Source organism: Nicotiana tomentosiformis, chromosome 2 (genome assembly GCF_000390325.3).
Source record: "Nicotiana tomentosiformis chromosome 2, ASM39032v3, whole genome shotgun sequence".
NCBI classification, from domain to species: Eukaryota; Viridiplantae; Streptophyta; class Magnoliopsida; order Solanales; family Solanaceae; genus Nicotiana; species Nicotiana tomentosiformis.
In genome coordinates this window covers 32,721,057-32,793,145 of record NC_090813.1, presented here as the reverse complement: position 1 = coordinate 32,793,145, position 72,089 = coordinate 32,721,057, and the positions used below count along the sequence as shown (strand labels likewise).

Genomic DNA, 72,089 nt, shown 5'->3' with positions numbered 1-72,089 from the left:
ATGAAAACAATAAGTGAATCAATCAACATTCAAGGACGAATGTTCCAAAGGGGGGAATATTGTTACACCCCATATTTTCGTACGTAAAAGTACGCCATAAGTAAATTGATATAAGCTCGAAAATGAGATGTTACATCCGTACATTAAAATTTCGTCGTAAGTTAAGCAACATAAGTCCGGGAAAGATTATTTTGGGATTATAAGTATACGTTATTTCAAACAAGTGATAAGTAAATTTGTGAAGGTGAGAGGATAAGCAAAACGAAGAAGATGAGTTTCGTCGAATTTTGGCAATTTAAGATAAAATACGGTCCAAGCTATAATACCCGATATTTATGGACTAGTACCATACAAGATACCATATGACTGTAATAGTATGATGTATAAAGTATATTAAAAATGAATAGTATTTTAAGTAATTTGAGATAATTCTTAATTATACGGGTAATTGGTTAATTATTCATTAATGGTTGATTAATTAGGATCTTGGATAAGCCTAAAAGGCCTTAACGTGGCAACATGTGTGGACATTTAATTAAGCCTAAGGTAACTAACTATGTTGTGAGGCTAGGTGGCATCCCTAGAGGAAATCTTGGCTAAAGCCTTAAAATACTCAAATTCACAAAGATTTGGAGAAGGCAACGTGAGAGCTTCAACCAAAAGCAATGAAAGACTTCACAAAAGGTATGTTGAAGGCAACGTGAGTCTTTCAAGGTAGTTACGTTGAAAGACTTATGCTAACAAAAGTCATGTGAGATTTTGATAAAATTCACAAAGGACATATATATTTATCTTCATAGCAATGTAACTAGCTTCAGTAAGAGATTCTCACGAAACTTCTTAGCATAATAGCAACGGGATTTTGTGATTTTAAGGGAGTATGGTGTAAACCTTCTCAAGAATATCACACGGATTTTTACCTACTCCAGGTATGTTAAGGCTAAACCCTTCTTTCTTTTGGCATGATCTATACGACACAAACAAAACGAGCAAATGCACAACTTCTATAAATGACTCTATTCATAGAAATACTAGGGGTGTCTATATTCTTAAAATATAGAAATACTATGTTCATGGGTCTCAGAAAATACGTAAATTGATAAATTTTATTTTATGATTTTAATCAAAGGTATAATGGTCCTATTACGTTCCGAGAGATTTTACTGATGTATTTCATATGCATTTCATTCATTTATACATGTACATTGACCCATGACCAGATGGTGTTATATACGCGTGTAACCTTTTTTCATATCCCATATACATAATATATATGTTATATATATATATATATATATATATATATATATATATATATATATATATATATATATATATATATATATATATATATATATATATATATATATGTATATGGGATATGAAAAAAGGTTACGGTGTTATATACGCACCACCACCTGATCAGCTGGTATACTTTGATGATTTGCCTACAGGGGCCGAATGATATGATGGGATGCCCTCAGAGTCTTGATGATGTTATGAACTCATATATCAATACATGGTATGACATTTATACGCATATGCATGACATTATAAAAATAAAATGATTCACAGAGCTATGCAGACGTACATGTCGAGTCTTTTACTCCTTGTTTCTCTCATGTCTATTATTTACTGATTTTCATTCCTTACATACTCGGTATATTATTTGTACTAACGTCCCTTTTGCTTGGGGACGCTGTGTTTCATGCCCGCAGGTCTCGATAGACAGGTCGAGAGTCCTCCAAGTAGGCGATCAGCTCAGCGGAAGATGTTGGTACACTCCATTTGTTCTAGAGTTACTTATGTGGTCAGTATGATTAGGACATGTACTGATTAGTATGGCGGGGCCCTGTCCCAACCTTTATGATATTTATGTACTCTTCGAGGCTTGTAGACATATGTCGTGTACGTGAAAGGTTGTACGGCCTTGTCGGCCTATGTTTTGAGTTTATAAATGATGATGTTGGCCTATTAGGCCCGAATTTTATGTGTATATGATGATGTAATAAGAAAAATACGTTACGTTGGTACTCGGTTGAGTAAGGTACCGGGTGCCCGTCGCAGCCCATCGGTTTGGGTCGTGACAGCTGGTGCTGAGCTGGAGCAACTAGTGGTACTACAGGTGCTGGTCCCACTACGGTACGAGCTATTTGCTCGATCTCTACCTCAGCCTCGGCCTCTACCACGGCCCCGGCTTCTCGCGGCCCTAACTGGTGGCACTGGTGGCTGACCGTCCGATCCGGTAGTACGTGTCCTCACCATATGTGAGAGAATAGAATAAGAGAAATTTAGTTTCCGGAATCAACAAATTCGCATGACAGAATAATAGAAAGTGAAATTTTCCTAAGGGTTCGGCAGCCTCTCGAAGATAAGTACAGACGTCTCGGTACTGATCCACAAGACTCTACTAAAGCTACTCATGACTCGTGAGACCTATGTAACCTAGGATCTGATACCAACTTGTCACGACCCAAAATATCACCTGTCATGATTGCGCCTATCTCAATACTAGGCAAGCCGACAATCTCAATAAAATACCATATCTTTTAAATTTGAAAACATAATACTTAATTTCAGCGAAAGAGATCCCACAAGTACAATTATAAACACTCCCAAAACCCCGTGTCACTGAGTACATGAGAATCTAAATGATAATAAAGTCTGACTGCGAAAAACACTGGCTGAAAATATAGAACAATACAAAAAACTGAACGAAAAGAAAGTCAATGTCTGCGGACGCCAAGCAGCTACCTTGATAATCTCCAATAGATAAAACCCCGAAAAACTAGCAACCACCATGTCCGGAGGTACCTGAATCTGCACACGAGGTGCATGGTGTAGTATGAGTACAACCAACTCAGCAAGTAACAATAATAAATAAGGAACTGGAAGTAGTGACTAGCTTCATAGTTGAGTCCAATTACAGTAATTTCCAACATAACAATGTATGCATGCTTTAAAGTTCAACATTTAAGCCCCAAACAATAAGTTCATGTCAAGTTCAACTGAAACATAAGATAATATCTTTTAGAAAGTTCCAAACAGTGATATATGACAACTGAAGTGCAACAATAATGAAATCATATGCATCCTCCCAGGACCACAGTCACTCAACCATTTCATTCACTCAGCACTCGTACTCAGTAGGTACATGCGCTCACTGAGGGTATGTACAGATTCCGGAGGGGCTCCTACAGCCCAAGCGCTATAATCCGCATGGACAACTCACGTGCTGCATGGACAAATCACATGCTATAGTATCAATATTTGGATCCGCACGGACAACTCACGTGTTGCACGGACAACTCACGTGCTATAGTATAATATCTGTATCGGCACGGACAACTCACGTGCTGCACGGATAACTCATGTGCTATAGTATAATATCTGGATCTGCACGGACAACTCACGTTCTATAGTATAATATCTCACAATCAGGCTCTCGGCCTCACTCAGTCATAAATCTCTCCAGTCTCTCGAGCTCTCAATGATCATGCAAATCACCCAAACAACAATAATGTGATGCATCAATAATAAACAATAGAAACTGAGATAAAATAAATAAGTAAACTGTGACTGAGTACAAAATAACAAATTAGCAGATAATCCAACATGTACACGACCTATGTGGGTCCCTACATTGCCAACACATAATCTAAACATGATTTGTATTTCAATTTCTCTACTACATGGAGAATGTACAAATAACCACAGATTATTCAACTACACAGTTCCATGGAATTTGACCAAGTCAAAATTCCTACGGTGCACGCCCACACGCCCGTCACCTAGCATGTGCGTCACCTCCAAAACCGATCATATAACACATGATCCGGGGTTTCATACCCTCAGGATCAAATTTAGAAGTGTTACTTACCTCAAACCATGTAGTTCTCTATTCCGCTATGCCTTTGCCTCGTGAATTGGCCTCCAAACGCCTCGAATCTAGCCACAAATAATTCGATTCACTCAATAAAATTTATTGAAATTAATTCCATAAGAGAATACTAATTTTCCAACAAAATCCGAAATTTAGCTCAAAAATCGCTCGTGGGAACCACGTCTCGGAACCCGACAAAAGTTACAAAATCCGAAAGCCCATTCAACCACAAGTCTACCCATACCAATTTTACCAAAATCCGACCTCAACACGACCCTTAAATCTTTAATTTAAACCAAGAGGGTTTTCTAAATTTTTCAACTTAATTCACCCATTAAATGTTAAAAACAACCATGATTTTGGGTAATTTAACCAATATTGAGTTAAGAACACTTACCCCATTGTTTCCTCTGAAAATCTCCCAAAAATAGCCTCAATCCGAGCTCCAAATCAGCAAAAATGGAAAATGGGACGAAGTCCCATTTTTAAAACATAAACTCCCTGCCTAGTCATTTCCTCTATGCGATCGCGGACAACCATACGCGATCGCGATGAATAGGATCCCAGCTCTACGCGATCGAGGCCCTCTTCACGCGATCGCATAGAGCAAATACGTGACCCAGATTCCTCTCAAGTTCCCCCATGCGAACGTGGAATTTCCCACGCGTTCGCGTAACACAGACTGGCCCAACCTACGCGATCGTGAAGAACAAAAATCACCACTGCCTCAACAAGCCTACGCGGTCGCGGGTGCCTTCACGCGATCGCATAGAACAAATCTCACCTCTGCCCAAACAAGCCTATGCGATCGCGGACCTTCTCATACGATCGCATAGAAGGAAACCAGTGACAGAAATCCAGCATTTTCAGCAGTTTACCAAGTCTGAGTTTCGATCCGTTAAGCATCCGAAACTCACCCGAGGCCCCCGGGACCTCAACTAAATACACCAACAAGTCCTAAAATCTCATACGAACTTAGTTGAAACCTTAAATTACATCCAACAACGGTAAAACCACAATTTGCACACGGATTCAAGCCTAATGAACTTTGAAATTTTCAAATTCTACCACTGACGCCGAAACCTATCAAATCACGTCTGATTGACCTCAAATTTTGCGCAAAAGTCATAAATGACATAACAGACCTATTCAAATTTCCAGAATCGGATTCCGACACCGATATCAAAAAGTAAACCCCCCGGTCAAACTTTCCAAAAATTTAACTTTCGACATTTCAAGCTTAATTCCTCTACCGACCTCCAAATAAAATTTCGGACATGCTCCTAAGTCCAAAATCAATATACGGAGCTGTTGAAATCATCAAAATTCAAATCCGAGGTCGTTTAAACATAAGTTCACATCCAGTAAACTTTTCTAACTTAAGTTTTCAATTATGAGACTAAGTGTCTCATTTCTCTCCGAAATACTTTCGGACCCGAACCAACTAACCCGGTAAGTCATAAAACAACTGTAAAGTATAAATTGAGCAGTAAATGAGGGAACGAGATTATAATACTTAAAATGACCAGCCGGGTCGTTACAGTTACATTGCCCCTGCTGCATAGAATACCCTTCTACAAAATCCATAAAGGATTGTACTGACATTGGTGGACCATTGAAAGAAAAATCACAGACAAGGAGTAATGAATACAACCACCAATACATTGATAAGACAAACGTTAGGACTACTCATTTAGTATCAAGAGGGACAGAATAATCATCAAAACACACTCGAGAAACATACTTAAATGGTTTGACATCTTTGATTCTTCACGCTCTGTAATATGGAGAGTTACCGATTCTTGTAATGAAAAGTATGAAGTTTTATCAATTCTTGGAAAGATAGTAATGATGGTTTATGGATTCTTGAAAAATTCATGACTATGCATTCTTAGAAAAAAGTTGTAAAATGGGATTCTTTCCAAAGTTGTGGAAGAAAAGTTTACACAAAGTTAAACGGCTAGTAAACTTTATATGTTTAGCCTCTTCAAAATTTTGAATTGCTATACATTAAGGTGGCATAGGCTAATTAAGACAATTTTTATATACTAAACATATAACCTCTACAACACATAATAAAATGTATAAAATGTAACTAAGACTATGTTACATAATAATAAAAATTTTGCCAAAATCTGGGGCACCCCTCCTAAATCTAGGGCAATCCCTCACCATATGGCGAGTATCGCCACACTCAAAACAAGCTCTCGGAGGGTGTGACCGCTGTGATTGGCTCGGGCCAAGTCTGCTGGACTGGCCACTGGGAACCCCCCGTGCAGGAGGAACACTAGATACTGGCGGTACATAACAAGGCTCATGGGGTCTAGAAGGGGCTGGAACACCACTGGCGGCTAGAAGAGCTGAATGAATGGGGCGACTCACATAACCCCTACCATGGCGAGCTGCTGGGGCACGAGCACCAGAATAAGAACCAGTCTCTCGAGACCTCTTGGCCTCTCTCTCCTCTCTATCCCAGGCAAGCATGCCCTCCAATCTCCTGGCGATACTCACAACCTGCTGATAAGAAATATCCATCTCCAACTCCCTGGCCATACTAATCTGGATACTGGGGTGGAGTCGCTCAATAAACCGATGAAACCTCTCTCGAGCTGTGGCAACCAAGGCCGGTGCGTGTCGCGCCAAATCACTGAAATGAACTGTATACTCTGACACAGTCATAGCACCCTGGCATAACTGCTCAAACTCTACGCGCCATGCGTCCCTGAGGCTCTGAGAGACATACTCACTCAAAAATATATCCGAGAACTGAGTCCATGTAAGTGAAGCTGCCTCAGCCGAACTACCCAACTCATAAGCATGCCACTACTGATAGGCTGCTCCTCTAAGCTCTAATGTAGTAAAAGAAACCCCACTCGACTCTACTATACCCATGGTACGAAGTATACAGTGACAATCCTCCAGAAAACCTTGGGCATCCTCTGACACCAATCCACTGAAGGTAGAAGGGTGGTACTTCTTGTACCTCTCAAGTCTGAGCTGCTCCGTCTTAGAAACTGCTGCCCTAACCTCGGGCTGAGCTGGAGCTACCGGCTGCATCGGTATAATCTCTGGAATCTGGTCAACCTGAACCCGCTGCTCTAGAGTACCGGCGACGGGAGTCTGTGCTCCTCCCCCAGCCTGAGATGTGGAAGGAGCAAGTGGAATCAATCCAGCCTAAGCTAAGGTGCTGAACATGCTCAGAAACTGGGCTAGAGTCTCCTGGGGGGCTGGTGCAGCAACAGGTACCTCAGGTGCCTGCTCTCTAGCTGGAGCTACTGGGGGCTCTTCTGTAGCAGCTCATGTGGGTGCTCTGGCTGCACCGCGTGGACATCCTCGGCCTCTACCCCGGCCCCGGCCCCGGACTCTCGCGGCTCTAGCAGGGGGCGCAGGTGCTGGTCATCAGATCCTCTTATACGTGTCCTCACCATCTATGAGAGAATAGAATACAGAAGTTTAGAATTTCAAAGTCAACAATTTCGCACGACAAGGAATCAAAGAAGTGTAATTTTTCTTAATAGTTCCATAGCCTCCCGAAGATAAGTACAGACGTCTCCGTACCGATCCGTGACACTCTAATAAATCGGTTTGTGACTCACGACACCTATGAACCTAGAGTTCAGATACCAACTTGTCACGACCCAAATATCCCTCCGAGACATGTCATGATGGCACCTAGTCTCTACGACTAGGTAAGCCTAATAGATTGTGGATATATCAATAATGGAAGCAAAACTAAACAGCTAACTACATTAGATACTGAATAACCAATAATAATGCTGCTCGGCATATACAATAACCATAATACTAGACGGACACAGTTTCCCAAAACCCAGAACATCATGAATCACAAACTACAGAAAAAAACCTAGTATCTCTATACATCAGAGTCTAACAAAAGAAATACAGAAGATAATGGATATGGGGAAGAGTAGAAAGGGACTCTGAGCTCTGCAGACGCGACAGATGTACCTTGAAGCATCCAAAGTTGTCTCAACTCACTGATAATGCAGCTGGTAAGATGTACATGGATCTGCACACGAAAACCATGTGCAGAAGAGTAGCATGAGTACATCACAATGGTACCTAGTAAATGCTAAGTCTAACCTCGGTCGAGTAGTGACGAGGTTAGGTCAGGCCTACTGGTAAATAATAAATAAGGCAGGAGAATATACAGTATAATAATAGACTAGAATTTAACAAAAAGAAATACAGCAAGGCAACAATAAAAAACACAGGGGTAAATAGCAAGGGATCTCCCGAGATACCGTCTCGTAGTCCAAAAATAAATATACAGGGAGAACTCCCAAGGTACTGCCTCGTAGTCTCAAAAGTAAATATATAGGGAGAACTCCCGAGAAACCGCCTCGTAGTCTCAAAAGTAAATGTGCAGGGAGAACTCCCGAGGAACCGCCTCGTAGTCTCAAAAGTAAATGCGCAGGGAGAACTCCCGAGGAACCGCCTTGTAGTCTCAAAAGTAAATGTGTAGGGAGAACTCCCGAGGAACCGCCTCGTAGTCTCAAAAGTAAACACACAGCTCAAACCGATAAATACCACAGTTAACAACAAGATTTCTATAATTATACTGGTAAAGAATAAGGAAAAATAGGGGATTAACTAGGCATGCTTCACAGAGTTTAAATAAGCAGTTAAAGCACGTAGACATGCGATATTAGACTAAACAGAATAACTACACATATTGGGATAGCTCAAATAAGAATGAAAACAGACTAATACTTATTTAAACGGTATAACTCAAATTAAAGGAAAAACAGGTTGCTACTCAGTAAAATAAATCGAGTTTTACAATAAATAGCCCATGTACGTACTCGTCACCTCATGTACACGGCGCTCACATATCACAACAGTACCAAAACCTAAGGGGATTTCCCCCACACAAGGTTAGGCAAGCCACTTACCCCGAACCAAGCTCAAATCAATCCGTAACAATGCTTTTTTCACGAATATCCGACTCCGAATGGCCCAAATCTAGCCAAAATCAATTACATATCATAAATATGACTATATGAAACTAATCTATTTAATGAAATCAAAGCGAAAGCGAGAAATTAGAAAATCGCCCCAAAAGGTTTTCCCGGGCCCATATCTCGAAATCAGGTAAAAGCCATAAAATACGAACACTCATTCACTCACAAGTCCAACTCACAAGTCCAACCATACAAGAATTTCTCAAATCCTACCTCAAATCGCCTTCCAAATCTCAAAAACTTAGTCTAGGAAGTTTCTACCATTTTTACCCAATTTCCAACTCAAATCCTTAATTAAAGGGTGGCATCAACTATAGATTAATGAGATATAACCATAAAAGAGTTAAGAATAGTTACCCACAAGCTTCATCTGAAAATACCTCGAAGTTTCGTCTCAATCCGAGCTCTCTAGGTCCAAAAATGGAGAATGAAATCAAACCCCCGCACTTAGCCCTTTCTGCCCAGAGGTTTCGCACCTGCGGGCCAAGAATCGCGCCTGCGTCACCGCACCTGTGGAATTCCCATCGCAGGCGTGGATTCCACTTAAAAACTCTACGTCCGCTTTTGCGATCAAAGGGTCGCACCTGCGTGTGCGCACCTGCGGACCCATGTCCGCTTTTGCAGTATTCTTCCGCTCCTACGGGTCGTTGAGCACTTCTGCGGGCATCGCAGATGCGACACCTCCTTCGCACTTGTGACCCCACGAAGCTCCTCTCATCTCTGCTTCTGTGCTTGCCTCTCCACACTTGTGATCCCGCACCTGCGATCTCTCCAATGCAGGTGCGAAAACACTAGAACTCAGATAGCTTCAGCAATTGCATAAGTCCAAAACTCAATCCATTAAGCATCTGAAACACACCCGAGGCCCCCGGGATATTAATCAAACATACAAACTAGTCCTAAATAACTATACGGACTTAGTCGAGTCCTCAAATCACATCAAACAATGCTAGAAACACGAATCACACTCCAATTCAAACTTAATGAACTTGAAACTTTAAATTTCTACAACCGATGCCGAAACCTACAAAACCACGTCCGATTGACCCCAAATTTTGCACACAAGTCATATTTAATATTACGGACCTATTCCAACTTCCGGAATCGGATTCTGACCGCGATATCAAAAAGTCCACTACTTGTCAAAATCTCCAAAAATTCGACTTTCGCCATTTTAAGCCTAAATGAGCTACAGACCTCCAAAACACAATCCGGACACACCCCTAAGTCCAAAATCACCCAACGGAGCTAACGGAACTGATGAAACTCCATTCAAGAGTCGTCTTCACACAGTTCCGACTACAGACAAAATCATAAGACTTAAACTTTAGTTTAGGGACTAAGTGTCCCAAAATACCCCAAAAACCAAAACAAAATCTCCCGAATAGTCACATAAGCTGAAACAGATACGGAAAAGGTAGTAAATAGGGGATCGGAGCTATAACTCTCAAAACGACCGGCCAGAACATTACAATTTCACAATAACTCATTTTGTTCTTAGCTGCAATATCTAGTTGAATTCTAGATGTAGAATTTCTTAAATACCCAAGATCTAGCTAGCAAGTTTCAACTTGCTAGGAATATCAGAGTATTAAACAAAATTAACTTTTATGAATTTTTTAATGTAAATTCCACATGCAGACCTCTAGTACAAAAACTCAACACCTCGGTGCAACTAATAGAATAAGAAAACTCCAACTATTTAAAAATTTACTATTATGTAAAAGTTTTATCATCAAGACCTGAAACACCCCTTTCATTTTTTCCCGATGCTCAAAGTTTTTATATCTAGAATTCTTTCTTCTATTTTGCTGATACAACCTTCAATATGACGACAATTGGATATCAGATTCAACTATTTAGCTGATTAAATGCCTCATCTAATGAAAATTTTACCGCCTAGTAGCGAAAATATAAAATGTCAAACCCTTAGAGACACATAACACCAACAAGTCTATTAAGGAAAAAAGATAAAAATAAATACTTTAATTGTCTCCAAAGAGAGGATAAGATGTATCAACGTTGGAAATCGCCATTGATTGTAAATCCAAAGATTTCTTCTCTAAGTTGAGTATTCAAGTTTAAGGTATCAGAGATGCTTAGAAAGTCCTCAATTAACGTGAGATGATCAATGGAGAACCCTGAACCGCAACCCTAAGAGATCTAACCCTCTTGGTCACAACATGTAAAATCACTTTTCCGACGAACTCAGAGGGAATGTACTCAAGAAAATTAATGCTAAAATGAGAAAGTTGTGTTGCATTGTCCCTGTTGAATAGAACACTCCCCTACAAAATCCATAAAGGATTGTGCTGACATTGGTGGACCATTGAAAGAAAAATCACAAACAAGGACTAATCGATACACGAACCACCAATACTTTAATAAGACAGACGTTAGGACTACTCTTTTAGTATCAAGAGAGAATAAATAATCATCAAAACATACTCGAGAAGCATACTTAAATGGTCTCACATCTTTGATTTCACACGCCTCTATATATCTGTAATAAATATCTTCCCGATTCCCCAACAAACTTAATATAAAGTATGGAGAGTTATCGATTCTTGGAATAAAAATTATGAAGTTTTATCAATTCTTGGAAAGATAGTAATGATGGTTTATGGATTCTTGAAAAAGTTATAACTATGCATTTATGGAAAGAAGTTGTAAAATGGGATTCTTTCTAAAGTTGTGGAAGAAAGGTTTACACAAAGTTAAACGGCTAGTAAACTTTGTATGTTTAGCCTATTCAAAATTTTGAATTGCTATACATTAAGGGGGCATAGGTTAATTAAGACAATTTTTATATACCAAACATATAAACTCTACAACACATAATAAAAGGTATAAAATTTAATTAAGACTTTGTTATATAATAATGAAATTTTTGCCAAATTAATTCTATTTGTTAACCTAAGATGTAGAGAAAAAAATTATCAGCCATGAAATAATGCAAAAGCAAAGAGAAAATCCACCAGAAATTCAACCCGAGAGAATCTAGAGAATATCTATCTTGAGCGTAGATATCCTTCTAGGTTAAAGTCAAAATTCCTGTTTGATGAAATATGAGTTTGATCCACTACTAACTCTAGAGTAAAGATCATTATTTTGCTAACTTAGAGATTTAATATAGAGCATACCTTTATTATTTGTACCATAGGTTGCCAAAGATCTGTGTCCTTTAATTTGTTCCACGTGGTAATCTTATATTTTAAGGAATAGTCAACCACTCGAAATACTTTGATTTTTAATTCGGTACAATGTACTTTTAGAGAGTTAATTTAACTGTTCAGACTCATTCGTGCATATTTTATTTTCAGAAAATACTTTTCTAAAGCATCATTCAACTCTACTCCAAAAACTTTCAAGACACAATAATATAGACATAATAGAAATGTTGAGACAACACAAACATAAAGTAAAAATTTGACTAAGTAAGAAGTGGATTGATTCCACAATAACTTATTTTGTTCTTAGCTAAAATGTCTAGTTGAAATCTAGATGTAGAGTTTCTTAAATGCCCAAGATCGAGCTAGCAAGTTTCAACTTGATAGGAATATCATAGCATTAAATAGAATCAACTTTCATGAAATATTTTTTTGGGTAAATGCCATATCCAGACCTCTGGTACAAAAAACTCAACACCTCAGTGTAACTAATAGAATATAAAAACGCAAACTATTTAAAGATTTACTATTATGTAAAAGCTTAATCATCAAGGCCTGAAACACCCCTTACATTTTTTCCTGATCCTCAAAGTTTTTATATCTGAAATTCTTTCTACTGTTTTGCTGATACAACCTTCAATATGACGACCATTGAATATCAGATTCAACTATTTAGCTGATTTAATGTCTCGTATAATAAAAATTTTACAGCCTAGTAGCAAAAATATAAAATGTCAGGCTCTTAGAGACACATAACACCAACAAATCTATTAAGGCAAAAGATAAAAATAAATACCTTAAGTGTCTCCAAAGAGAGGATAAGATGTATCAACGTTGGGATTTTCCATTGATTGGAAATCCAAAGACTTCTTCTCTAAGTTGGTATTCAAGTTTAAGGTATCAGAGATGCTTAGAGAGCCCCAACACTAACTTAGGATGATCAGTGGAGAACCCTGAACTGTAACCCTAAAATATCTAAGCCTCTTGGTCACAATATGTAAAATCACTTTTCCGACGAACTCAGAGGGGATGTACTCAAGAAAATTAATGCTAAATGGGGAAGTTGTGTTGCATTGTCTCTGTTGCATAGAACACCCTCCTACAAAATCCATAATGGATTGTGCTGACATTGGTAGACCATTGAAAGAAAAATCACAGACAAGGACTAATGAATACAAGAACCACTAATACATTGATAAGACAAACGTTAGGACTACTCTTTTAGTATCAAGAGGGACATAATAATCATCAAAACACACTCGAGAAGCATACTTAAATGGTTTGACATCTTTGATTCTTCGCGCTGGGTAATAAATATCTTCCCGAGTCCCCAACAAACTTAATATAAAGTATGGAGAGTTACTGATTCTTGTAATGAAAAGTATGAAGTTTTATCAATTCTTGGAAAGATAGTAATGATCGTTTATGAATTCTTGAAAAATTCATGATTATGCATTATTGGAAAAAAGTTGTAAAATGAGATTCTTTCCAAAGTTGTGGAAGAAACGTTTACACAAAGTTAAACGGCTAGTAAACTTTGTATGTTTAGCCTCTTCAAAATTTTGAATTGCTATACATAAAGTGGCATAGGATAATTAAGACAATTTTTATATACTAAACATATAACCTCTACAACACATAATAAAATGTAATTAAGACTATGTTACATAATAATAAAATTTTTGCCAAATTAAATAATGATTATACCTAACCTTAATTCTATTTGTTAACCTAAGATGCAGAGAAAACAATTATCAGCCATGAATAATGTAAAAGCGAAGAGAAAATTTGCCAGAAATTCAACCCGAAAGAATCTAGAGAATATCTACCTTGAGCGTAAATATCCTTCTAGGTTAAAGTCACAACTCATATTTGATGAAATAGGAGTTTGATCCACTACTGACTCTGGAGTAAATATCGTTATTTTGCTAACTTGAGGTTTAAAATAGAGTATACCTTCATTATTTGTACCATAGGTTGCCAAAGATCCGTGTCCTTGATAACGTGATATGTTTAAGGAATAGTCACCCACTCGAAATACATTGATTTTTAATTCGTTACAATACGTTTTTAGAGAGTTAATTTAACTGTTCAGACTCATTCGAGCAGATTTTCTTTTCAAAAAATACGTCTCTAAAGCATCATTCAACTCTAATCTAAAAAGTTTCAGGACACAATAATATAGATATAATAGAAATGTTGAGATAACACAAACATAAAACAAAAATTTGACTAAGTAAGAAGTGGATTGATTCCACAATAACTCATTTAGTTCTTAGCTACAATATCTAGTTGAAATCTAGATGTAGAATTTCTTAAATACCCAAGATCTAGCTAGCAACTTGCTAGGAATATCAGAGCATTAAACATAATTCACTTTTAAATTTATTTTTTGGTAAATGCCACATCCAGACCTCTAGTACAAAAACTCCACACCTCGGTGCAACTAATAGAATAAAAAAAACTCAAACTATTTAAAAAATTACTATTATGTAAAAGTTTTATCATCAAGGCCTAAAACACCCCTTTCATTTTTTTTCTATCCTCAAAGTTTTTATATCTAGAATTCTTTCTACTATTTTGCTGATACAACCTTTAATATGACGACCATTGAATATCAGATTCAACTATTTAGCTGATTTAATGCCTCATCTAATGAAAATTTTACCGCCTAGTAGCGAAAATATAAAATGTCAAACTCTTAGAGACACATAACACCAACAAGTCTATTAAGGCAAAAAGACCTTAAGTGTCTCCAAAGAAAGGATAAGATGGGGATGTACTCAAGAAAATTAATGTTAAAATAGGAAAGTTGTGTTGCATTGTCCCTGTTGCATAGAACACCCTCCGATAAAATCCATAATGGATTATGCTGACATTGGTGGACCATTGAAAGAAAGATCACAGACAAGGACTTATCGATACACAAACCACCAATACTTTGATAAGACAGACGTTAGGACTACTCTTTTAGTATCAAGAGGGATAAAATAATCATCAAAACATACTCGAGAAGCATACTTAAATGGTGTGACATCTTTGATTCCTCGCGCCTCTATATATCTGTTATAAATATCTTCCCGATTCCTCAACAAACTTAATATAAAGTATGGAGAGTTATCGATTCTTGGAATGAAAATTATGAAGTTTTATCAATTTTTGGAAAGATAGTAATGATGGTTTATGGATTCTTGAAAAAGTTATAACTATGCATTTTTGGAAAAAGTTGTAAAATGGGATTCTTTCCAAAGTTGTGGAAGAAAGTTTTACACAAAGTTAAATGGCTAGTAAACTTTGTATGTTTAGCCTATTCAAAATTTTGAATTGCTATACATTAAGGGGCCATAGGTTAATTAAGACATTTTTTATGTCACGACCCAATTCCATCATAGGCCGTGAGGTACCCAACACCATTGTTAGGTAAGCCAACACTGATCAAACTAATGGTTTCCCGTTTAAATAAATTACTAAGTGGATAACATTTCCTCATTTGTTAAAAAGATTTAGAAATTTGCAAATGTGACATATTTAAATGGAAACAAACAAGTACTGATTGTAATCATGTAAACAAAACCAAAATCATAAGTCTACTAGTGTATGTACCAAGACCTGGTGTCACAAGTATGTGGGCAATCTAGTAGAATATACAAAAGAACACTAGCCTACTGTCAGAAAGGGAATAGACAGAAAAATAAAACATAAGGGAGACTCCAGCTGCTGCAGAACGGCTCGGAAGGCAGCTCACCGTGAAGTCTCGAGATGGGGATCAAATTTGCGCACCAGAATGGTAACAAATGCACCTGCCTCAGATCCTGTACAATTAAGTACAGAAGTGTAGCGTGAGTACATAAATAATATGTACCCAGTAAGTATCTAGTCTAACCTCGAAGAAGTAGTGATGAGGGGTCGACTCCGACACTTACTATGGCCAATAACACGATAATATGAAATTCTAATTAAGCATGATATACAACAATAAGACTCAGAACAAGAAATAACTGAACAAGTCTTCAGAAATATTTAAGAGCTTGAATCACTTACTTCCTTTAAAACATATTATCACACAAACAATGAATTTATACTGATTATGAAAGGAACTTCCAGTTCTATTATCACACACGAATACCACCGAGGACATTCGGCCCGATCCAACATAAATGTAAACTGTGTATTGCCGAGGGTCGAATGGCGAGAACCATAGATGCATCTATTACCCCTCTCGTGAATCATACATGCGACGCGGTCAAATATAAATTTATCAATAAATCATAACCCTTTCTTGATTCTTTTCAAAATAAAGACAATTCGACTTAAAGCTTTTAAATCCTTAAAAATCCTCAACTCAGTTTCATTTGATACAGTTAACAAATATAATCAAATAACGGTGTCCACAAGCATGGTATAAACCTAAAACTACCCGGACATAAATATGAATAGTAGCTACGTATGGACTCTCGTCACTTCGTGCGTACGTAGCCCCTCACAAATAACAACACATATTAATTAAGTTCACATGTGGGGTAAGTTCCCTCTTACAAGGTTAGAAAAAAGACTTACCTCGTCTCAAAGCTTACTTTCCAATTCAAGAATGCGCTCAAACCTCCAAATTTGATGCCAAACGACTCGGAACTAGCCAAACATAAAATAAATCGATCAATCTATGCTCAAAAGTTCATATATCCACTGTTAAAGTGATTATCCAACCAAAATTACAAGATTCCTAAAATTCACCCCCGGGCCCACATGCCCGGATTCTGGAAAATTTTGAAGAATGTTGTTACCCATAACCTTAGGAACATAATATATGATTTTTACTAAGTTTCATAATCATTTTTGTGGTAAAATCTCATTTTTTTTTATTAAACCCTAGGTTTTTTATCTCAACCCATGATTTCTACCAATCTTCATGCGGAAATCTACCCATAATATATGTACTAAACTCATATTTAAAATAAATTACTTACCTCACAAAGTTAGGTCGAAATTCCCTCCTTAGAAGCTCTCAAATCGCCCAAGAGTGGTAGAAAATGTGATAAAAATGGTCCTAACCCGTAATAAATGAGACTCACTGCCTCCAGCGGTTTTTGCACCTGCGGTCATAGGGCCGCACCTGCGCCTTCGCTTCTGCGGACAAGGGTCCGCTTCTGCCGAAATTCAGTGGGCCGGCTGGGATCTCTTCAACAGACGGGTACCTGCTTCTGCGGTCTCGCTTCTGCAGAGGATGGGCCGCATCTGCGGAACCTGGGCTGCCCTCCTTTGGCCGCTTCTGCGAGTCTTGGCCCGCACCTGCGAGCTCGCACCTGCGGCTGACCAAGCGCAGCTGCAGTTTTGACAGATCTAGTGCATCAGCTGTTGCTCCAAATTCTCATCTCGGTCCGAACCTTGTCCGATTGACACTCGGGGCCCCGGGGCCTTGCCCGAACATACCAACAAGTTTGGAATCATAAAACGGACTCGCTCGAACTATCAGAACGCCCGAAACAACATTAAAACTAAGAATAGCACCCCAAAATCATTTGAATCAAACTTAAGAACTTCAAGTTCTTCAATTTACTTCCAATGCTCCCGGGTCATCCAAAACCCGATCCAAACATACGCCCAAGTCCAAAATCATCATACAAATCTATTGGAACCACCAAATACCGATTTCGAGGTCGTTTACTCAAAAATATTGACCGAAGTCAAACTTGGCCTTTTAAGCTGTAACACTCCTCAAATCTATAAAAGTTTCAAGACACGCTAAATATAGAATTTTATTTTATTTTAATCTTAAATTATACTTCTATTATGAATTTAAACCCTTGTGATTGATTTTTGAGTTACTTTTCTATTTATAAATAATTGGATATACAATTAGAGAAATATTAATAATTTAATATTATTAATTATTAAAAGTAGATATCATTAATTATTAGTTAAGTTAAATTTAAAAAAAGGGCCTAAAGCCCATAAAATGGGCTATTGGAAAATAAAAGGCTTCAAGCCTTAAGCAAAACAGAACCAAGTTTTGTCATTCACGCAAAAGGCAGAAAGCAAAAGCCTTAGACGAAAAACATAACTTGTGTTCTGTTTGCTCACGAAACAGAGGCAGTCAGAAATTGCTCACGCACGAAAATTTCTAGGGTTCTTTACAACTCACTTATTCTTGAACCCAGGTATATAAAATTTCCTATTGTCAATTATCCTACAGTAGTAATAGGTAAGAATTGAGTAGTTAATTCCCTTCTTCCTCTGTATCAACAGTAAGTTTCATGTTTAGGTATGAAACTTTTAAATTAATTCAAATGCACTGGTTGTTGTAGAATCAATTATTTGATGGGTATAAATTGGACTGGGACCTATGTATTGGCTCAAGTAGTTTTGAGGTAAGTTGATATAACATTTACTAAAGTGGTTAACTCACAAAAGCACGCATACAAAGTGTTTGATGAATTGCTTAAATGAGTTGATATGTACTTAATTGGAGCGAGTGAGTACCTATTAGCTTAGAATTATTTTCTAGCCAAAGTTTAGATGATTTATTCTGATATATGTGCATAAATTTTCAGATTTTTGTGTTATTCTTATGTGTCATTTTCATGTTGAAAATTCATGAAGAAGCAAGAATCTTTAGAAATTTGAATGTTTATTTCATTCTTATGTCATGCCTTACATTTAAGGATACCAATATGAGTATATATTGGATGTACCAAAATAGATTTAGACTTGAAAAGTCACAAGAAGAGGTTTTAGAAAGAAAAAATTTTTGGGAGTATCCTTTATTCTGAGAAGGGGTCATCGTCCAGGACGAGGGTCCTGACCAAGGCGTTGACTTCCTGAAACTACTTGTGCTAAAGTAGGGAACACACGAGCAGAGGGTCTCGTTGCTGAGATTTTGCCTAGCCAAGCTAAGGTATGGTACATGAGCGCTGAGAACCATGAAGCGAGTGGCACATCGTGGATCGGACCTATTCGATCAGGTTGGGATCGAACTCGTGTCGATCACACGGTGACTAAGACAGAAAAATAAGTCAGGATAGTTGGAACTCCCGAGGTATAAAGTGAAGTATTTTTTTTTATAAGAAAGAAAAAGAAAGGAATTTATTTTAGAATATTTGTAAACTGCTATTATGCAATTATTTTAGAATTGTCCTTAGAAGATTTATGTTTTTCATGCATTTAAAATCTTCATTTGTAATGTATATTTTAGTAAAGTTTCGTCCCATGTCGTCGAGACTCACTGAGTACAATGGATGGTACTGATGTTCTCTTTTAGGAACCTACGTTGGTCTGCAGTATAACGTAGGAATCGGTTTTGCAGGCGAGCAGGCTACGGGTTAGGACTTCCCTCTCTTCTAGTGCTATTGGTGAGCTCCTCTTTTGTTCGAGGAGTATTCCTTAGAGTCATCTTTATTTAGTTAATTCTTTATTTACTTGGAGAACTAGCCAGACAATCTTATGTTCTGAGCAGTGCGTCAGTTTATCAGTAGAGGCTTCATAGACATAGTCGGTGGGTTAAGATTCAGGTATTTTTAATAATAACTTTGCAATATTTCAGTAGTTACTACGAATAAATTTTTAGAGCTGGTTTATTTTAGATATTTAAATTAATTAAAAGTATTTTGTTAAATTATTTCCTTTATTGCATATAAAGTTTGAGGTTATAATAGTTTTGATAAGCACAGATAGTTCGCTCGGTCAAATTTAGCGACCGGGTGCCGGGCACAGCTTATTCAGAAAATGGGTCGTGACAAACTTGGTATCAGAGCGTCAGGTTTATGGAGTCCTAGGGGTCTTTGAAGCCGTGTTAATAGTGTCTTATTTATGGGTATGAAGCGCGTCATACTTATAAACAGGAGGCTACAAGCATTTAGGAAAAGTCTCATTTTTTTTCATACTTTAGATCGTGCAGTAGAGCCTACCTCTAAGAAATTATCTGATGTATTCGTTTCTCCAAAACTTGCAGAAATGGCTCATTCTCGCAACTCTGACACCGACACTCAGGATGCTGCTCAAGAAACTATTGCTACTATTGTGGCTCAAGGTAGAATTAAGAAGGCTTCAACTCAGAAAAGGAAGGGTAAATCCACAAAGGGGGTTCAAGTACCCCGAGTTGAACATGAAGAAGGGGTAGAGCATGATGATCCAATACCTCAGGATCCAGTGCCACCCCCAACAGCAGCTCTAGCTCAGACAACTATATCTCCAGAGGTGAGTCAGATGTTTAATGCTGTCAACAGTGCTATGGAGATGTTTAAAGCCTTCATGGCCAACCAGAACGAGAGAAGAGATGAGATTCCACCTCAGTCAAATAGACAGAACAATTCTGAGTCCTCAAGAGTGAATGAATTTTTAAAGTTGAGTCCTCTATTATTCCATGGTTCTATAGCTGATGAAGATCCAATGTTGTGGCTGGAGGGTGTCAAGAAAACCCTCCGAGCGATGAAGGCATTTGATGATGAAACTGTGGAGCTAGCTGCTTACCAGCTTAGAGATGTGGTTGGCGCTTGGTTTGAGATGTGGGAAAAGGAAAGAGATAAAGATGATGGCCCGCCTACTTGGGAAGAATTTGAAGAGGATTTCATGGCTAACTTTATCCAGGAAGAGGATAGGGAAGCTAAGGCTACAGAGTTCGAACAGCTCAAGCAAGGGAATAAAAGTGTGCAAGAGTACTACATGAAATTCATAAGGTTGGCTAAGCATGCTCCTCACATGGTTAAGACAGATAAAGCAAAGATTCGTAGGTTTGTTGGCGGTTTGGCCTACCACATTAAGGATACGACATCAGCTGCAGCGGTAGGAATGACAACTTTCTCCTCTGTTGTGGGATTCGCCAAGCACGTAGAAAAAAACAAACAACAAAGGAGAGAAAAAAAAGAGCATAACAAGAAAGCCAGGACAGCGGGCAGGTTTAATGGTACATCTAGCGGAGGTGGAAGAGGTCCCTCCAATAAGGAGTCATTAGCATCAGATCAGTCCAGTCATCAGTCAGGTGGTGTGTCTTTCTTCAGACGTACCTAGAGTTATGGAAACCAGTCTCGCCAGAATTAGAATTTTAGGACATCATCCTCACATAGCTAGAGTCATGTTGAGCAACATCTACAACAACAAGGTCTTTGTGGAACATGTAAGCGGCAACATTTAGGTCAGTGCAAGCTCGGGTTTTATGGTTGCTATCATTGCGGAGACATTGGTCATATAAAGGCCAACTGGCCAAAGTTACAACGTAATTTCAGTGGGGGATCAACTCGTCCTTTTAGTTCCTCAGCTACTACAGTTGCACCACCTCAGGCTCGTGGTTCTCATAATTAGGCAGGGCATGGAGCAGGCAGAGGTGCAGATCGAGTTACTCAGGGAGGGGGACAACCCCGTTTGTTTGCTACACTTGATCGTTAGAGTGCAGAGGCATCTGCAGAAGTTATTACAGGTATACTTCTAGTCTGCTCACATAATGCTTATGCCATAATTGATCCAGGTTGACTTTTTCTTACATGACTCCATACTTTGCAATTAACCTCGGGCTAGAACCGGAATAGCTTAGTGAGCCATTCCTAGTATCTACTCTACTAGGCGAGTTAGTGAAAGTCATAAGAGTCTATAGAGGTTGTATAGTTTCAATCCAAGGTCGCAGCACCGAGGCCGATCTCATAGAGTTAGAAATGGTGGATTTCCATGTGATCATGGGTATGGATTGGTTATCTTCCTGCTATGCCATGTTAGATTGCCGTGCCAATATAGTCAGGTTCCAATTTCCAAATAAAGAAGTCTTAGAGTGGAAGGGTAGTTCAGCATCGCTTGTAGGTAAGTTTATTTCTTACCTTAAGGCACAACGAATGATCGGTAAGGGGTGTCTCGCCTATTTGGCTCACATCATTAATCCAGAATCAGAACCACCAGCTGTTCAGTCTGGGCCACTTGTTAGAGAATTTCCATAAGTTTTCCTAGATGACCTTCCCGTACTTCCTCCTGAAAGAATCATAGACTTTGGCATCGATTTCATGCCAGGCACTCAGCCCATATCTATACCTCCTTATAGGATGGCTCCAGCAGAACTTAATGAGTTGAGGAAACAATTGAAAGACCTTCTTGACAAGGGCTTCATCAGGCCGAGTGTTTCACTATGGGGTGCCTCGGTCCTGTTTGTCAAGAAGAAAGATGGGTCTCTCAGAATGTGCATCGACTATCGGCAGTTGAATAAAGTTATCATTAAGAACAAGTACCCACTACCACGAATTGATGATTTATTTGATCAACTTCAGGGTGCAAAGTACTTTTCAAAAATAGACTTAAGGTCGGGGTACCATCAGTTGAGAATCAGAGAAGAGGATATATCTAAAACAGCCTTTAAAACTCGCTACGGGCACTATGAATTTCTAGTAATGTCCTTCGGGTTGACAAATGCTCCAGCTGCATTCATGGACCTTATGAACAGAGTTTTCAAGCCATTCCTTGATACCTTTATTATCGTGTTTATAGACGATATTTTGGTATACTCTAAGAGCAAGGAAGATCATGCAGAACACCTCAGGATAGCCTTGCAGACCTTGAAGGAGAATGAGCTTTATGCCAAGTTTTCAAAATGTGAGTTTTGGTTGCAGTCAGTGGCATTCTTAGGCCACATGGTATCTAGTGAAGGCATAAAAGTAGATCCTCAGAAGATAGAAGCAGTCAAGAACTGGCCTAGGCCGACAACGCCAACCGAAATCAGGAGTTTCTTGGGGTTAGCTGGCTACTATAGAAGGTTTGTAGAGGGATTTTCCTCACTTGCAGCTCCATTAACTAAGTTGACTCATAACGCAGTTAAGTTCCAGTAGTTAAGACGCTTGTGAGCAGAGTTTTCAAGAGTTAAAGAAGAGGTTGACCACTGCACCTGTGTTAACCTTGCCGACATATTCGGGTGGATTCACAGTGTATAGTGATGCCTCTAGAGTGGGTCTTGGTTGTGATGCAAAATGGAAAAGTTATTGCTTATGCTTCCAGGCAGTTAAAGAATCATGAAAAGAACTACCCCACACACTACTTGGAGCTTGCAGCAATGGTGTTTGCATTAAAGATATGGCGACACTACCTTTATGGCGAGCATTCTGAAGTGTTTACAGATCACAAAAGCCTCAAGTACATTTTCAAGTAAAAAGAATTAAATTTGTGACAAAGAAGGTGGCTCGAGCTATTGAAAGATTATGACATCAATATCCTTTATCACCCGGGCAAAACTAATGTGGTAGCAGATGCACTTAGTAAGAAGTCAATGGGTGTCTTGGCCCATCTTGCAGTACAAAGGCGAACTTTGGGTCAAGAAATTCAAAAACTAGCAAATGATGAAATTAGATTGGAAGAGACCGAAGAAGGAGGTATAACTGCTAGTGCCTTAGCGCAATCATCTCTTTTTGCGCATGTTAAGGCTAAGTAAGACAAAGATACGTACTTAGTAAAGTTAAAAGAAGGAGTCAGAAACAAAGAAGTCATTGCTTTCACTCTAGGAAGTGACGGAGTTTTGAAGTTGAATGATCGGTTATGTGCGTCTGATGTAGATGGTCTTAGAAAGGCCATAATGGAAGAAGCTCACAGCTCGAGGTACTCTATCTACCCAGGTGCTAACAAAATATATCTGGACTTGAAAGAGTTGTATTGGTTGAAAGGCATGAAGAAGCAAGTAGCAGCTCATGTGGCTAAATGTTTGAATTGCCAGCAAGTCAAAGCCGAGCATCAGAGGCCTGATGGCCTAGCTCAAGATATAGAGATACCACAGTGGAAATGGCAGATGATTAATATAGATTTTGTAGTAGGTCTACCTCGCACATACCGTAAGCATGATTCAATTTGGGTTATTGTAGACTGACTGACAAAGTCCGTGCATTTCCTACCAGTAAAGACGACAAATTCCGCGGAGCAGTACGCACAGTTGTACATCAAAGAAATAGTCTGATTGCATGGTACTCCAGTTTCAATCATATCTGATAGAGGCCCTCAATTCTCAGCGCATTTTTGGCAGGCATTTCAGAAAAGATTAGGTACCAAGGTCAATTTGAGCACCGCTTTCCATCCACAAATCGATGGTCAGGCAGAAAGGACCATTCAAACACTCGAAGATATGCTGCGAGCATGTGTTATAGATTTTAGAGGTAATTGGGATGATCACTTGCCACTTATAGAATTTGTTTACAATAACAGCTATCAGGTCAGCATTGGTATGGCTCCTTATGAAGCATTGTATTGGCGAAGATGTATGTCTCCAGTGGGTTGGTTTGAACCAGCAGAGGTGCCGTTGATTGGTCCAGAGTTTGTTTGTGAGGCCTTAGAGAAAGTTCAGCTAATCAGAGAAAGACTGAAAGCGGCTCAGAGTCGTCAAAAGTCTTATTCTGACAAGAGGCATCGTGACTTAGAGTTCATGATTGGTGATAAGGTGTTTTTGAAAGTTTCACCAATGAAAGGAGTTATGAGGTTTAGTAAGAAAGGGAAACTTAGTCCTAGATTTATCGGACCTTATGAAATTGTAGAAAAGAAAGAAAATGTGGCTTATGAGCTAGCGCTGCCCGTTGAGTTGTCCTCTGTTCATCCTGTCTTTCATGTGTCTATGCTTAGAAAGTACATTCATGATGAGTCACATATAATACCTGCCGATACCATAGAAATTAAAGAAGGCATGACTTATGAAGAGGTACCTATAGAAATTCTCGATAGGCAAGTAAGAAAGTTGAGAACAAAAGATATAGCATTGGTAAAAGTTTTGTGGAGTAATCATGATTCAAAAGAGGCTACGTGGGAGGTCGGAAAAGATATGAGGAAGAAGTATCCTTATTTATTTGAGGAACAAGGTATGTGAACCTAGGTTTGGCTTGGCATTTATATTTCATTTATTAAGTACAAGTTAGCATATATTTATGCCCTTGCTAGATTACACTTTGTTGTTGAAGTAATTTAGTTTCTGTCAGAGTATATTTAGTTATTAAATAATTTAATACAATGCCAGAGTACATTTAATGCATTAAAGTTATTTACTTGTTGCTGAAGTGTTGTGCTTTAGATTTTGGTTGGTTATTGTAGTACCTCCTTGCCAGAGTGTGAGTAATTAGTCTATGAGTTGTGTATGGTGTCTATGAATGGCCTGTTATGGTATATTTAGTTGTTGTTTGTGTAGTTGTGCTATTGGTGACAGGGATATTATTTTGGATAGTCCAATTTACAGGGAAGACTCTGCCGAAATTTTTGAAAATTTAGGGAGTTAGCCAAAATTTTGAGAACCTTGGGAAAGTGAGTAGTGCTAAGAAATTTAAGAAGTTCAAGGACCTAAGGAATGATTGTTAGCTTAAGAATAAGGCCCTAGCAACATTCGAGGACGAATGTTTTTAAGGAGGGAAGATTGTAACACTTCTCAAATATATAAAAGTTTCAAGACACGCTAAATATAGAATTTAATTTTTTTTAATCTTAAATTATACTTCTATTACGGATTTAAACCCTTGTGATTAATTTTTGAGTTACTTTTCTATTTATAAATAATTTGATATACAATTATGGGAATATTAATAATTTTAATATTATTAATTATTAAAAGTGAGTATCATTAATTATTAGTTAAGTAAAATTAAAAAAAAAAAGGGCCTAAAGCCCATAAAATGGGCTATTGGAAAACAAAAGGCTTCAAGCCTTAAGCAAAACAGAACCAAGTTCTGTCATTCACGCAAAAGCCAGAAGGCAAAAGCCTTAGACGAAAAACAGAACTAGTGTTCTGTTCGCTCACGAAACAGAGAGCCACGAAACAGAGGCAGCCAGAAATTGCTCACGCACGAAAAAATTCTAGGGTTCTTTACAACTCACTTATTCTTGAACTCAGGTATATAAAATTCCCTATTGTCAATTATCCTACAGTAGTAATAGGTAAGAATTGAGTAGTTAATTCCCTTCTTCCTCTGTATCAACAGTAAGTTTCATGTTTAGGTGTGAAACTCTTAAATTAATTTAAATGCACTGGTTATTGTAGAATTAATTATTTGACGGGTATAAATTAGACTAGGACCTACGTATTGGCTCAAGGAGTTTTGAGGTGAGTTGATATAACCTTTACTAAAGTGGTTAACTCACAAAAGCACGCATACAAGGTGTTTGATGAATTGCTTAAATGAGTTGATATGTACTTAATTAGAGCGAGTGAGTACCTATTAACTTAGAATTATTTTCTAGCTAAAGTTTAGATGATTTATTCTGATATATGTGCATAAATGTTTTGATTTTTATGTTATTTTTATGTGCCATTTTCATGTTGAAAATTCATGAAGAAGCAAGAATCTTTAGAAATACTTTTGAATGTTTATTTCATTCTCATGTCATGCCTTACATTTAAGGATACCAGTATGAGTATGTATAGGATGTTCCAAAAACGATTTAGACTTGAAAAGTCACAAGAAGAGGTTTTAGAAAGAAAAGATTTTTGGGAGTATCCTTTATTCTGAGAAGGGGTCATCGTCCAGGCCGAGGGTCCTGACCAAGACGTTGACTTCCTGATACTACTTGTGCCAAAGTAGGGAACACACGAGCCGAGGGTCTCGTTGCTGAGATTTTGCCTAGCCAAGCTAAGGTATGGTACATGAGCGCTGAGAACCATGAAGCGAGTGGCACCTCGTGGATTGGGCCTATTCGATCAGGTTGGGATCGAACCCATGTCGATCACATGGTGACTAAGACAGAAAAATATGTCAGGATAGTCGGAACTCCCGAGGTATAAAGTGAAGTATTTTTTTTATAAGAAAGAAAAAGAAAGGAATTTATTTTAGAATATTCGTAAACTGCTATTATGCAATTATTTTAGAATTTTCCTTAGAAACTTTATGTTTTTCATGCATTTAGAATCTTCATTTGTAATGTATATTTTATTAAAATTTCGTCCCCTGTCGTCGAGACTCACTGAGTACAATGGATGGTACTGACGTTCTCTTTTGGGAATCTACGTTGGTCTGCGGTACAAAATAGGAACCGGTTTTGCAGGCGAGCAGGCTACGGGTTAGGACTTCCCTCTCTTCCAGTGCTATTGGTGAGCTCCGCTTTTGTTCGTGGAGTATTCCTTAGAGTCATCTTTATTTAGTTATTTCTTTGTTTACTTGGAGAACTAGCCAGGCAATCTCATATTCTGAGCAGTGCGTCAGTTTATCAGTAGAAGCTTCATAGACACAGTCGGTGGGTAAAGATTCAGGTGTTTTTAATAATAACTTTGCAATATTTTAGTAGTTACTACGAATAAATTTTTGGAGCTGGTTTATTTTAGATATTTAAATTAATTAAAAGTATTTGGTTAAAGTATTTCCTTTGTTGCATATAAAGTTTGAGGTTATAATAGTTTTGATAAGCACAGATGGTTCGCTCGGTCAAATTTAGCGACCGGGTGCCGGCCACGGCTTATTCAGAAAATGGGTCGTGACATAAACCAATCTTAAGGAACCAAGTGTTCTAATTTCAACCCGAACCCTTCCAAATCCCGAACTAATTATCCCCGCAAATCATAAAACAGTAAAAGCATGCACGAGAAGTCTTATTTAGGGGAACGGGGTTTTAGACAGCAAAACGACCGGTCGGGTCGTTACATTTTATATACCAAACATATAACCTCTACAACACATAATAAAAGGTATAAAATTTAATTAAGACTTGGTTTTATAATAATGAAATTTTTGCCAAATTAAATAATGATTATAGCTAACCTTAATTCTATTTGTTAACCTAAGATGTAGAGAAAAAAATTATCAGCCATGAAATAACGTAAAAGCAAAGAGAAAATCCACCAGAAATTCAACCCGAGAGAATCTAAAGAATATCTATCTTGAACGTAAATATCCTTTAAGGTTAAAGTCAAAACTCCTATTTGATGAAATACACTGAAAACATCCTTTTGTTTATTGTTTATTGCTCAGTATGCAAAAATTGGGTATTATCTGTCTGGAATTTATACCTATAGTTTATAGCTGTAGTATACTAGCAAGAGATAAGTCTTAAGCTTCACAACATATATACATTAGTATTATTTATTTATATTGGTAAGGGGTCTTTCAAGTTAATAAAATATTAGCCATTTATTTTAATACAGTCCCTTGGTTCTTATTATCAAAAATCTTATTGACCGATATGAATATTAACGTAGTTTAATACAATTCTAAAATATACCCAAAATTCTAATGTCAAAAACATGAAAAGTTTAATTTAAAACTTGAAAAGGATGTTTACGGCATTCTTAATATCATGACCATACAAGAATATAGTGAACTTCTCAAAATATTAATTGTAATTTTGACACATATGATAATTTTCTAGTGGTTGAATTTCTTTGCCAGAGAATTAAATGATCTTGGGATATTGAAATAAAAATTTAAAAATTTGGGAAGAAGATTTAATACATTCATGTGTCACTACACAAGAAAATTATGAAGTTTAATATTAAAAAGACTCGAACATGGTATTTAGTGCACTCCTATATTATTTGCTGCTTAATTGTTTTTAAAATTTGGAGAGGAGATTCTCAAGTCCTAAATCCTCACCGCCCCGCCCCATTCCGTCGCTCATATATCACCCATCCACATTCAAAAATTTAATAAAACTTTCGTTTCTTACATAGAATAGAACTTACTCCCTTCTTCCTATTTCATCTATCGATTTAGCTTTTTTTTTACGTCTATTAGAAAAAAACAATAATTACAAAATATATTTTGTTAAGTTACTCATATTAAATACCTTTTGAGATTTGAGCAGTTCTAAAAAGACCTACTACTTCTTTAATATTAGGGATATAATTGGAACAATATAAATTTAGACTTGAATTCCTAATGTAAAAATTGCATAATCAATGAAATCGATGTGTTCTCTATTTGGGCTCGCGAATGGATCAACCATATAACGAGATATTAATCCTATTACTTGTGGACACAAAGAAAATAGAGCTCATACAGTCATATTTTGTGTTCGCGTAGATCAATATCGTCATCAATTAACAAGGTCGCAAAGTTACTTAAACGAGACATCATGTAAACAAAACTTTCTCAAATGAAGAGACAACATTCCCAATATAGACAATCTTATGAACAAGCCATAACTAGCAGAATACCCTCATGGGATATGAACCCCAGAAATTAAACACGAGATATAACGCGGGAACTTCCAACTTGGAAAACAGTTATTTTCAGTTATCTGAACTTGCTATGATCATTCAGAAATTTTACTGAGGATTTGGTGGGCGACTATTAGCGGCAGAAACTCTAGAACCCCATTCAAGCAGCTCTTTGCTGGTGTCATCCTTGTGAACAATCACTTCAATGAAACACAAGCAATCTTTCTTGGCTTCAGTTGCAGTTTCAATTGCTTCCACAAGCTCCTCTTCACAATGAACCTGGCATATTGGAAACAATGACAATATATATTTGATTTAGCTGATAAATCTTTTTAACTCAAAATGATTGACATTGTTCGATATCAAAATCCCCCTCACCTTTGTTGTCCAACATTTTCCTTCCCCGTTATGGATTGCATCAACTAGTCCAGTGTAATTCCAGTTCTTAATCACATTGTAAGGTCCGTCGTGGATCTCAACTTCAATTGTATAACCACCATTGTTTATCAAGAAGATGATAGTCCTCTGCCCGCATCGCAGCATTGTTGATATATCCTGAGCAGTCACCTGAGAATATTTGCAATACAGAACGATAAGAAAACGATGGAATAGATAAACACAACCAATTCACTGTGCTGAATTAAAGTTCATAGAACAATCTGTTTTACCTGGAAGCTACCATCACCAATGAAAGCAATCACCCTCTTTTCTCGTGCTGTTTGCGCATAACCAAGAGTTGCGCCAACAGACCAACCAATAGATCCATACTGCATCTGGAACTCATACCTGAAAGAAAGCCAAAGAGTAACAAGTCATTATAGATGAACATTTAAGCAAATACCAATGGCATTTCACAGTCATTTGGAGCCTACCCGCATCCCTCGGGCAGTTTAAGCTTCTGGCAATTGAACCATGAATCCCCTGTCTCAGCAATCACAGCAGTGTCACCAGACAACATCCTCTGAATGTGCTCAAAGAGAATATTAACCCTTAATGCCTCCTTAGGCTCGCACTTAAGAGGATGTCCTTCTGGAACATAAATCCTACGATAATTTTCGTATGCAGTCGGGTTGTGCTTTAGCCTCTTGGCCAAAGCGGCAAGAAAATCCTTCATTAGAACACAACCAAATGCAGGTCCATTCGCAATAGTCACACGATCCGGCTGGACAATGATTGCTTTCTCTTTCTTAAGAAGCAGAGAATACCCAACAGAGCTATAGTCGTTAAAAATAGGCCCAGCAAACAAGTAAGCATCAGCAGATTCCACAATTTCAGCGCAGAAAGCCGTGCTCACTGCACCCCAATAAGTTCCAATGAAATGAGGATGGTGTTCTGGAACCAGCCCCTTAGCCGATGGCATCACTGCAACAGCATATCCACTGGCATCCGCCAATTCAACAAATGCCTCAGATGCCTTTGCAACGCGCAATTTTGGCCCTCCCACAACAACTGGTTTCACAGCTTTGTTTAAGAACTCTGCAGCTGCCTCCACTGCTGCTTCCAAACCCATCTGATTACTCAATCTAATACCAGATAAAAACCATATAAGTAAACACCTTGACCACATTAATTACAAAACAGAATCAACACTAAAGAAGATATTCATCTGTCCCAAATTATATGATATCGTTGTAATTATAAAACAGCTTATATGATACTCTTTTTTATTTCAAGACATATAACACGGCTACTGACATTCCATTCTTTCAAGAAAACAAATAGGTAATCCTATTCAAAATTTGAATTCCAATCGGACATTTTTCGCTATTAAACTTACTTTATAACTATCATTTTGATATTTTGTTCCAATACTTCAATAATCAAAATAATATTTTCTCCTACGTATTAAAAGCTCAAATCAACATCTTAAACTTGACGAAAACAGAGTAAATACTGTCACACGCCAAAAAAATCCTCGCATACATGAAACAAACAGAGCATATTAAGTGAATAAAATGAAATGGTCAATAATATACCTAGGAGAGAGGCAAAATGGTACCGGTTCACGGCTAAAAGTGGGGTGTGGAATCCCCGGCAAGTTACAACCTATGCTTATATAAACCGGCTTACTCTCTTTCAACGCCGTAGATATCGCTGTATCGATCAGTTCATGTGCATCCTCTAAGTTATTCACCACAGCCTGAAACCCCAAAACACCAAAAAAACAAAAATATTATATCAATCAATACTATATTTTTATCTAAACTTTAAAAACAGTGAAGTAACTAAACTCTGTAGCAAGCTATAAACCTACCTGGTAACAAGTAACAGTTTGAAAGCAACGAAGTTCTTGACTAAAATCAGGCAATCCAATAGTATGATGAAGGATTCTGTTAGTTCCATAATCATTAGAATTAGGCCCACCAACAATACATATCAAAGGAAGATTCTCACTATAAGCACCAGCAATAGCATTAAGAACACTAAGTCCACCAACAGTAAAAGTCACAACACAAGCTCCAACACCACGAGCTCTAGCGTACCCATCAGCAGCATACCCAGCATTTAGCTCGTTACAACAGCCAATGAATTTGAGCCCAGGTTCAGCTATTAAGTGGTCTAAAAGTGTAAGATTAAAGTCGCCGGGAACGCCAAAAACGTCGGTGACGCCGACTTGGACTAAACGGCGTGCTAAATGACGGCCTAGTGTGGAGTCCGGTGAGTTGAACGGAACGGTAGGTGTGTGAATGGTAACGCTGTTGGTTGTTGGTAAGCTTCCCACGTCGTTGTTCGCCGGTTTACACGTGTCAATTGCTCCGATCTTCGCGTCCATGGCGATTCAAGAAGCAGGGGAATATATCAATAGGAGCTTTTTAGAAAGTTTTTAGAAATAAATGTGAATCTTCTTTGAGTAATTTCTGGAGTTTTATAAGAGGAAAATGTTTAGGAGAAGCAAGGGGTGGTTTTGGGTTATTGTATTTGTTGATGTCGGTTTTACTTTCAACAGCCAACGCCTCTCCAAAAGAACCAATGGGGGGTAGTATAAGAGAAGGGAGAGTGGAAAGTGGTTTTTAATAGCTGGATTTTAGAAGGGACTAGAAAATTTTGATTTGAGCTTTGGCAAATGGGAAGATATTTGTATTTGGAAAGAGATTCCAAAGACGAAAAGTGTAAAAAAAAAAAAAAAAAAAAAAAGGGGGACTAGAAATTAAGGGAGTACACATTATAGTCAAATACCCAATTATTTGTATTAACTATTTAGAAATTAATTAGTCTGAAATTAATTATCTCATCCTTCTATAAAGATAAAAAATATTATAATTTCAGAATAACTATTCTCGGAATTAGTTATATCAAACGAGTCCTAAATGTTAAATTTAAATAAGTGTACTATGAGTATATGTTTTCTTTCTATGAGTCAATTAGTCAAATTAGGATTACCTTTAATACACCATGGAAGAGTAAAAAAATTTATGTTATGCACGTATGTATAATTAAAAAATTTAATGAGTACAATAAAAAGTTACATTTACTAATTGAAAATATAATATGGTGAATTGGTGATTGTCATCGTTATAATATTTGGCTCGCCAAATAAACGCGATGTTGATCCAAAATGTTATCATTCCGTATGCAAATACTGGGAACTAGCCTTGGGTTAGCTTCTTATGGTTTTTGGTTAGGAGAAAACAGGAAATTGACTGGCGGCTGTCACAGAGCTGGTCTAGATTCGGCCTCCCTTAGTATGTATACGTTAATGCATTCGGCGGCTAACACGTAATGCATGGCGTCCTAAATTACAGATCACGAGTGAGCTTATTCTGTGTTCGGAAAAAAAGTGGCCTTGTTTCGGGTAGACGCGGGACTAGAATTTTAATTTTATGAGTTTAAAATTTAGAATAACGATTTTAAATACTAATAACTAGATTTTAAATTTAATATTTATATATATTTATAAATTTTTTAATATAAATATGTTGTTTGAACAAAAATTAATGGATTTAGTAGAACTCATAACGGGCCTTCTAGCTCCACCCCTATTTCGTTAGTCAAATTAGAAGTGTAAAATGATATTGTATGGCCGATAAAACATAATAGCCGAAAAAATATATATATTTTATATATTATATATAAAAATTATATAAATTTTATATATTTTTTCGATTATTAAATATAAATAATTTGTGTCGCGAATTAAAAGTAATAATACCCTGCCTTTGGATCCTACAATTAAACCCAATCACATTTTGCTTTCTGTTCTGTCACATTGTTTCTTTAATAATTGGACAGTCTTCGTTGTTGATTTTGTAGCCATAAGACATTCATTTATTCTTAGTCTTTTGGACTATTCGTCCTTGTACTCCAAGGCGAAACATGCGGTGATTTTTATTAAAGCTCGAGTATAACGATATTAAATTAATATTATTTAAGGTTACAGTTAATATTTTATAAATATTAATACTATTTGGGTTTGGACGAAAATTAATGGACTCGCGTGAATACGTAACCAATCCTCTAGTACGAATGCACAAGATTATGAGTGTTCCAAAAAAATCAAAAAAAAGATCAAACTAATATGACGTAAAAATAGAAATTTATTTTGACGTGGTTTTAAATTTAAAAGAATAAAAAATATCGTGTTTAGTTGTGTTATATATCAAGCAAAAAATTGATCAACTGAGACTGACATGATATGCACAATTTTTTCACTAAAAAGTTGTTAGACATTAAGGTTGTCCAACGGGACAGGACGGAACAACATTTAACCGGGACGGGCCTAAATAGGACGAAATGGTAGGCCCATACCATCCTGCTAACAAACAGAATGGGACGAGACGGTTTCGCGGGCCTTAAGTGGGCCGTTTTTAAAAAAATAATTTATTATTTAAGTATTAAGTTTGGTAACGGGTAATTTTTTGACAATGACTAAATTTTTAAAGTTTGCAACAGCTAATTTTTTTGACTTATTAATAAATTTAAAACTTAATAAATTATAAGAAAATTAGGAAACTAAGTAAAGATTTAAAAATATTAAAATAAAAGACTTGTAATGGAATATTTTAGTAATTATAATAGAGTTGTAATTTATTTAATATAATTTCAAGCCATTAAGTAACTAAGTAAGAGTATAAGACAATTCATAAAATAATTCAAGGCTTAGAGCCTTTTATTTTATTAATAGAACTTTCAAATTTTTCATACAAATATAATTCTTTTGAAGAGCACATAATCTATGCAACCACCTTCTAGGAAAGGTTCTGTTTGAACTAGGCCTCTTAGTAGCCAATTACAAATTATCATACTAATATTTGTAAGCTCCTATATAGCTTCGTTGTAACTTATCTATAATTTCTCTCGGACATTATTCTGGAATTGGCAATGTTGATTGATGTTCCATGAGTTCCATGCCGTCATCGCTCATAGTGCTAAGTATCTCATTGTATTCTTCTTCTTCCCTAGTGATTAACTTTTCAAAATCAAAATTTCATCTTTGTGAATTAATCCAATCTCTGAATAATACAGAAATCTCTAGGTTGTCTTCCACTAATGAATGTCTATGATCTCCGATTTGAAATCTCGCGGCGCTAAAAGTACTCTCCGATGCTACTGATGATGCTTGAATATCCAGGATATCTCGGGCCATTATTGAAAGTGTTGGAAAAGCCTTGCCACGCACCCTCCACCATGCCAAAAGTTATTTGTTGCCTTCTTCGTCTTTAATACTTTCCAATCCTTGATTAAGATAAGAATCAAGTCCATCATCAATAGAGGAATCAAAACTTGTTATATCATTCATACCTTCCCATATACCTTCCCTAATTCTAGGAGAAGGATTAAGATTAGGATTAGGATTAAGACTAGAATTAGGATTACTACTACTATCATCTTTACTACTTTTTTTTAAATAGGCCAAATATATTTTTAGGTGACATAATTTAAATACGAAATTAAATTAAAAAAGTTAACACAAAAATTAAACACACAAATGAAATACGAAAATAGAACACGTAAAGTAAACACAAAAATTAAGCACTAAAATGATACGCAAAAATTATATATTAAAATTAGGAGATGGAACAAGTGCACCGTGATTAAATATTGAAACTTGAAGAAATTACCCAAAACATTGCTCCAAATACTTGACGAATTAATTTGAAACTTGAAAGTTGCTCCAAATAATTTGACAAATACTTGAAACTTAGTTGATCACTTGATTGTGAGAAAATTGAGAGAATAATATAGATAGAATGTAAGAGATTTGAGAGAGAATGATTGATTTTGTGGGAAAAAATGAAGAAAGATGAAGGTATTTATAGTTAAAATAGGACCAATGTGTAATTTAATAAACTTAGGGGTTGTATTAAAAGTTTGGGGGGAGGGGGTGTTTTGGGGGGTGGGGCCAAATATGGCCATTGGGAACGACTAAATTTGCAATGGAGGCCGTTGACCAACGACTATATTTCAAAAATAAAAAATTTAAAAAAAACGCGGGACAAGCGGGACGGGACGGGACGAAACGAGATGAAATGGGCGTCCCATCCCGTGTACTATTTAACATGGGTCTATCCCGTTTAGATTTAAGTGGGACGGGACGGGACGGAACAACCATATTAGACATATTCATGATATTTTTTCTTGAGAGGTATTATATTTAAATAAGACTATATGTAAAAAAGATTGTATTTGTTTAGGTGTCTGATCCTAATGAGTATAGATATTGAGATTTTTTCCTTCCTATACAATATTTAAAACTTATTTATTAAAATTGTACTAATTTTGTATATTACCCACCCAAACAAGGATTACTTATAAATTATATACTATAAATTATTAGTGCCTTAAATGAGGGGATTCAGTTACATTTTTTTTCTTTTTTCTCTCCTCTCCTCTTTCCATATTCACTGTCGCCTCTCTCCATATACAAATCCATTATTAGTACCTTAAATTAGGGGATTCAGTTACACATTTTTACTTTTATTTCTCTCCTCTCTTCTTTTCCTATTCTCTGTCACCTCTCTCCATGTATAATAGTTTGAGGGAGTCAATGCATAAATAGTCTAATTACCAGATGTGCCGACAATTTGGATTCAATGCCCATTCTATTCGCACTTTAAATTAATTTTATGATCTCATTGCTTTAAGAGTTGGTTAGGGATGATTTGTACCGTTTCATACGTGTTCTCCACAGTCATTTCTTGTGAAGATATATATCACGTCTCTCACCGTGGGGTGGGGGGGGGGGGAGGGAGACACATTGTGGAGGATGAAGAGTGTATATACTAGAAGCCCCAAAATTACAATGCAAAACTAACACGAATTATTAACTCATCAACTAACTCCATCATTACTTCAAAAGTTGTACATAAATTATATTCGTAATTCCATTAGTTGGATTTAGCGCTCATTCTACTCATAACTTCATTATATTCATATATAGTAAATAATCCTGTAGAGTAACATCTATTAAGAAGTGATGTTCTGGATTCAACGCCCATTGACCGGCAATTTGTGTGTATCACTCAGCACCAAACCAAAATAATAGAGACATTGATGATAGACAACACCTAAACCTATAACGACCCGATCGGTCGTTTTGAGAGTAATAGCCCCGATCCCCTATTAACTACTTCCCCCGTATCTTTTTCTACTTATGTGACTTGTCGGGAGGTTTTGTTTTTGGTTTCGGAGTGTTTTGGGACACTTAATCCATAAACGGAAGTTTAAACCTTAGGATTTTGACCGTAATTCAGAACTGTGTGAAGACAACTCCGGAATGGAGTTCCGTCAGTTTCGTTAGCTCCGTTGGGTGATTTTGGACTTAGGAGCGTGTTCGGACTGTGAATTTGAGGTTTGTAGCTGATTTAGGCTTGAAATGGCGAAAGTCGAATTTTTGGAGATTTTGATCGGTAGTGGAATTTTTTATATCGGGGGTACAATTCTAATTCCGGAAATTGGAGTAGGTCCGTAATGTTGAATATGACTTGTGTGCAAAATTTGAGTTCAATCGAACGTGATTTGATAGGTTTCGACATCGGTTGTAGAAGTTTGAAGTTTCAAAGTTTATTAAGTTTGAATTAGAGGGTGATTCGTATTTTAGCGTTGTTTGATATGATTTGAGGGCTCAACTAAGTCTGTATGGTGATTTAGTACTAGTTGGTATGTTTGGTTGAAGTATTGGGGGCCTCGGATGGATTTCGGATGGTTAACAGATCAAAATTGATTTTGGAAGAATAGCTGAAACTGCTGCACCTGGTGTAATCGCACATGCGCAACATTGGCCGCAGGTGCGAGCCTACAGAAGAGAGCCAATGGACGCAAGTGCAATTTGGAAGGAAGAGGCCAGAGGTCGCAGGTGCAGAGGTATAACCGCATATGCGGAAGATGGAGCGCAGAAGCGGAAGGGGCCAGGGTGTGAGAGATCGCAGAAGCGGAAGAATTCCGCAGGAGCGGGCGCACAGGTGCGGCCCATTACTCGCAGATGCAGACCCAGTCTCTTTAATTCATTTCCTCACCTACGATGGAAATTCCGCAGGTGAAGCTTCGTAGGTGCGACTATGGGCCGCATGTGCGAGATTTCTCGACAGAACACTTAAATGCAAGGGTTCGCGATTTTTGCTCATTTTTAACATTTTGAGCTCGGGTTTGGCGATTTCTTGAGAGCAGTTTTGAGGGATTTCTTGAGGCAAGTCCCTTGTGCTTATTTTTTATCAATAATCTTGCTTCTCCATTTACTTTTTCATCTAATTAGTGTATATTTAAGGTGAAATTTGAGAGTTGAGACTAGGGATTTGGAGAGTTTGATTTGAGGATTTGAAGGACAAATTGGTGTCGGATTTTAGTAAATTTGATATGGTTAGACTCGTGAGTGAATGAATGTTAATATTTTGTAACTTTTACCCGATTTCGAGACGTGGGCCCGGGTCAACTTTTTAGGGTGAATTTCGAAATTTTTGTTAAAGTATTAATTTCATTAATTAGATGAGCCTATTATAGTTATATTTATGATATACAATTGTGTTTGGCTAGCTTTGGGCCATTCGTAGTCGAATAATCGAGGAAAGGGCATTCTTACGGATTGATTGAGCTTGGTTCGAGGTAAGTGTCTTGCCTAACTTGTGTGGGGGAGATCCCCTTAGGATTTGGTACTATTGTGATAAGTGAGTGTCGTGTACGTGAGGTGACGAATACGTACACGGGCTATTTATTAAAAAATCCAATTTATTTTACTGAGTAGCGACTTGTTTCCTTTAATTTGTGTTATACCGTTTATCCCAATATGCATAGTTATCCCGTTTAGTCTAATATCGCATGTCTACGTGCTTTAACTGCTTATTTAAACTTTGTGAATCATGCCTAGTTGATTTCCTGTTTTTCCTTGTTCTTTATCAGCCTTAACTGTAAAATTATCGGTTGAGATGTGTGTTTACTTTTGAGACTACGAGGCGGTTCCTCGGGAGTTCTTCCTGCACATTTACTTTTGATACTATGAGGCGGTTCCTCGGAAGTTCTCCATACACATTTACTTTTGAGACTATGAGGCGGTTGCTCGGGAGTTCTCCCTGCACATTTACTTTTGAGACTACGAGGCGGTTCTTCGGGAGTTCTCCCTGTATATTTACTTTTGAGACTACGAGGCGGTTCCTCAGAAGTTCTTCCTGCATATTTACTTTTAAGACGACGAGGCGGTTCCTCGGGAGTTCTCCCTGTATAATTAATTTGTGACTACGAGACGGTATCTCTGGAGATCCCCTGCTGTTTACCCCTGTGTGTTGTACTATTGCCTTGCTGTGTTCCTTTTGTTAAATTCTAGTCTCTTATTATACTGTATATTCTCCTGCTTTATTTATTATATACCAGTGGGCCTGACCTGACCTTGTCACTACTCGACCGAGATTAGACTTGGCACTTACTGGGTACCGTTGTGGTGTACTCATGCTACTCTTCTGCACATATTTTTGTGTGTAGATCCAGGTACTACTTATCAACCCCGCTATTAGGTGAGAGTGCTTGCTGTTGTACGGAGACTTCAAGGTACATCTACCGCGTCCACAGACCTCGGATTCCCCCTCTATTCTCTCATATGTCATTTACCTTCCGTATTTCTTTTGTTAGACTCTGGTGTATAGAGATACTTGTTTCCTTCTGTAGCTTGTGACTTACGATGTTCCGGGTTTTGGGAAGACTATGTATTTATAGAGTATTGGTTATTGTACATGCCGAGCGGCATTGTTACTAGTTATTCCGTTATCCACTGTTGTTAGTTGCCAAGTTTTACTTTTGTTATGTTATATTTCCGCAATTTGTTAGGCTTACCTAGTCGTAGAGACTAGGTGCCGTCACGACGTTATACATAGGGAGTTTGGGTCGTGACAAAATTTTCTTTCATGGATTGACAATTTCAATTTGAACACCAATTGTGCAACATGAAAGGAAATTTCTAAGTTAAAACTCTATAGTAAATAGATTGAAATCCATTAATGAATTTCATTAAAATTATATACAACATGAAAGGATAAAAAGTAAAAAAAATATCAAAGGAAGAAAAATTAGGGAAAAAATAGAGAAGGAGAGATAGAGAGACGGGGGGGGGGGGGGAGGGGGGAGGAGGAGAGAGAACATGGATGAGAAATAACTGATTACTTATTCAATTACTAATATAAAGGGATACTCATTTAAAACTAATTTATATATAATTGGTAATTGTATATTGCCATATAATTAAGTTAAAACTTGATTAGATAGGGTAATAAAGTTAAATATATAGTATAGAAAAGTAAAAGTCTCTAGCTAATTTCAGGTCCAATGTAGCAACCGATATGGATAAATTGGTTTGGTTTAATTTAGTAAGTGTATTTGCTTTTGCATCAATTTATTCAGAATCTTAAATCCGTGTAGCTAACCAGACCTTATCTTGATTGGAGCTTATAAAAGATCATCAAATAAGATTATTACAGCTTTCATTTTGTATTTTTTAATTTTCATTTACAATTTACTTAACATTTATGCTGGTAGTGCCATTTCTTTAATTTGTAATTGTTAGATTCTTAGCTTCCACGGGAACTATATTGTCCAGAAAAATTGCTGGTATTTGCGTTGGAGTTAATTGGAGTCGTAAAGATCTAACGAATATATTGGTAGAAAAATAGACTCGCCACGTAGACTAATGATATGTTGACATATGACATAAGAGTCAAAATGATAAAGAAGAATAATGGTTAGGAAAAGCACGGGTAAAACACTAACGTGATCGCTTATAAAGATATCGTACCTGACAGCTGCAGAAGAAGATATAGGCGCGGAATGAATAATTAAAGACCACGAGGAAGGAAGGTTCTTTAATGGCCACGAATATAGAAAGAAATCGACATAAATCCTGATTGTGCGTGATTGACTATTATTACCATAACAGTTACAAATTACTCATGTAACGGATAATCAATGTAATAAATATTAGTAGTGGACAAGGATTAAGTAAGTCAAAACAGTTACATATTATACCCTCATATAAACCCTTACCATACCTTGTACGATCATGAAGAAATTCACGAAATTATACTATCAGTTGCTTATACTTTTACTTTCTGCTATTCGAGGATCTCATTCTTTCTTTTTGGAAGGAAGCTGCAATTATCAATAAGATTCTTTTTCCCTTATTCTCGCAATATTTTATATTCATTATTTGTTATCCATCTATATTAGGAATAGTGATTTAAAATTGGTTATTAGAAATCCGAATTATTCTTCTATTTGCTTTGACAACAAAAATTATTTTTTAATTAAACAACGACTCCTCGTTCTCTTGTTAGGATGAAAGTTAAATTAAAGAATTTTTACCTCCTATAGCAAAGGTTGATACCTTATTTATTTTAAATAATATGTATTTAAATGTATCTGCAGTATGTATTCATATGTTTTTGCACTATAGATGAATCTCGAATTTTATTGGTTGAAAACAGAAATACCCACGAACGATATCAACAGAAAAGGGAAGGATTAGAAACTCGGCGATTGCTCTGTTGAAAGATATTCAGCATATTTCGCGTCAAATACAGATTATGGGTGATGTAATTGAGTTATATTAGGTGTCTATTGTGTTAATTGATTCACTTTCCGTTTAAAAACAGCAATAGACCATGATTTGTGCTATTTACGTTACTGTATTCACAAATACATATCGTGAATACAGTCGAATACAATAATTGTCTACCTGGAATCCCCTATTTCACGCCGAGTTTTTCTACTGTATTCATGAATACAATAGCTTAAATACATTGAATACACTCTAAAAAAACTGAAAACATAGCTATAGAAAATAATATAGTAAATGATAGCTACAACTAGCTAATAATCACTAAATAATAGTGGTTTGTGATAATTTCTCTTAAATTAATCATCTTAGTGTATCACATTCAAATACTATATTTGTATGTATTATCTTTGCACATCGATCATAATTTTCTCTATATTGCTCCAATTTTATCTTGATCCTCTTAAAGGGGCCATTCAATTATAACGCATGCTATTCTGTTAGAATAAAAAGGTTATTTCCGATTTCACTGACCCTACACGATATCAAAAGTAAGGAAAACACATCAATTAGAACATTCATTATGGAAGAAACATAGGGATGGGGACATTAACAGAAGTCACGTGATACCACCTCGTAGAAATGTTTTCGCAATAATACAAAATTGATATCGCTTGATTTTACAGTAATTTATTCATTTGTTCACCGCCTATATTTTTTAACAACTTGGACTATATGTAGGATGCATTATACGAGAACTATCCGAATTGGGGGTATTCCCATAGGAGTTAATAGCAACTGTGTAAAGATCTGATAATTCATTCTGATCATTCTCTTCCTGTTCATTTTGATTAGACCAAGGGATCCCAGTTAACTTCCTCATACCTTCAATTTCTATGGCCACTTCTTTCATTGTAGGCCCATCTTCTCCTTGCAATTGAAGGCAGTTCTTCACCAGTTCAGCCATCTTTTGAAGTTGCTCAAGACTCCCTTCCCTCAAAATACGACGATCAAGAATCTGAAACAAGCTATTCTTATTCATGGACATAACAAAATAATCGGCCAAATTCTTGTCCTCGCCATTTCTATCCTTAGAAATAGGTTTTAATACCGTTAGAAGTTCTGTTAGTACGACTCCAAAGCTGTATACATCGCTTTTCTCTATCAATTGACTTGTGCGAAAATATTCAGGATCCAAGTACCCTGATGTCCCTAGAACTAATGTAGCCAAATGTGTTTGATCCAGAGGAATTAACCTTGAAGCTCCAAAATCTGCCACTTTAGATGTGTAAACATCATCTAACAGTATGTTGGCAGACTTGACGTCCCTATGAATTATAGGCATGGACGCAAACGAATGAAGGTAAGCAAGTGTAGTGGCTATCTCCGCTGCAATTCTCAATCGGTTTTGCCAAGATAACCAATCCGCCCCACGTTGATTGTGAATGTGCTCGTAAAGTGTTCCTTCAGACACAAACTCATAAACTAATAAAGAAACTTCAGCTTCCAAACAACACCCAAAGAGTCTCACCACGTTTCGATGGTTGACTTGAGTAAGAATAAGCACCTCATTGATAAACTGATCAATTTGACTCTCGTCCACAAATCTAGACCTTTTAATGGCAACGATGCGATTATCACGTAGCAAGCCTCTATATACAATCCCATTGCCACCGCGACCAAGAATTCTGTCATTGGCATAATTGTTTGTAGCTTTCTTGAGCTCCTCAGCTGTAAAAATTTTTGTTGCTTTTAAAACCACCTTCGGTAGTGGAGATTCTATGTTTCAATAATAAACCACCATTTTGTTGGAAGAATTTCTCCCTGACTCTCATCAATTTTCTTTTCTTGATGCTGAAATAGAGCCAAGTTATCACAATCACTAGGGAGATAAAGCCAACTGCGGCACCTGTAATAATTAATGGAATTGAACTTATATTGTGTACCTCAACTAGATCAAAAGTACAGGATTGTACACATTCATGTTGCTATTAAATGTATATGCTGAACACGAATTGGTGTTCCAAGTAGCTGTTTCAAACATATAAAAGAAAATTCTGTATTATTCAAACACGGTCCGAATTCTTGAAAACAAAAAGCGTAGTTCTAGGTCCTAGATCATAATCATCATACCAAATAGTTGGAGTTTTTAATTTCTTAATTTAAACAAAAATAAGGGGGGGATACTGTTTTGCCACATGTGTGGTGTGTGTATGATGTACTATCATACAAGAGATACATCTAATTAAAATTCAATTTTTTTGTTAAATAAAGACGTTTGCAAAAATAGTTTGAGATGAAGTGACAACATTCGAATATTATGGAAATAGAACGAGAACCACATACTTGATTTTTCACTAGCTAGTATTCGTCGTTATGAAAGTTTTCCAAGATATTTACCTACACAGAACTTGATCCATGGGAATTCAGAGTGAGGAGCAATACAACCAAGACCATCCTTTTTCCCATCATCGGCATATCCTTCAGGACAAGAACTAATATAACTTCCCAGGGTGTTTGTGCAGTTCTTTTCACACGAATTGGTGTTTGGATCAGCGCATTCATCAATATCTGGCAAAATCATTCAAATATATATAACACCGTCATATTTCTGTATTATTCGAAATTGATTAACATTTTAATCCGTTAATCGTCCTACCTTTGCAGCCTGGACTGAGATAAGGATTGCCCTCATAACCTTCATTACAGCTGCAACGATAGCCACCAAGGCCAGTATCTGAATCAACACACTTGCTATTTTCACTGCAAGCATAATCCTTGCTTTTCCGAGCTTCAATGCACGTAAGATTACCGATTGCCCAGTCCAGCACTATGGGGACACTAGCCTTAGTCCTCTTAAAAAAAGTAATATCACTTAGATCCTGTAGGCCTCGGAAGTAAAAGCTATCTGCCTCGCCTAGAAATGCATATCCACATTGATTAAAATACCAAACATCCGTATGGTTTCGTGTGCTAGAAACCGTTGGCCCAAAGTATTTCAATCCCTTGGGTATTTGTACCTGATAACAGTCATTGACCGTACATTCTCCTTCTATCACATCCCTCGTGTTGTTACAGCTGGTGGAGCAGTTATACTCAAAGTTACGCCCCTTGATTAGAGCATTGTCATCGCAACCAACGACAGTAAACCTGTTTCGAGCAGAGAAACTATATGGATAAGTTGAGTTTCCCAAACGGGTCCAACGAAGCTGAAATTCAGTGCGCACAGCTCCAGTGGAGGTGTAACATCGCCAGAAATGGCATTGGAGATGCGCAATTCAGCATCGGAGATGTTGTACACCTCCAGGTTGTTAAAATAGCAACACCAGATTTTACCCATTAGTATTTACTTTGACTTACTAGTTTAGTAGGATAGATGTTGGTAGTTATATTTTACCGAGTCTTTAGTGTTTTCTTTATTTTCTGGTGACTGTTGTGGACTTCTGTAGTAAAATGTGGAAAAGCTGTTACAGTGTATGCCTATAAAAGGCACCAGTCCAGTCTCTTTCTTAGTATCTCTTTTCCAGCTTTCTTCCAGTTTATTGAGTGTTCTTCTTTAATAAAATAGAAGTTCTGTTCTTTTGCTCAATATAGAGAAGATATATTAAATATGCTCTAGATCCAATCTTATATTTGATGATTTGAACACATTTTTGTGAATGTTATTTGATATAAAAATATATGGCATTTGATATTCTTTTATCATAGTTATTACTCCCTCTGTTCCAATTTATGTGAATCAGTTTGACTGGGCACGGAGTTTAAGAAAAAATGAATACTTTGGGAACTTGTGGTCCTAAACAATTCAAAAAGGGCCCAGAGTATTTGTGTGATTATAAAAGTTTCTCATTCAGGGTAGAATTGTAAGTTTAAGCAAAATCATTTCCAAATTTAGAAATGGGTCATTCTTTTTTGAACGGACAAAAAAGAAAATAGATTCACATAAACTGGAATGGAGGTAGTATTAATTGCTTGATTAATTTGATAAGGTTCTTGATTAAATTTTGAGACTTGTCATCGTGATGGAGATCATGATAATGAGAGTGAAGTTTCTTATAATTTAATCTAAATTTGTTCTTGATCGTACGATTATTAATTTGGACATTGGTAATCGGGTTAGATCAATATTTATGTGATTGTCTTTATGAGATAAATATTAGTTGATCTCATTAACTAAATCACATAAATATATGATGCATATAGAGATATGATTATTGAACCGATTAATTGGATAATTCCTAATGGTTAGAATTACCATAAACTGTCAATATGATATTCTCTTGAAGAATGTGATGTAAGAGTTTTCTTTGACCTGATATCATCATAGTAATTGACAAGTTATTTATTGTGCTTTGATACTATACAACTATGGCCCTAGGGCGATAGTTGAAAGGATATTGAATACGATTAAATACTTGTAGAATTAGTGATTGATCAAGATGGAATCTGTCAACTCTTGGTAATGCGTTTAAGATCCATGTTGTCATGAATTATAACCGACCAAATCAAGACCTTGGCCAGGGCGATTGAATGAAAGTAGAAAAGAGTTTCTTAGGTCATTCAATGATCGATTACTTTTTACATGAACACATAGTTGGTCGCCTATTAAGATTTGACAGTTGAACCATATCCTAGGGTGACCTAGAGCTATAAGGACAAGAGGAATTAATGCATTATTCTTCTACGGGTTCTTGAGAGTAAATTGTATACTTCATGCTATCCGGTCGTTGAGGAGTGTTGCTAGACGCCACCCTTGATTAGTATATTGATGTGATCAATTTACTACCGATTTAGTATTGAACCTATGTGGTCGCACACTAACGAGTGTTCTAATCTTTGCTAAAGGATGAATTACTTTATTATTTGATAATTAAATTAAAGAATTTAATTTAGTCAAATAAATTTAGTTATTAGTCCAAATGAAATATTGTTATATTCTTTGCTAGCACAGAGAATATAATTAATATTGTGAACAAATTAAAGTTTTCTATTTGGAATAGAAAATTAAATTATTTCTCTTGATTGAAATATATATATGTGTGATATATATATTTGGTACTTATAATTAATATTTATTTATATATGGAATATATATTAAGACTAATTTAAAATCCACAAAATACCATTTTAATTCTTCCTTGGAATTATTTTTCTAAAGTTCAACTTTGACTTTGAAAGGAATTAAAACACCATTTTAATTCTTCCTTGGAATTATTTTTCTAAAGTTCAACTTTGACTTGGAAAGGAATTAAAACACCATTTTAATTTTTCCTTGGAATTATTTTTCTAAAGTTCAACTTTGACTTTGAAAAGAATTAAAACACCATTTTAATTCTTTCTTAGAATTTTTTTCTAAAGTTCAACTTTGACTTGGAAAGAAATTAAAACACCATTTTAATTCTTCCTTTTTCATTCACTTATATATAGAGATATAATTGTGAACTTGATGAATATATAAAAACCTATAAGATGTATGTGTGCCCCAAAAAAATCAAGAGAACAAATTATTGCAAGAAAATTATTTCTTGTTCTTCTACCTTTGAGTTGAGATTTTTGAGAAAATTTCAACATAATATTTTTCGTTTAATTTGTTCGCGGTTTTCATTGATCAAAGAGTTGATAGTAAAGATCGATCTCGGTGTGGATACGCATAGAGTCTTCGACTATCGAAGAATTTTTGAACGAGACTCTCTTCATTAGGTACGTATTAGATCCGATCTTTGACATGTAAATAAATTTTAAAACACGAAAAGATCTTTCTAGGATTGTTATTGTCTTCCGCTGCGTGTTATGAATACCTCCCGCAATCCTACAAAGTATTCCTTTTATCCTATAGTTATTTCCTTATATCTTTGTTTTATTCAACATATTTGGCATCAGAGGCTATATATAAAATAGGAAGAGAGGAAGAGTGTTTTGGTAAAGTCACACAATACTTTTGATCATATAAGTTGTTGGTGACAGCTTTCTTTTTCTTGAGCAAAAGTTATTGTCACACAGAAGAATGACTGAGCTTCAAGCCATAGGTGGAATAAAAAAAACTCAACCATCAAAATTACAAAACATGGATGACATGTATGATTTACTACATGGAAGGCCATGATCTTTGGGAGGTCGTTAATGGAAGCGAAGTCAAACTGGGGGCAGAAGAACCTAATGGTGCACTGCGAAAATGGAAGATTAAAGCAGGAAAAGCGTTATTTTCCCTCAAAACCACCATTGAAGAAGACGTGTTGGAACATATACGAGATGCTACAACACCAAAAGAAGCTTGGGACACGCTAGCTGCACTATTTTCAAAGAAGGATGCCACACAACTACAACTTTTAGAAAGTGAGTTGTTGTCGATAGCACAACGTGATATGAGCATTGAGCAATACTTTCACAAGGTGAAGTCGATATTATTGGGAATAAATCCCCCTACAGAAATAATATTCACGGTAATAAAATTAAAATAATAACGTAGTACCGAGATACGGTAATCAACAAGAATAAAAAGAACAACAAGAACACAAAGATGTTTATGTGGAAAACCCTTTTGAATAAGAAAAAAACCACGGCCCTGAGAGGAGCAACTGATATCAGTATTGTTAATTTACAGCATGTATATAGTGTATTATTGTCCCACATTGGTAGAGGAGTAGTATGTCCTTGTATAGTATAGCTATAAATAAGGACCTCTTGTGTAGTATTATTCATTCATCCAATATTAATAACATATTTTCTCTCGTGCCTTCTCACATGGTATCAGAGCAATTGTGAGAGACTTATCGCTGTGCATAAATTCCAGCGATTCTGGGAAAGAGAAATTAGTATTTTTTAAGGTTGTTTTCTATCTGCTTCATTTCTGTCAGTGTTGTGCAAAATCCAACACTACCACAAGAGTCGTCACTGTCCGGCGACCAAACCCCAGTGAACAACTCCGGCAGAAGCAGCCTCACGCGCCTCCATGCGCCACCAGAAGCTCACGCGCGTGAGCTCACGTGCCGGCGCGTACGACCACTTCCGGCCATTTTTTGAAAATCTTCCTTCAGAACAGTTGGGTCTCCCGGTAATTCCGATCCTACCCCTACTGTTTTCATTTCATTCCGACAACTTTGAGTTTTTTCCGGTAGCTACAGTACTATTCCGACAGCTACAGTAGATTCCGGCAGCTACAGTATTTCAGTATTCTATTTTTGTGTTTCCGTACACTGTTTCAGTGGATTACAGTTGATTCTTTCTCCTATTTGGTAATAATTTGCAATAATGTCTTTGGGATTTGATGCTTTTGGGTCTAGAAATATGAGTTCTGAAAACTCTAGTGCTATTATTACCTCGGAACCTTTAATGGGAGGTTCAAACTAATTAGCTTGGGCTTCATCTGTCGAGTTATGGTGTAGAGGTGAAGGTGTTCAAGATCATCTAATCAAACAGTCTAGCGATGGAGATGAAAAGGCAATAGCACTTTGGGCAAAAATTGATGCTCAGTTATGTAGCATCTTGTGGCGATCTATTGATTCCAAGTTGATGCCCTTGTTTTGTCCATTCCAGACATGTTATTTGGTTTGGGCAAAGGCACACACCTTATATACTAATAACATATCTCGCCTCTATGATGTGATATCACGGATGACAAACTTAAAGAAGCAGGAATTGGATATGTCTACTTACTTGGGTCAGGTACAGGTAGTCATGGAGGAATTTGAGAAGTTGATGCCAGTTTCGGCTAGTGTGGAAAAACAACAAGAGCAGCGACAGAAGATGTTTCTCGTTCTTACCCTCGCTGGACTTCCTAATGATCTTGATTCAGTAAGCGACCAGATTTTGGCTAGTCCGTCTGTCCCGACAGTTGATGAATTATTCTCTCGATTACTCCGCCTTGCTGCAGCACCAAGTCCACCAGTGAGCTCATCACAGATACTTGATTTCTCTGTTCTTGCATCCCAGACAATGGATGTTCGGGCATCTCAAACTATGGAGCATAGACGAGGAGGAAGTCGTTTTGGAAGATCTAGACCCAAGTGTTCTTATTGTCACAAACTTGGACACACTCGTGAAATGTGTTATTCCTTACATGGTCGTCCACCCAAAAATGCTTACATTGCTCAGACCGAGACTCCAGGTAACCAAGGATTTTCTTTATCTAAAGAAGAATATAATGAGCTCCTTCAGTATCGAGCAAGTAAGCAGACATCTCCACAAGTAGCCTCAGTTGCTCAGACTGATACTTTTGTTTCTGGTAATTCTTTTGCTTGTGTTTCCCAGTCTAGCACTCTTAGCCCATGGGTCATGGACTCCGGCGCTTCTGATCACATCTCTGGTAATATATCACTTTTGTCAAATATTGTATATTCACAGTCTCTTCCCACTGTTACTTTAGCCAATGGATGTCAAACTAAGGCAAAAGGAGTTGGACAAGCTAATCCCTTGTCTTCTATCACCCTAGATTCCGTTCTTTATGTCCCTGGCTGTCCTTTTAGTCTTGCATTTGTTAGTCGTTTGACTCGTGCCCTCCATTGTGGTATATACTTTATTGACGATTCTTTTATTATGCAGGACCGCAGTACGGGACAGACAATTGGTACAGGACGTGAATCAGAAGGCCTTTACTACCTTAACTCACTCAGTCCTGCCATAACATGTCTAGTTACAGATCCTCCAGATCTAATCCACAGACGTTTAGGAAATCCGAGTTTATCCAAACTTCAGAAGATGGTGCCTAGTTTATCTAGTTTGTCTACATTAGATTGTGAGTCGTGTCAACTTGGGAAACATACCCGAGCCTCCTTTTCGCGTAGTGTTGAGAGTCATGCAGAGTCTGTCTTCTCCTTAGTTCATTCTGATATATGGGGTCCTAGTAGAGTCAGTTCATCCTTGGGATTTCGTTACTTTGTCAGTTTCATTGATGATTATTCAAGATGTACTTGGCTTTTCTTAATGAAAGATCGTTCTGAGTTATTTTCTATATTCCAGAGTTTCTGTGCTGAAATCAAAAACCAATTTGGTGTTTCTATTCGCATTTTTCGCAGTGATAATGCCTTAGAATATTTATCTTCTCAATTTCAGCAATTTATGACTTCTCAGGGAATTATTCATCAGACATCTTGTCCTTATACCTCTCAGCAAAATGAGGTTGCTGAGAGAAAGAATAGGCACCTTATTGAGACTGCTCGCACACTTCTAATTGAATCTCGTGTTCCGTTGCGTTTTTGGGGCGATGCAGTTCTCACAGCTTGTTATTTGATTAATCGGATGCCTTCATCTCCCATCAAGAATCAGATTTCCGCATTCAGTATTGTTTCCCCAGTCACCCTTATACTCTCTTCCACCTCGTGTTTTTGGGAGCACGTGTTTTGTTCATAACTTAGCCCCTGGGAAAGATAAGTTAGCTCCCCGTGCTCTCAAGTGTGTCTTCCTTGGTTATTCTCGTGTTCAGAAGGGATATCATTGTTATTCTCCAGATCTTCATAGGTACCTTATGTCAGCTGACGTCACATTTTTTGAGTCTAAACCTTTCTTTACCTCTGCTGACCACCATGATATATCTGAGGTCTTACCTATACCGACCTTTGAGGAGTTTACTATAGCTCCTCCTCCACCTTCGACCACAGAGTTTTCATCCATACCAACCGTTGAGGAGTCTAGTGTTGTTCCCCCTAGTTCCCCGGGCACAGGAACACCACTCTTGACTTATCATCGTCGTTTGCGTCCTCCATCAGGCCCAACTGGTTCTTGTCCTGCACCTGACCCTGCTCCTGCTGCAGACCCTGCTCCTAGTACACCGATTGCACTTCGGAAAGGTATAAGGACCACACTTAACCCTAATCCTCATTATGTCGGTTTGAGCTATCATCGTTTGTCATCTCCCCATTATGCTTTTATATCTTCTTTGTCCTCAGTTTCCATCCCTAAGTCTACAGGTGAAGCGTTGTCTCATCCAGGATGGCGCCAGGCTATGAGTGACGAGATGTCTGCTTTACATACAAGTGGTACTTGGGAGCTTGTTCCTCTTCCCTCAGGTAAATCTACTGTTGGTTGTCGTTGGGTTTATGCAGTCAAAGTTGGTCCCGATGGACAGATTGATCGACTTAAGGCCCGTCTTGTTGCCAAAGGATATACTCAGATATTTGGGCTCGATTACAGTGATACCTTCTCTCCCGTGGCTAAAGTGGCTTCAGTCCGCCTTTTTCTATCCATGGCTGCGGTTCGTCATTGGCCCCTGTATCAGCTGGACATTAAAAACGCCTTTCTTCACGGTGATCTTGAGGATGAGGTTTATATGGAGCAACCACCTGGTTTTGTTGCTCAGGGGAGTCTCGTGGCCTTGTATGTCGCTTGCGTCGGTCACTTTATGGTCTAAAGCAGTCTCCTCGAGCCTGGTTTGGTAAGTTTAGCACGGTTATCCAGGAGTTTGGCATGATTCGTAGTGAAGCTGATCACTCTGTGTTTTATCGGCACTCTGCTTCAAGTCTCTGTATTTATCTGGTAGTCTATGTTGATGATATTGTTATTACTAGCAATGATCAGGATGGTATTACCAACCTGAAACAACATCTCTTCCAGCACTTCCAAACTAAGGATCTAGGCAGATTGAAGTACTTTCTGGGTATTGAGGTTGCCCAGTCTAGCTCAGGTATTGTTATTTCTCAAAGAAAATATGCTTTAGACATTCTTGAGGAGACGGGGATGATAGGTTGCAGACCTGTTGACACTCCGATGGATCCGAATTCTAAACTTATGCCAGGACAGAGGGAGCCGCTTAGCGATCCTGCAAGCTATAGGCGGCTGGTTGGAAAATTAAATTATCTCACAGTGACTAGACCCGACATTTCCTATCATGTGAGTGTGGTAAGTCAGTTTATGAATTCTCCCTGTAATAGTCATTGGGATACAGTTGTCCGCATTATTCGATATATAAAATCGGCTCCAGGCAAATGGTTACTCTTTGAGGATCGAGGTCATGAGCAGATCATTGGATACTCAGATGCTGATTGGGCAGGATCACCTTCTGATAGACGTTCTACGTCTGGATATTGTGTTTTAGTAGGAGGAAATTTGGTGTCCTGGAAGAGCAAGAAACAGAATGTAGTTGCTCGGTCTAGTGCAGAAGCAGAATATCGAGCAATGGCTATGGCAACATGTGAGCTAGTCTGGACCAAACAATTGCTCAAGGAGTTGAAATTTGGTGAAATCAGTCGGATGGAACTTGTGTGCGATAATCAAGCTGCCCTTCATATTGCATCAAATCCGGTGTTCCATGAGAGAACTAAACACATTGAGATTGATTGTCACTTCGTCAGAGAAAAGATACTTTCAGGAGAGATTGCTACAAAGTTTGTGAGGTCGAATGATCAACTTGCAGATATTTTCACCAAGTCTCTCACTAGTCCTCGTATTAGTTATATATGTAACAAGCTCGGTACATATGATTTGTATGCACCGGCTTGAGGGGGAGTGTTAATTTACAGCATGTATATAGTGTAGTATTGTCTCACATTGGTAGAGGAGTAGTATGTCCTTGTATAGTATAGCTATAAATAAGGACTCTTGTGTAGTATTATTCATTCATCCAATATCAATAACATATTTTCTCCCGTGCCTTCTCACAAGTATAGCAAGTAATTTTATACTTTGTAGGTCCGAGTAAAATACTCCAAAGACCACTACAATACTCAAAAGAAATAATCTTCTTTTGATATTCCTACCTCGCTACAATATCACTTACTCTCTATTTTTCTCACAGACTATTTTCTTATACCCAGTCTGTGAAACCTCACTCTTTCTTTCTAACTCTCAGATATATTTTTCCTCTGAGATTGATGTATAAAATAAGAGATGAATCTCTCCTTATATAAAGGGGATGGCTGCCCCAATTAACCAATCGAAAGATTGGATCTCACTTTACAACTTGCACTTATGCAATTTGCAGTGCAAATTGGCTGCCAACTCTAAAACTTTCTCTTGCCATCATTAGATTCCCTTTCTTTTCTTTTTCTAACATATGGGTGTGGACCCCATCAATCTCCTCCTCCAGTCCCATTCACCCGAAGGAGTTAACACCGTACTTTTAGCTTGAGTGCATGCCGACAAGTTCTTTGCACAATTCTAACTTGTTTCTTAGTACCACGTTGGTCAGCATATCTGCGGGATTCTCACTTGTAGAAATCTTCAAAACTTTTAGAGATTGATTCTCTACCATTTCTCGAATCCAGTGATATCTCACGTCGATGTGTTTGGTCCTTGCATGGTACTTGGAGTTCTTGCTAAGGTCTATTGCACTTTGACTATCACAATAGATGACATACTCTTTCTGATGCAATCCCAGGTCTTGAAGGAACCGTTTCAACCATATCATCTCCTTGCCAGCTTCGGTAGCGGCAATATACTCCGCTTCAGTGGTAGAGAGTTCGACACACTTCTGCAATCTTGACTGCCATGATATAGCTCCCCCTGAAAATATAAACAAATATCCGGTAGTGTATTTTCTATTATCAATGTCACCTGCCATATCAACATCTGTATAGCCCTTCAAGATTTGATCAGATCCTCCAAAGCACAAACAATCTCCCATGGTACCTCTAAGGTACCTGAGTATCCACTTGATTGCTTCCTAGTGTTATTTTCTAGGATTTTCAATAAACCCGCTGACAATACCAACTGCGTGAGCAATATCAGGTCCAGTGCATACCATTGAATACATCAAATTTCCAACGGCAGAGAAATACAGAACTTTGTTCATGCTTTCCTTTTCCTCCATTGTTTTAGGACACATCTTCTTGCTTAACTTTAGATGACTAGCAAGAGGTGTGCTGACTGGCTTAGCATTCTTCATGTTGAAGCGTTCCAGTACACGTTCAATGTACTTATCATGAATCAAAATCCTAACCTGTCGTGATGGCGCCTATCCCAATACTAGGCAAGCCGACAACCTCAATAAGCCACATTTCCTTTTAAGTTTGAAATCATAATATTTGAATTTCCATAGAAATATCTCACAAATTACTAACATAAGATACATTCCCAAAACCCGGTGTCACTGAGTACATGAGCATCTAAATGGCAACAAAGTCTAACTGCTAAAAGCATTGTCTGAAAATGTAGAACAACACAAAAACTGAAGGGAAAGAGAGTCAAGGTCTGCGGACGTCAAGCAACTACCTCGATGATCTCCAACAGATAAAACTCCAAGAACTAGAAACCACTGTGTCCAGAAGTACCTGGATCTACACACGAGGTGCAGGGTGTAGTATAAGTACAACCAACTCAGCAAGTAACAATACAAAATAAAGAACTAAAATTAGTGACGAGCTTCACAACTAAGTCCAATTACAGTATTTTCCAACATAAGAAAGTAGGCATGCTTGTAAGTTTAACAATTAAGGCCCAAACAGTAATTTCATATCAAGTTCAACTGAAACAGGAGATAATATCTCTAAGAAATTTCCAATACAGTGATATTTGAAAATTGTAGTGCAATAAGAATGAAATCAAATGCATCCTCTCAGGACCACTATCACTCAACCATTCCATTCACTCAGCACTCCCACTCAGTAGGTACTCGCGCTCACTGGGGGTGTGTACAGACTCCAGAGGGGATCTTACAGCCCAAGCGCTATAATCCGTATGGACAACTCACGTGCTGCACGAACAACTCATGTGCTATAGTATACATATATGGATCCGCACGGACAACTCAAGTGCTGCACGGACAACTCACATGCTATTGTATAATATTTGGATCCGGACGGACAACTCACGTGTTGCACGGACAACTCACGTGTTATAGTATAATATATGAATCCGCACGGACAACTCACATGCTGCACGGACAACTCACGTGCTATAGTATAATATGTCACAATCAGGCCCTCAGCCTTACTCAGTCATAAAATCTCTCCAGTCTCTCAGGCTCTCAATAATCATGAAATCGGCCCAAACAATAATGATATGATGCATCAATAATGAACAAGAGAGACTGATATAAACAAGTAAACTGTGACTGAGTACAAAATAACAATTAAGCAGATAGTTCAACATGTACACGACCTCTGTGGGTCCCTACAATTCCAACACATAATCTAAAAATAATTTGTGGTTCAATTTCTCTACTACATAGAGAATGTACAGATAACAACAGATTATTCAACTACATAGTTTCATGGAATTTGACCAAGTCACAATTCCTACGGTGCACGCCCACACGCCCATCACTTAGCATATACGTCACCTCAAGACCGATCATATAACACATAATCCGGGGTTTCCTACCCTCAAAACCAAATTTAGAACTGTTACTTACCTCAATCCGAGCAATTCTTTATTCCAATAAGCCTTTTCCCCACGAATCAGCCTCCGAACGCCTCTAATCTAGTCACAATTAATTCGATTCAATCAATTCAAATTATAGGAATTAATTCCATATGAAAATATTAATTTTCCAACAAAATTTGAAATTGCACTCAAATATCGCCCGTGAGGCCCACGCCTCGGAACCCGACAAAAATTACAAACTATGAACGCCAATCCAACCACGAATCCAACCATATAAATTTCACCAAATTCCGACATCAACTCGACCCTCAAACTTTTAATTAAAATCTTTGAAGATTTCTATCAGTTTCAACCCAATCTTTACCCATTTGAACTCAGCAATCTTTTCACAAACCTTATTGGTACGTTTATGTATAAGTTAGTGTTTTAAAAGGCATTTTCGGAGCGAGGCATACCAAAAATGCCCCGGGGCGATGGTGTGGGGCGAAAGTCTCAAGAGGAGTACGCCCAGCAATTTAGGGCGTACGCCCAGGAGTTCGGGGCGTTCAGGGCATACGCTCCGGCATTTGAGGTGCGTTTGTTTAGTGAGGAGTAAGCCCTAGAGATATTTTCAAATTAAAACAATTTTTTTTGAATAAATCTTTCATATAATACCCAAATTCTCAAAAGTGAGTTTGGTAATTACTCAAAAGATTTAAATAGGAACTCAAAAGTATTAAATTTAAAAGTCAAGACCCTTTTTATTGATTGAAGCCCTAATTCATGGTCTTTTCCAATTTTTATCTTGTCCGTTAGTCTGCTAATATCTCTCAAAAGCAACAAATATTTAATTTATTTTACAAATACAAAGAGAACTCCATTCTCTTTCATAGTAGTAAGTTCAAAGTTCAAATTGCACGTTAATCATTCTTTTTGTTCTTCCATATAGAAAACTTTATTCTTTTAGACTCAAGTTACTTGTACTTGTAAGTAGCGTATAATAGATTGTTTTGATTAATTTTTTGTAGGGATGGATCATATATATATATATATATATATATATATATATATATATATATATATATATATATATATAGCTTTCTTTAATTTTTATGCAATTTTACCCGTTTATAAATATTTACTGTCATTATATTATTTTATATAATATAAAATTAAATTCCTGTGGGGCTTACGCCTCACTGAGACATATGTAAAATGTCTCACCTTACGCCTACACCTTTTAAAACACTGGTATAAATAATACTCTTACACTTAAGAATCATAGTGCCAATCATTCATCTTTACCCAAACTCGAAATCTTACCTCTTTGAAGCCCTAGCAAGATCCTTGTGAAATCTTCAAACCTTGAACAAGAATTGATGGACAAATGACTAGGTCTTCACTTTCTATCTCTAAGATGCTCTCACTTCTCTCTAAAATATCAGATGAAACCCTTCAAAATGACCCCTAATAGTGTTTTATAAGAATGAGGTCGGATTTATAAAACTAGAAAAATGAAGCTTCAAAACACACTCTGCGGTCGCATATGCGACCTCATAATGCTTCCACTGCCCGCATAATGGGTCGCAAAAGTCCCTCCGGAACTGGGCAATACTGCTTCAGTCTGCGGTCATTATGCAGCCCGCATACATGTTTTGCGGTCGCATAATGCATCACAGAACTGGTCTGCGGTCGCATAATGCGCCGCAAACCTGATCTCTAAACTTGGCCTAACCTGCTTCACTCTACTGCTATTATGCGATCCGCAGAGTGATTCTGTGGATGCATAGTGGGCCGCAGAAATGTATTTATTTATTTATTTTTTCAAAATTTTCATTTACTCACCAGTGCATTGTTCAACCCAAAAGGTCCGAGCCCTACAGAAATAATATTCACAGTAATAAAAGCGAAATAATAACGTAGCACCGAGAAACGGTAATCAACAAGAATAAAAAGAACAACAAGAAAAAAGATTTTTACGTGGAAAACCCTTTTGAATAAGGAAAAAAACCACGGCACTGAGAGGAGCAACTGATATCACTATAGCAAGGAATTTTACATTTTGTAGGTCCGAGTAAAATACTCCAAAGATCACTACAACACTCAAAAGAAATAACCCTCTTTTGATATTCCCACCTCACTATAATATCGCTTACTCTTTATTTTTCTCACCGAATATTTTCTTATACCGTGTCTGTGAAACCTCACTCTTTCTTTTTAACTCTCAGATATATTTTTCCTATGAGATTGGAATATAAAATGAGAGCTGAAGCTCTCCTTATATAGAGGGGATGGCTGCCCCAATTAACAATCAGAAGATTGGATCTCACTTTACAACTTGCACTTGTGCTGCAAATTGGTTTAACTTTTCTTGCCATCATTAAATTCCCTTTCTTTTCTTTTTCTATCACATGCGTGTGGACCACATCAGATATGCCGTGAAATTTCAGAATTGGATCCAACAACTCCAATTGGCGAAATTGGGATGAAAAAAATAGTCATCCATGGTTTGAGATCTGAATTCAGAGGCTTTATTACTGCCATACAAGGATGGACAAATCAACCATCACTTGTTGAGTTTGAGAATTTGCTTGCTGGTCAAGAAGCCATGGGTAAGCAAATGGGTGGAGTTCCGCAGAAGGGTGAGGAGGAAGCGCTCTACACCAATAAAAGCAGAGGGAACTTCAAGCAGCACAATGTTGGTGGATCCAAAAGAAATGACGACAAGACAAAAGCTCATCAAGGAGAAGGGAGTTATCATCTAGGGGGAGATCCAAAGAATCATAGCAACAACAAAAGGTTTGAAGGGAAATGCTACAACTATGGAAAGAAGGGCATAAAGCTAATGTCTGCTGGTCTAAGAAAAGGTCTTTGGAGAGTAATGCCGCTACTTCCAATGCAAAGGAAAGAAGTGAAGATGACTGGGATGCAGAAGCATTCTTTGCTGCAGAAGAAGAGGAGTTAGCTCTTACAGTAAAAAATGACTGGGATGATGAAGCATTATCTTCTGAAAAAGAAGAGGAGTTAGCTCTTACAACAACAACCTCTAGACATATTGACTATGAGAACGACTGGGTCGTTGACTCAGGATGTTCAACCCATATGACTGGTGATAAAGAGAAGCTGTAAAATTTGTCCGAGTACAAGGGGAGTCGTGAGGTGGTGACAGCCGACGACACAAAATTACCGATAGCTCACGTCGGAAAGACTTTAGTGTCACAAAAGAATAGTGCTGACCCAATATTGCTTCAAAATGTTTATCACGTCCCAAGTATGAGGAAAATTTTTCTTTCGGTAGCATAATTAACATCATCGGGCCTTTTTGTTCTGTTTGGTCCACAAGATGTAATGATATTTCATGACCTGGATATTACAAAAGAGCCAGTGTTAAAGGGACAGAGATTGAATTTCGTCTATGTGATGTCGACGGAAACTGCATGTGTAGACAAGACGAGGAAGAACAAGACTGCAGACTTATGGCATATGAGACTGTTAGATTGAAGAAGAGCAGCAATCGACGGTCAAAATGCAAGAGAAAATGCTAGACTACCATGAGAGAAGATAGACAAAGAGAGAGAATTTTATTCTTTTGTATTATTCAATAAAATGAGTTCTCCTACAAAATATCCATGATGTCCACTTATATACAATTGGGATGGGTGCACAATTACACTGGAATGTAAGAGTACAAATTGGGCTACAAATTGGGCTAACTATCCAGAACACTATTATTTACAATTGGGCCTAAAACAAAACTAATATCTGTGATGTCCAACATCCCCCCAAGCTGGAAGGGGAAGCACTCCAAGCTTGCAAAGTAAATGATGATGAGCAGGACCTGGGAGAGACTTAGTTAGAATATCAGCAAGGTTGTGAGGAGATGAAATATAGTGCAATGAAATCAAACCAGACGCTAAACAATCACGAATATAATGACAATCAATCTCAATGTGTTTAGTGCGTTCATGAAATACTGGGTTCTTGGCAATGTGAAGGGCAACCTGGCTATCACAAAATATGAGAATGGGAGAAGACAACACCAAGCCCATGTCCCCCAAAATCCTCACTAGCCAAGAAACCTCAACAACGACCTTCCTGAGAGCCATATACTCTGAGAGGGAGATGGTAGGTTGCTTCTTGCTCTTCCAAGAAATAGGAGAGCCTCCCAAAGTAATCTAACAACCAGTAACAGACATCCAGGACTGGGCACAAGTAGCCCAATCACAGTCAGAAAAAGCCATAAGGGAAAAATCAGAATGACTGGAAAGAAGAATCCCCTGCCTAGGGGTATTTAGAAGATACCTCAATACATGAATACTAGCTAACATATTAGGAACCTAAGGACACTGAAGAAACTGACTGAGATGCTGAACCGAGAAGGCAATGTCAGGCCTGGTGTGTTGGAGAAAATTCAGTTTGCCCACAAGTCTCCTGTAGGTACAGGGATCAGATAAAGAAGCACCCATATCAGTGCACAACTTCACTAAAGGATCTAGGGGAGTAACCACAGGGGTAAAGTGGTGGCAATTGAACTCAGCCAATAAATCATAAGTGAACTTCTGTTGGCACATAAGAAACCCTTAAGAGGTAGCAAAAACCTCGAGACCCAGAAAATAGTGAACATGACCCAAATCTTTGAGTTTGAACTGTGCATCCAAAAACATTTTCAAATTGTCCAATTTCAAAGCACCATCCCCAGCCAATAAGATGTCATCAACATAGACTACTAGAACTGTGAGGGAAGACCCAACAGACTTGGTAAATAAAGAATAATCATTCTTGCTTGAAATGTTGCCCCTAGAAGACAAAGCTTCAGACAACTTAGAAAACCATTGTCTGGAAGCTTGTTTGAGGCCATATAGTGACTTCTTGAGCTTGCAAACCAAAGGAGAGGAGGGTGTAAAAGATGAAGGACAGGAGACTGAAAGTCCAGGTAGAACCTTCATATAGAGTTCTTCATGGAGATCACCATGAAGAAAAGCATTGTTTACATCGAGTTGATGCACAATCCAGCCTCTCTTGGCAGCAATAGAAAGCAGACATTTGATGGTGGTGAATTTGACCACAGGAGAGAAAGTCTCAAAGTAGTCAATGCTCTCTTTCTGTGTGTCCCCCCTGATGACAAGTCTGATTTTATACCTTTCCACGGTACCATCAGACTTGTGCTTGATCTTGTAGACCCACTTACAAAGGATGGGTTTCTTGTTAGGAGGAAGAGAAACAACATCCCAGGTGTTGTTGGCCTCATGAGCCTTGAATTCCTGTAGCATGGCCTCCTGCAAGATAGGATGAGAAGCAGCCTGCTGATAGAACTGAGGCTCATGCATGACTGTAGCATTAGAAGAGACCTTGGACTGGACAGTAAGAGAAGCAGAAGGAAGAGCATAATTGCAAACACAATCCCCCAGATAAACAGGGGTTGGTGTACCCTAGTGGATTTCCTAATAGGAGGAGGGAAGGGAAAAGAAACAGGGATGGGGGAAGGGACAGGAGAAGAGTAAGAAGTAGAAGAAGGAGGGGAAAAAGGGGAAGAGATAGGAGAAACAGGGGAGGAAACATGTGTAGAGCTAGGTGGAAGAGAAGGATCAGGAGGAGGATAAGAGGAAACTGGATCAGCATCAGAATCAGAGGAGAAAACAGGAAAAACTGAGGAAGAGTCAGAAGAGGAATAAGGAAAGACCCATTCATGGAATTATACATCCCTGGAGAAGAATATAGAATGATTTGAAAGGTTGAGTAGTTTATAACCTTTCTTGCCATATAGATATCCTAGAAAAACAAAGGCAATGGCTCTAGGCTGGAATTTATCCCTGCCAGGTTTGGGAGTAGTGGAAAAACAAAGGCAACCAAATGACCTCAAATGATCATAGGTTGGAGGAGTACCATGCAGCTTTTCAAAAGGAGACATGTTGCCCAAAACAGAAGAAGGCAATCTATTCACAAGATAAGTAGCAGTCAAAACACAATCACCCCAATATGTGGTAGGAAGTTTAGATTAAAACAGGAGAGCTCTAGAAGTTTCTAATAAGTGCTTATGTTTCCTTTCAACCACCCCATTTTGTTGTGGAGTTTGTGGAATAGTTGTTTGATGAAGAATGCCATGATCAGCAAAGAATTGTTTGGCTTCAATACTACTTCCTAACTCATAAGCATTATCTGATCTGAAAGACTGGATTGAAGAATGGAAATGAACTTTAACCATAAGAGTGAAAGCCTTTAAGAGAGAGAAAGCACTAGCTTTGCATGAGAGTAAATGAGTCTAAGTGACTCTAGTGAAATCATAAACTAAGATGAGGAAATAGCTGAAACCATTATATGTTTTAGTGTGGTAAGGGCCCCAGACGTCAATATGAACCTATTGAAAAGAGGCAGTAGTTTTAATAAAACTATCAGAGAAAAGTAATCTTTGCTGCCTAGCCATGTGGTAGATAGAGCATAAGAAAAGTTGTTTAGAATTAATTTTACCAGAAAGAAAAGAAATGGATGTCATCCTGTTGTAGGGCATATGTCCTAACCTTTGATGCCAAACCAAATCCAATTTATTATTTGTAGAAGATGGAATACAAGAGGGACTGTGGGGTAAGGGAGCAATAGAGATATTACATGCATTACCAGAAATAGGAGAAGAAACAAAACAAGAAAGTAAAGGCATATCTGGCAAAAGAAAATACAATCCACGAGCCTCTTTACCAATTTTCAATGGCCTCTTCAGAGAAGGGCCCTGTATCAAACAAGAAAAACTTGTAAAAATAGCCATACATTGTAATTGAGTTAGGAGTTTGTGTACAAAAAGAAGATTGAATTAAAATGAAGGGACCAAGAGGACATGATGTAGAATTTTATCCTGTCTAAGATACATAGAACCAGTAGAAACCACTTTCACCTTGTAACCATTTGGAAAAATTATTAAGAAAGGAGAAGCTAGAGGTTGAATGTTGTGAAGAAAATATTTGTGTGGGGTCATGTGATTAGTTGCTCCATAGTCTAAAATCCTAGATTTTCAATCTGAATTTAAAGATTCAGATAAAGAATGAGCCAAAGAATGCATTTCCTCTACTGGAAGATATGACACACCTGCAAAGTGAGCATATCCACTGCTGTCTGCAGGTGAACTTGCAGCAGGGTACCCAGGAGAGATGTGAGCCTGTTGAAGTAGTGTCATGAGATGACCATACTGTTCTTTGCTAAATCCATGGACTGAAAGATCAGGGGACTTGATAGTAGCAGGAGGATAATGATTGTGAGAGGGTTCCTCCATCTGGACACATGAGGCAAATCTCTTGTTCTTGGTGAACTTGAAATCAGGGGGAAATCCATAGAGTCTGTAACATTTCTCTATGGTGTGACCACTCTTCTTACAGTACTTGCAAGATACAGGTGAAGAGAGATGAGACTTCTTTGAATCAAAGGTGGCCCTCTAAGATATTTGTTTATTTGGATGAAATTGACTTGATGGTGCAGAAAAAGATGCTGAGTGCAAGGAGAATCCATGAGACATAGGATGAGTCTCTTTTTGACTCTCATCTACTGAAGGAGTGAATATGCCTTACTAATTGAAGGATATGGTGACATCATGAGAATACTATTCTTAGCAGTTGAATATACATTTTGTCCGCTGAGGAACTGAAAAAGGTGTTGGTCTTCAATGAACTTTGGTAGAGCACCACATGAACATGATGGTCCAACATATGCAGAATTCAATTCATCCCACAAACTTCTCATCTTGGTGAAGTATGTGGCTATGTCAGAAGACCCTTGAAAAGTAGAACTAAGTTCTCTCTGAAGTTGAATGTATTTGGACCCATTAGACTATCCAAATCTATCATTTATATCTAACCGTACCTCTCTAGCAGTACGAAGACACATGACACTTATGGTAATTTCCCCGGTTAAGGAGTTTGTGATCCAGGCCTTTACCATGTCATTACATCTTTCCCAGAAAGGAAAATAAGGAGAATCAGATGAGGGTTGAGCTACCTTTCCAGTAATTAAGCATACTTTATTTTTAGCTGAAAGAGAGGTTAACTTTCTCCATGTAACAAATACAACTCCATTGAAAGGAACTGTAACTAGCTGGATGCCAGGACTATTGGAATGATGTATATAGAGGGGATGAGATGGATCTAGGATGAATTCACTAAAACCATCAGAACTCGTCGAGTCACTCGCATGCAAATTCGGATTTTCGACAGTGCTACCCATGATTATAAGGAAGCACAATAAGAGCAATAGAAGGTAGCAAATACAAATACTTAAGTAGAAATGGACATAGAAGATTCAGAATACCACTTCAACTATCATGAAGCAAGGACATAAAACCCTAGCATGTGAAATCATGTACTGAGAGCAGAAAAATTGTACTGATCTTCTTCGCGACCTGAAGAAGTAAGGCCTTTTACCACAAAAATAGAAGAATCAGAGAGAAATCCCCCAATTTCTCATCGCATGAGAAACCCTAGCATGGACGGCAAGAAAATATTCCGGTAATGGTTACCATCGAAAGATAGTGGACAACGAGATGGATCAATTACACCGCTCTGTTATCATGTTAGATTAAAGAAGAGCAGCAATCGACAGTCAAAATGCAAGAGAAAACCCTAGACTACCATGAGAGAAGATAGGCAAAAAGAGAGAATTTTATTCTTCTGTATTATTCAATAAAATGAGTTCTCCTACAAAATACCCATGCTGTCCACTTATATACAATTGGGCCGGGTGCATAATTACACTGAAATGTAAGAGTACAAATTAGGCTAACTATCCAGAACACTATTATTTACAATTGGGCCTAAAACAAAACTAATATCTGTGATGTCCAATAGAGACTGAGTCATATTAGCTACTCTAAACTAAGTGTCATGATGGAAAAGTCAATGTTGAAGGGTCTTCTCAAACTTGCAATTAGAGCAGATGTAATATGTGCAGGCTGTCAGCATGGTAAAGTGCATCAGTTGCCTTATGAGGAGTCAAAATATAAAGCAAAAGAACCATTAGAATTAGTTCACTTTGATGTGTTCGGACCTGTCAAGCAAGCATCTGTTGGTGGGATGAAATATATAGTGACCTTCATTGATGATTTTTCCAGGTATGTGTAGATTTACTCCTTAAAGAAAAAATCTGATACATTTTCAAAATTCAAAGAGTTCAAAAATGATGCTGAAGCAGAAATTGATAAGAAAATTCTTTGCATGCGTTCTGACAATGGCGGGGAATATACCTCAAATGAATTTTCTGACTTCCTTCGGGAATGTCGAATATGTCATCAGTTCACGTGTGCAAACACGCCGCAAAAAAATGGTATAGCGGAAAGGAAGAACATGCATCTAGCAGAAATCTGTCGGAGTATGCTTTACGCGAAAAATGTCCCCGGACAATTTTGGGCAGAAGCAATGAAAACAACATCCTTTGTGATTAACAGACTTCCTCAACAAAGGTTATGCTTTCTTTCACCTTTTGAGAAGTTGTGGAATATGAAACCTTCTGTTAGCTATTTTTGAGTTTTCGTATGTGTTTGTTATGTATTTGTTCCTGATCATTTATGTAGCAAGATTGATAAAAAAGTTATTAGGTGCATATTTGTGGGATATGACAGGCAAAGTAAAGGGTGGAAGTGTTGTGACCCTACAACAGAAAATTGTTACACGGGCCGAAATGTGGTGTTCGATGAAGCATCTTCTTGGTGGTCATCAGAAAAGAAGATATTACCATATTCTGATGATTTCGAAGATAAGCTGAAATCTGCTGAAATTCAATTAAGTTTCTATGAAGCAGAAGACAAAAATGCTGGTGGCAATGAAGATGAAAATGAAGAATGTATTTTTCAATACTAATATTTACTAATATTGTCTCCCTTTGCTTTGCATCTTTCTTCTGGATTTTATGGTGTTCCTATTTATCCTTTGATTGTTGTTGTGATACTAATATTGTCTCCTTTTTGTCATTTTGTCTTTTTATTTTTTTGAGCCGAGGGTCTTTCGGAAACAGCCTCTCTACTCCTTCGGGGTAGGGGTAAGGTCTGCGTACACACTACCCTCCCCAGATCCCATTAGTGGAATTTTACTGGGTTGTTGTTGTTGTTATTATATTTTTCAAAGTCCTTGGCGAACTGGTGTGTACCAACGACCAAGTGATGAAGACGAGTCCAGTGGAGCAGTTGCACCAACTCAACTCAGAAGATCAACAAGGACCAAAAATCCAAATCCCAGATATGCAAATGCTGCCATAGTAAAAGAAGCAGATGCAATAGAACCTGAGACATTTGAAGAAGCATTTCAAAATCTGAAGTGGACTAAATCTTTGGAAGATGAAATTACTGCATTAGAACGAAACCAGACTTGGGAACTCGTGCCAAAGCCAAGAGATGTGAAACCCATTTCTTGCAAATAGGTTTATAAGATAAAGTGCCCAGCAGATGGATTCATAGAGAGACACAAGGCTCGTCTGGTAGCTCGAGGATTTTCTCAACAATATGGACTAGAATATGATGAAACGTTTAGTCCAGTAGCAAAGCTCACAACTGTCTGAGTCTTACTTACACTTGTAGCTAACAAAGACTGGAACTTATGGCAGATGGACATTAAAAATACTTTTCTACATGGAGACCTAGATCGAGAGATCTACATGGTTCAACCTATGGGTTTCCATAATAAAAATCATCCTGGATATGTTTGCAAATTGCGGAAGGCGTTGTATGGATTAAAACAATCTCCATAGGCCTGGTACGGTAAAATTGCTGAATTTTTGACTCACAGTGGTTATTTGGTAACACCTACAAACTCTAGTTTGTTTATCAGGGTTAATGGAGGAAAACTAGCTATAGTGCTAGTTTATGTGGATGATCTAATCATAACATGAGATTTTCAAGAAGAAATTCTAAGAACAAAGAAGAATCTTTCAATTCGTTTTCAGATGAAAGAACTTAGGCAGCTCAAGCATTTTCTTGATCTAGAGGTTGATTGAAATCAAGAAGGAATACTTCTTGTTAGGATCGGGAAACCCGGGTAGTGCGAAATATAGCCAAACAACGGTATAATGGCAATAACAAAGACAATGAATTTTGATAACAACGACAATTAAAGCATATAAAGAAGACAAATATTTAACGTGGGTCGGTTAAAGGGACCTACGTCCACAAGCGAAGAAGAACAATTTCAATATACCAATAAGAGTACAAAAGAGAGTACAAAATTAGAGTAAATACTTTAATTAATCCCAAATACCCTAAGGGAATAATCTCACAAGATCACTCCAAAGAAAGGGTTCACACAAGTGCTTCCCAACACTTAACTCTCATACAAAACACTCTTAATAAAGGAGGAAAGAAAGAAACAAGAAATGAAGACTCAAATCTTGTTGGTGTGTCTAAAATGAACTAATGGCCTTCCCTTTTATAGATAAAAAAATCTTGGCCTCTTAGATGTAAAAGAAGAGATACAACTTGTGCAAATGATGTCCACACAATGCAATAATTTTGGGTCCCAAAGAATATTGCCAACAAAGTCTACACTTTGCAAAGATGCTTATGTAAGATGGACTCCATTAGCCAAAATATTGGCCATAATTACACTTCTCCATCAGCAGAAATATTCTAGAGACTTGTTGAAGAAATTTGGCATGCTTGAATGTAAGCCAATTTTGACGCCGATAGAACCAAATGTCAAGATGTGTGCACATGAAGGCAAAGATTTGGAAGGTGCAACAATGTATCGACAACTAATAGGTTGTCTAATCTATCTAGCCTTGACTCGTCCTGACATCTCTTATGCAGTTGGTGTGATGAGTCTATACATGCAAAATTCAAAGAAGTCTCATCTTGAAGTAGTTTGTCGAATTTTGAGATATGTGAAGAATACACTTGACTATGGTATTCTGTATAAGAAGGGTGAAGATTGCAAGCTAGTTGGTTATTGCGACGCAGACTATGCAGGAGATCATGATACTCGACGCTCAACTACTGGATACGTGTTTACGCTTGCACCAGGAGCAATTTCTTAGTGTAGCAAAAGGCAACCAACTGTATCTTTATCAACAACAGAAGCAGAGTACCGGGCCGCAGTATTGGCAGCTCAAGAGAGCACTTGGCTTATGCAGTTGTTGACTGACTTGAATCAACCAACAGATTATGCAATTCAATAATTGTATTGTGACAACCAGTCAGCAATACATCTTGCAGAGAATCCAATTTTGCATGCAAGAACTAAACATGTAGAGGTACACTATCACTTTATCAGAGAAAAAGTCTTGCAAGAGCAAATCAGATTGAAGTACATTGATACAGAGAATCAAGTTGCAGATCTGTTCACTAAAGGCTTGAATATCAACAAGTTTGGAAGGTTTCGTTTGCAACTAGGAATGATAAAAAGAAAAATGGAAGCTGATGTTGAGGGAGAGAGTTAAAATAGCAACACCAGCTTTTACCCATTAGTATTTATTTTGACTTACTAGTTTAGTAGGATAGATGTTGGTAGTTTTGTTTTACCGAGTCTTTAGTGTTTTCCTTATTTTCTGGTGACTGTTGTGGACTTCTGTAGTAAGATGTGGAAAAGCTGTTACAGTATATGCCTATAAAAGGCACCAGTCCCGTCTCTTTCTTAGTATCTCTTTTCCAGCTTTCTTCTAGTTTATTGAGTCTTCTTCTTCTTTAATAAAATAGAAGTTCTGTTTTTTTGCTCAATACAGATAAGTCTTCCTTTTATCCTAAAGTTAATTCTTTGTATCTTTGTTTTATTCAACATAGGTTTCCTATGAGGGGTTTCTGTGAACCATCACTAGAAATATTGCAGTTGATGTCGAACCCTGAATTAATGGCAACCTGATCCTATGCCAATACCAAATGGATATGGAGCCGTAAGGTTTCCACACTGCTTACGGCATCCTGGTTTTGCAATATTGCCAGCTTTAGTGGTGTTGGTGTTGGTTCTGGTGCTGGTGCTATTAGTAGTGGTTTGGGCCGTGGCTAATGTTAGTATAATTAGCATACAAGCGTACAAACAAACAATTTGGTAAGGAAGCAAAATCATTTGTTTTTGGTACATGGTTTTGATTTTCCAAAATGATGCAAACTCTGGTTGGAGTAACAACTCACAACTACTATATACGATTTTTCATATTACTAATAAAATGCAAAGACTTGGAGTCAACTATCCTGCCTAAGGGGCCCTGTTCATAATAAGTCCTGCCTTTACAATTGGTTAAGAGGAGTACATGACCTTGACTCCTATGTGGATAAGAAGACATATGTCATCTAATTTATCATGGTCAATTTTTATGTATTTTCACTTTAAATTATTTGGTTTCATACAAATAACAATAGGATATGTAAAGAGATGAACGATGCATTATTGTGGGCTCCTAAGATCCAACTTGGCAAACAATGACCACCCTCACATAAGTATTAGAACTAGTTGCATTTAGCACAACTGGTACAGCTAAACATTTGTGCTTGAAAGATCAACAAAAACGACACATAATTAATACTAGTAATTTGTATTTCTGATAATTTGTATCCTTTACTATTTCTTTTCCTCATTATTATACAGATTTCAGATGGACTGAAAATTTTGAAAGTTCACGTGCCGAGATCAATATGGTATAGAGTCTAAATAAAAGTTTAAGGAAATTATGACCAGAGAACTACATAGCACTACCAATTTTCATATCTTAGGAAGCATCTTCTAATGCACTTATTTCCTTCCAAAAATCGGGGAGAGCATTCTCATTCAAAGTTTGGAACATAATTCATGAACAAGTTCAACTAAGGGCCTCAGCTCACCGTATCATAATATATATTTCATTTCCTTATGTTTTAAAATTAATCAACTTATATGTATAAAATTTTAAAGTATCAATTCTGTATTTTAATGAAACATAGGGATGGAAAGAATGGGATATATATGTTATATGATAACTTCCAAACAGAATTCTGCATTAACTAGAGTTAATTGGTGTTAAGTAGGTTATTAGAGTTAGTTAGTTTGTTAGCCGGCTGTCCAATCATATAGTGACAGCTGTAAGTTAAGTCGGTTAGATGTGTATATAACAGAGTATGTACTCCTCTTGTCAACAATTAGAGAATCAATGGAACAATAGAATTCCATCATTCCTTCTTCCTTCTTCCTAGAGTTTCTCTGCAACTATGGTGGTCTTCATCTCTTAACATGGTATCAGAGCAGACGTAATCGATTCAAGCTGCGTCCTCTTAGTTGATACAACTCAATTCTTCTTTCATTTCTGCTTGTTATCAATTCATTCGAGTTAGGGTATGAATTGTCTTAGAACAACAAAATCTCAGTTTCTAGTGAATCAATTTACCAGGGTTGATTCAATTATCAATGGCGACTGAAGAGAACAGCTCACCAAGGGATTCAGACACAGTTGATTTGAACACTGGACTCCCAGAGGGACTCACAACTTCTGTAATCATCGATCAACATCATCCATTGTTCCTTCAACCATGTGATACTCCACGTGTCACGACCCAAAATCCATTAAAGGTCATGATGGCGCCGGACACCGCTGTCAGGCAAGAAAAAAAATAAATACTTAACTTGGTTCTCATTTTTAATATTTTTGAAATCATATTTTCCTTCAATTAAATAGTAAAAGATGGAATTCACAGTGTAAATCATAATATTCTTAACAATTTCAATACAGAACAACCCATAATCATCCCAAAATCCAGTGTCACAAGTGCATGAGCCTCAACTAGGAATGTAAAATAAAATACAACATCTGTCCGGAATATAAATTTGGAAAGGAGAAATATAAATACTCTGAAGGAGACTCTGATGTCTGCGGATCGTAGTATAGAATGCAGCTCACCTAAGTCCCCGCAATAACCACGCCTCTGCACCCACAAGGCCACTAGACATATATGTACCTGCACAAAAATGTACAGCAAGTGTAGTATGAGTACGTAAATCAACGTGTACCCAGTAAGTATCTCGCCTAACCTCGAAGAAGTAGTGACGAGGGGTCGACTCCGACACTTACTAAGGGCTAACAATAAAATACCGATATTATAATTAAGCGTGGATTGTATAAAATGGCTGTAAACTCAATAACATGAAGTAAGTAAACAATTCTTTTGTTAATAGGAACTTTCGAAATTTATTTTCGTCATTTAACATTTTTGTATCTCGGGCCAATTAAAGCAATATCAATTATTATCAATTCCAAATATATATCATGCGCAAATCATGCCGAGGTCGTACGACCCGATCCAACATAAATATTTAAATTGTTCACTGCCGATGGTCGAACGATACGAACCATTGATGCATCTATATGCTGCCGAGGCGTTCGGCCCGCTTCACAAAAGAGAAAATACATTAAACAACCAATTTAAGATTTATTAAGGGGCAAATATTCCAAGAATTTCAAATTCTCATTTAACGGTCAAGTAAATGAAGTTTAATTTTTTTTTACTATTCCTTTATAAATTTTCTAAATGTTTTAAACAATTAAATTAACAAGTAGGGCGCAAACATCGCAAGTACAACATGATATGGGTCCTAGACTACCCAGACATAAGCATAATAGTAGCTACGCACGGACTCTCGTCACCTCGTGCGCATGTAGCCCCCACAAATAGAAGCACTTAATAATTTGATTCGCCTATGAGGTTAATTCCCTCTTACAAGGTTAGAAAGGAGACTTACCTCGCTCCGAAAATCCATAACCAGCTCCAAAGCCTTTCCAACAACTGAAACCAATGCCCATTGCTCCAAAACTAGTCAATAAAGGTGCAAATCCATAAATATATGCTCTAATACTCATTATAATTCAATTTTCAACAATTTCCGACTCCGCTCGAAAAGTCGATTAAAATCGCCCTCGAACCCATGTGCCCGGATTCCAAAAATTTTCAAAGATAAACATTACCCATGGCATCACGAACTCAAATATATAATTTACTCTCAATTCCATGCCCAAATTCGTGGTCAAAATTCAAAAATATAAATTTCTAGGTTTTATACCAAAATCCCAAATTTTCACTAATTTTTCATGAATTTCCATGATAAAATCTATATATAATCCAAGTATTTAACTTGCAATAGGTGGGAATCACTTACCTTGACATGAATGATGAAAATCTCCTCTTCTAAAGCTCCAAAAATCGCCCAACAAAGAGAGAAATGAGTGAAATGGGCTAAATCATGCTTTTTAAAACATTCTACCGAGCACAGTCGCCCCTTCTTCACGTTCGCGATGCCTTCAGGCCCTACCGCTTCACGTTCGCGAAAGCTAAATGACTCCACCCCCCTTTCCCTCTCTCTTCTTCGCGTTCGCGTAGCCTTGGTCGCGTTCGCGAAGGCCTTCCTAGCTACTACCTCGCGTTTGCGTTCACTGCCTCGCGTTCGCGAAGGCCAAATCCCAGCAGCCGCAAAGTTCCTCTTCGCGAACGCAGGACTCCCTTTGCGTTAGCGAAGAAGGAAACCAGATACCAGCAACAACAGTTCCAAAACAGCTCAAATTGATCCGAAACCACCCCGAAACACACCCGAGGTCCCCTGGGACCCCGTCCAATCACACCAACCAGTCCCATAACATAACACAGACCTGCTCGAGGCCTCAAATTACATCAAACATCACCAAATCATCAATCGCACCCCAATTCAAGCTTAATGAACTTTAGAACTTTAAACTTCTACTTTCGATGCCGAAACCTATCAAATCACGTCCGATTGACCTCAAATTTTGCACACAAGTCATAATTGACGTTACAGACCTACTCCAACTTCCGAAATTGAAATCCGTCCCCGATATCAAAAAGTCCACTCCC

General features: G+C 37.6%; 2 protein-coding genes and 1 pseudogene across 2 annotated transcripts; 1 reads left to right on the top strand and 2 right to left on the bottom strand.

The window, feature by feature from the left end:
• The first annotated feature begins 19,985 nt into the window (after positions 1 to 19,985).
• LOC104114162 (uncharacterized) lies at positions 19,986 to 21,038 on the top strand. The gene has a single exon (XM_009624542.4). It carries the CDS (start codon positions 19,986 to 19,988, stop codon positions 21,036 to 21,038), a length of 1,053 nt encoding a protein of 350 aa, XP_009622837.1.
• Positions 21,039 to 29,024: 7,986 nt separating this feature from the next.
• Positions 29,025 to 32,105, bottom strand: LOC104114161 (pyruvate decarboxylase 1-like). Its single transcript, XM_009624541.4, has 6 exons — positions 31,361 to 32,105; positions 31,083 to 31,246; positions 29,979 to 30,629; positions 29,775 to 29,892; positions 29,485 to 29,673; positions 29,025 to 29,385 (listed from the first exon to the last, which is right to left on the bottom strand). The coding sequence occupies exons 1-6, from the start codon at positions 31,877 to 31,879 to the stop codon at positions 29,215 to 29,217; spliced, it is 1,812 nt and encodes a 603-aa protein (XP_009622836.1). The 5' UTR covers positions 31,880 to 32,105; the 3' UTR covers positions 29,025 to 29,214.
• Positions 32,106 to 41,788: 9,683 nt separating this feature from the next.
• Positions 41,789 to 43,746, bottom strand: LOC104114164 (wall-associated receptor kinase 5-like; annotated as a pseudogene).
• Between the last annotated feature and the right edge of the window lie 28,343 nt (positions 43,747 to 72,089).

Bases quoted from the DNA above. Each gene is read 5' to 3' on its own strand.
- LOC104114161 (XM_009624541.4), bottom strand. From the start codon at position 31,879: ATGGACGCGAAGATCGGAGCAATTGACACGTGTAAACCGGCGAACAAC. The intron at 31,247-31,360 runs GTAGGTTTATAG...TTGGGGTTTCAG, and splicing joins AAACTGTTACTTGTTACCAG to GCTGTGGTGAATAACTTAGA. The intron at 29,893-29,978 runs GTAGGCTCCAAA...GCTTTCTTTCAG, and splicing joins AAACTGCCCGAGGGATGCGG to GTATGAGTTCCAGATGCAGT.
- LOC104114162 (XM_009624542.4), top strand. From the start codon at position 19,986: ATGGCTCATTCTCGCAACTCTGACACCGACACTCAGGATGCTGCTCAA.